Below are 72,089 nucleotides of genomic sequence, written 5' to 3'. Positions count from 1 at the left end.
CCATAATTGTCCGGGGTGACTTTGTTCCTGATGGGATTAGCAGGGAAATTGTTGGATTTAATTAGCTCTGGGTTAGAGCTCTGATCATGGGAGTCTGCAGTGGGCGGATCCACTCTGACCTCACTTTCAGTGCCCTGGTGAGTCATGCAAGTGCTGCTCACTACAAGGTATTGTTGGTTCCCTTTTCTCCTGACTGTGAGGGGGGAGGGAGGTAATTCTTTGCTAATCTTCCCTTTGTCCTCTGGGATATTCCTGTTTACAGGCTTTGTCCCAATTCTACTGCACTCCCCTGCAGCACTTCGACGAGGAGAGGCATCACCCTCATTGTTTCTCTGCCTTCCTGAGGACTTTCTTTGTCCCTGCAGCTTACTGCAAATGCTGTTAGCAGCCCTGGTAGGGTGCTTCTGTTGTCTGCATATGCATAGGAGGGAGCGGGGTCTCACTTTTTCAACATTTCAGGGTTGGCTGACAGGACAGTAGGGGTTTCCATTTGGGAATCCTTCTGGACCGCCTTTGACCTGTCCTCTTTGTCCTTTTTGTCCCCTTCCTCTCTAATTATTTCCAGACCTGTGCCTGTCTGTCCCCTTTTGTTCTCGGCACAATTCACCAGCCCTCTGCTGGAGGGTTTCCCAAAAGCCGGTACAGGAATTAGGGATGCAGATTTCACTGCAGGTTGGGGCTTCCCCTCAACCTGGCACATGTGGCAAGTTCTACAGAACTCCACCACATCTTTGTGGAGTTTTGACCAGTCAAACTGCTGTCTTATGCAGGCTTTGGTTTTCTGTATACCAGCATGTACAGCCATTGTAATCTCATGGGCCATTCTTAATATTTCTTTCAGGTATCTCTGCAGCACCACTAACAGGTGAACTACTGTCCACTCTTTGTTCTCAGATCTGTGAGGAGAACTCCATTTCCTCATCAGTACCTCATTCTTTAAATAGTAGCAATCAGGGACTCCCTCTGCTTTAATTTCAGTCTGGGCAGCCTGTGCTAACTTTCTCAATACTGGGTCGGCTCACTAAGCCTCAAATGGGAAGATCCATTTAATTCATTCCCTGGGTCCTCTAACTTACCAAAGAAAGTTTCAGACAGCCAGACCTGGTCATTTGCCTGCAGTGCTAATTCAGTCTCCACTGGGGGAGCTGGTTTGGTCATGGCCCCATTCACTACACATTCAGGGAAACTGCAGGGGACCGTCTCCTGCTACTGCCCAGTCTCTTTGACCTCCTGCGGTCTCTCTTTCATTACTGGGGCAGCTACCACCTTCGTCCCTGCCAGATCATTACCTAGGAGCAGGTCAACTCCGTCCACAGGTAAACTAGGGACAATCCGAACGGTCACCAGTCCCGAAACTAGATCGCACTCTAAGTGAACCCAATGTAAAGGTATAGGCATCCACTGCCCTCCAATACCATTTACCACTATTCTTGTATTTATTGCAATCTCTGGGGGAAAGGTCAGGTCTTTTCCCAGCAAAAGGGATCCAGTGGCCCCTGTATCCCTGAGTACGACTATGGGCTTGCTTGCCCCACTCGAGGGGATGGGGTTACTCTCCCTTCAGATACAAAATCCTGATAGCCTTCAGGGACCTTATTAAACTTTCCTGCACCCACAGCAGTATGTTTTCTGGGTCTTACTGCTGCTGCAGTTAAAGCCACAGCTTGTTCAACTGTGCTTTTCATCAGGGTCCCTTCTCCTTCACTGAGCGGGTGTGCCCTGATTAATCCTACAGGCTTTCCCCATAGTTTCCAGCAGTCAGCTCTTAGATGACCTGCCTTATTACAATGGAAGCACACAGGGCTCTGGGTCTCACTCCTACTTTCAGCACTATCTCTTTTGGCTTGAGGAGGGCCCTCTGTGTGTCCTGCTTTTCTTTCTCTCCCAGGACTGCTTGGGCTCCTATCACCTTCCCACCCTATGTTCTTTTCGGGTTTGTGGGGGTGACTAGGAAAGCCTTTCCCCTGGGGAACCAACATGTAAGTGAGCGCGAACTCATCAGCTACAACTGCAGCTTGCTTCTCTCTATGTACTTTTTGTTCCTCCACATGGGTCTTTATGGAGAGGGGGAGAGAGTTTTTAAATTCCTCGAGGAGAATTACCTCTCTGAGGTTTTCATAGTTGGGCTGTCCTTTAAGAGCCCTCAACCACTGGTCAAAGGCCTGCTGCTTATTTCTCTCAAACTCCAAGTAGGTTTGATCAGCTTGTTTCCGGAGGGTTTGGAACTTCTGGCGGTGGCTTCCGATACTAGCTCATATGCCCCAAGGTCAGCATTTTTATTCAGTACATAGTTTGATGAACTCTCGTCTGGCAACAGGGAATAAACCTCATGGGCTTGTCCTGATAACTTGCTTTGCATTCGGAGGGTCCAGCTCTCAGCCGGCCACTTTAACTGCCTTGCAAGTTTCTCAGAAAAAACAAAAAAGGCTTCTTCCATATCTCCCTCATTGAATTTTGGAATCAAGTGGGAAAATTTTAAAAGCTCAGCACACAGCCCCGAATTACTTGTATTCTCCATATTGGTCATACTTTCACTGGGGTTACTCTGTCACCCCCTAGATAACCCAAGTCTCCTCAGTTCTCTTTCCTCCCATTCCTTCTGGAAGGTTCTTTCTCTCTCTCTTTTTCCTGTCTCTCTCTTTCACTCTCCTGTCTCTCTTTCTCTCTTCTCTCTTTTTTTCTCTCCTGTCTCTCCCTTTCTCTCTCCCTTTCCCTGTCTTCTCATTCAGGTTTCCTCTGTTACAATTGCATCTTTGCTAACATTACCCTGTCTAACTCTAATTCTAACCCTGTCTCTAATTCTGTGGTTTCGAGGGAAAAATGGTTGGCCATTAGTCTTAGGAGTTCCGATTTCCTAGCTTTGACACGGAAAGTGATCCCACACTGCTCAGCCATTGCCTCATTTCCTCCACAGATAGTACCTTTAACTTATCCCAAGTTACTTCACCCTGGCTTGGGGAGGTACTGGCCTCAGTCGTGTAAATGTTAGTATTCTAACACACAAACCACAAGAAAACCTGTATTGAAATCTTTTGTCTTTTTGATTGGGATCAATTTGATTTCACACTTCATATTTTTAGTTTGTGGGTCCATTCGTGGACTAGAGCCCCCAAATTTCTGTTACAACTGGATGAGGAAGGGGTCTCAGTCTCCCCTCTTGCCCCTTTCCTGGTTTGGCCATAACAGGATTTATCTTTTAAAAGACAGTGATTTTAGTTTACCTCCTCAGTGAGCCCTTGCTCACTGCACTCTCAATACAATTGCAAATGAACCAATTAGACAGGTTTTCTTAGGTTTAAACAAGACAGATGTAAGTTTATTAGCCTTATCACTCTAACCCGGTTAAAATAACCAAAATACATGATGCAACCACATGCACAAGTAGATACAGAGGGGAAGAAAGAATTTGGCGATGGGTGGGGGGGGTGGGGGGGGGCGGGGTGCGGTTGAAGTAGAGTTTGTAATAAATGGAATTCAGTTACTGGGTGGTAATCTCCTTGTTACAATGTCCTCAATTGAAGTTAAGGTCTTGGAGTCCTCATTGCACCTCAGTGCACAATTTCAAGCTTGCTTCTCTGGTACCAGAAGGCTGAAGAGAGGCTTTGTCTGTAGTCTTGAAGCGTAGAAGCTGCCACAGTGGTTTTCCTGGGATTTTGCTGGAGAGGGAGCGACGGAGAGTGATCTTCTCTTTGGTGTTCAAAATTGCAGTCTGTTTCCTTTCTGTGAGGCACAATTCAAAAAAGCCCCAGTCTGTGCAGCAGGTAGGTCATGTGACTGTCGCTTTGCTTGAAACAGCCACTTCTTGGAGAGTGGCTGGATTTCAGAGCCTCCCAGACATACTCGGTGGGGGGGTGGAGTTTTGTCTCTTACAAAGTCAAAAGCTGTCGCTGTCTTTTTATCACCACTATTGTCCAGACCGATCTTGTTAATTGAATCAAGGAACACCCCCATTATCTCTCCATTCATGGCTCTCAGAATGCAAATCTGCAACCATGTTTTCAGCTGCTCGGTTCTGTTTTTTTAAGCAGGTTTTTTGCAATGTCGAGTAAAAAAGTTTCAAGTAGTGTCCCATATGACAAAATTAATATGTTTCCATTTGACAGGTATGATTTCCGTCGCAATATTTTTGGTTTCTATGAATACCAGACCAAGAATTTTGAACCACATTTTTCCAAACTCTGTCTTTGGAAGTTAGGAATATTATAATTATAAATAAATAGTATTTCCTTCATAAAGTGAAAAATATTTGCTGTTTGTTCAGAGCATTAATATGGTATTTTATTATGGCAGGTTCTATTCAGGACGCGTAATTTTAATTTTTATTTGCTTTGTAGGACAGTTCTTTTTTAAACTTGCATTTATACAGCAGCTTACTGCATCCTAATGACACCCTCAAGATGCATTGCAGTCACTGTTATTTCTGTAAAATGTTCAAAATGCTATTAAAAGTTGTAAACTTGGTTGTTCTAGACTGTTCCTCAACCATTATGATAAATAATAAAAATCATGACTGGAGCCAAACATTTATCAGCTAACTGGTCAGTCACCTTAGAGCCAATCAGCTCCAAAGTATTTTTTTTTGCAATTGGCCAGCCTTTCTACTGCAGTAAAAACAGAGACTGTATAACAGGTCACTCAAAATCTGGAAGTATGAGATTGTTTAACATTTTGAGTGGGTCTGCTTCTCAGAATTGGCATTGTCAGTCTAGTGAACTCCCAATGAAGGGTTTTGCCTGACATATTTAAACTTTTTCTTTCAGTTGTTATCCGACAAGGTCTGCATTTCCAGCATTTTACATTTTATCTTCCCTTTTACTGCAATGATTTGAGGTGAGAATATTTTGATTTCGAGGAATTACATGTGATTTGTGTCTTATGCTTTATACCCCAAAATGACTGGTGCTTTATGTTTCCATGGAACCACTGCTGGAATCCATTGAAACCCATTACCTTATTGTGCAGTTAATGGATTTTATCCTTATCATTATCAAATACAGAGCTCTTGTCACTCTTATCTGATTCATAAAGAAAGAAGGGGTCCAAGGTTTACAAGTCCACAAAGTGCTCTCGACTCTCAACAGAAGAGAAACTCAGCTCCAGGATCAGTGGTGCAGTGGTTAGCACTGCAGCCTCACAGCTCCAGCGACCCGGGTTCGATTCTGGGTACTGCCTGTGCGGAGGTTGCAAGTCCTCCCTGTGACTGCATGGGTTTTCGCTGGGTGCTCTGGTTTCCTCCTACAGCCAAAGAGCTGCAGGTTGATAGGTAATATGTTCCTAGTATAGGTAGGGGATGTGGTAGGAATATGGGATTAATGTAGGATTATTATAAATGGGTGGTTGATGGTCCGTACAGACTCAGTGGGCTGAAGGGCCTGTTTCAGTGCTGCATCTCTAAATAAAAAATAAATGACATCATACTGGAATGCTCCGGAAGACAACAAGAGTTCATTCAGAGTGATTCCATATATCATGCCTCAAATCACATACTGCAAAATGGCAGGTTTTTAAATACCATTAGTCTTTATTGGTGGATGTAGAACTCTTCCAATAAAGATTTCTGAACTCCCCAAAAGCACCATTCCTCTCCAGATTGCTTAATTTAGTCAATGTCCACCCTAACCTAATGTAATTGAACTGGACTCCCAAAAGAACTTTGAACCAACTGGAAGGTGACTTGTCAGTGAGATGCAAGTTCAAGTTCAATCCGTAGCAATAGATCCAAACTGAATTCGATCTACCAGATAATTAGTCTGCCCACAGGAAGCATTCCCTTCCATGGAACAATAAAGCTCTTCCTAATGGCCCATTTGAATGCTCCAGAACTTACTGTAAATATTAGTGCTGGCTTTTCTCTGGTTGGGCATCCAATCAGACAGCATGGCATATGCAATGAAAGCTTTGCGATCGTACAAAGGCAAAAGATGACTGTCTGAATGCACTGTAGCTTGCCGCTGGTGTCAAAATGATTTTTTTTTCCCAAAATATACTTTATTCATAAAAATCTGTAAACATTACATTGCCAAACAGTTTCAAAACAGCACCAAAAAATACAAACATTGCAAGGGAGATCAGTTTCCTTCAATACTGTCATGAGTTTCTTCACAACCCTTCCGTTTCATAATTGTCATGTCAATTACAGTTTTACATTTACAGCAATTGAGAATATTAACGATACAGTTCGAGGGGTTTCCCATGGATCCAGCCCCTCAGTTCAGCTTGGTGGGGGAACCTTACACTGTGGTCTTTCCCCATTGAGCCTTTGCTGCGGCTGCCCCAAGCTTTAGTGCGTCCCTCAGCACGTAGTCCTGGACCTTGGAATGTGCCAGTCTGCAACATTCGGTGGTGGACAACTCTTTGCGCTGGAAGACCAGCAGGTTTCGGGCAGACCAAAGGGCATCTTTCACCGAATTGATAGTCCTCCAGCAGCAGTTGATGTTTGTCTCGGTGTGCGTCCCTAGGAACAGCCCATAGAGCACAGACTCCTGTGTTACAGAGCTGCTTGGGATGAACCTCGACAAAAACCACTGCATCTCTTTCCACACCTGGTGTCAAAATGATGTTCCAGGAGAGACAAAAACTCAAGCTCATTGTGTACAATGTGTCTTCGAGCTGTCAGCTGGCCCAATGGAAAGGGCCTCCCACCTCAGTAAAACTGGCACTTATCTACCTTGCTCTATGGAGGGCGTGCTCCCTTTGCTGACTTCCGTTTTTTCTTTGACAGCTCAAGTTCGGTTAGATTTTGATTAGAACCTGGGATTCTAACGATTTTTTTGCTAAACCCTGTTGCTATATTACCTTATCCATAAACTAGAACAAACCTCAAACTGTACTAAATTACTACCCACGTGCTCTGTGCTGTTAAAAAAAGAGAGAAATCCAGCAAGGAAGTTGAATCACGCTGAGCATTCTGTGCCTTGCAGCTGCTTTCAAGCTGACAATGTGGAGTGTGTGTTTTTGCTCGTAATTAAAGTAGTGCAGAAAATAAATATGTGTTTCCATGGTGCATTTTAATGGGGAACAGCTGCAAATTCAGTACAACACTGAATTAGTAACTGCCATACGGACAGGCCCCAACTCTGATTGACATCGTCTTCTGAGGCAAGAGAGCGATCCCAGACCCTTGTTTTGCACTGTTCGACATAAAATGGTTCTCCCACATTTGGTCGTGAATGATTGAAGTATGAAAATGCTTATAATATTTTTGACCTGAATTCTCTGTGGTTATAAGGATCGACAAAAGAGGGAAAGTGTTTTTTGAAAAAAAAACAAAAATTAAAAGCAAGTCGACAAGTGCAAATATCAGATTTACAGCAGTTTTTCATGATAATTCCGGAAAGTGATGCTTTTGGTGTTTGAAGCAAAATAGTAATATCCGTTTGCAAGCTTAGATGCTCCAACCCATATTAGTGCACATGGGGTCTTTAACACATGGCAGTATTCTTGTCTAAACCAGTGAACTCCATTAGTCAAATTAAAATGGCCATAAATTGTAAATCAACTGCATCAGTTAGATTAAAAGAAGCGTTTTATTAGACTGTTTCCTCAGCAGTGGGTGTGAATAAGGCTTAAAGCAGGCCTGTTTTACCCCAGATCACATCCTGCTGCAGCTTTATTTTTTCTGATGCTGATTATTTCTTCCCTACAAGTGCCTTCAAGGCTGAGAGGAGGTAATTTTTTTTTCCAATAGTACCTTTCAGGGATACATGAAGGGCTGTCTAGCATCTAGCATTTGTGCCTTCAAACATTATTGGGTGACTTCACAATACCCGCCAGAATTAAAGTGGAAAAAAAACATGTAAATCGGAACTGTATGTGCTGGGGAATGATTGTCAATATCTTTTCTTTCTTTTCTCCTAAGTTTCTTCTCTTCCGAAGTCACTCTTTAATGCTAAGGTATGATTGGATGCCAGTAGCCTTCCAGCACCGCACCACAATACCCAGCGTTTAGACAGTAAGCTCGGCTCAGTTGTTACCATTTTCACCTCTGAGTCAGAAAGTTGTGGGTTCAAGTCCTACTCCTGAAAATTGAGCACATAATCCAGGCTGACGCTCCAGTGTAGTACTGAGGGGTGTCCTGCACTGTTGGATGTGCTGTCTTTCAGGATGAGATGTTAAACTGAGGCCCTGCCCTCTCTCAGATGGGAGTAAATGGTCCTATGACACTATTCACAGAAGAACAGGGAAGTCCTCCCTGATGTCCTGGCCAATTCCTCAGGCAACATTAATGAAAAGAAAACAGATTATCTGGCCATATCACTGTTTGTAGGACCTTGCTGTGTGCAAATTGATTGTTGTGCTTGGTACATTACAGTAGTGACTACACCTCAAAATGCTTAATTTGCTGCAAAGCGGTTTGGTTTGTCATGAAAGATGCAGATTATTTTTTTCAACAGGCTGTTAAATCATGAAAGATTTGTGCTTATGTATCACTATTGTGTCAAAGTGTCTCACTTCTCTTTTTACAATTAACTACTTTTCAGTGTAGTTAAGTGTAGGGATTGTCATCACTCTGTGCCAACAACATCCGACAAGCAGCAATGAGATGAATGACCAGTTAACCTGTATTGTTTTTATGGTATTGATTGAGGCTGAAATGCTGCCACTGGTAGAACTTTCTGCCTCTTTTTGAATAGCTCCACAAGATCTTTAATATCCACTTAAATGAACAGGACCTTGCCTCCGCATCTTATCCAACAAGGTAAGAACTTCTATCTTTAGTTTTGTGCAGTTTAAATAGCTGGGTATAAAATGGAAGACAAGAGGACAGTCAGACTACAAGAAGAGCAAATTCCCCTTTGATCAGGAATCAGTTACAATAAAGGTGCTTTGATCTAGATGAAAATTGAATCATATATGAGGTTTATGTGGTCTATTATCATTGATGTGTGCTTGGATCATTGACAATTTGCATCTAACTTCTGATTAGTATTCTATTACTTCATTAACTGTAAAGCACTTTGGGACATCCTGAGGTTGTGAAAAGCATTATTATAAATGCAAGTTATTTCTTCATTTCTTTCATGCAATTATTTTCTTGGCATTGACTATTTGATTGCTATTGGTGGCCAGTATCCAAGACGAATGTAAGGCATGGAACATTTCAGTGAGTAGCAGCAGGCACAATGGAGATTTGACTCTTATATATTCTCTTTTATAAGATTGCATCCCAAATGTTAGATTTCAAGACTACAAATGTAGTACAAAATAGCTGTAAAAAGGCAATTTTCTAAAAAGGTTCCTTATGGCCTGATTCTGGTTCTCTCATGCAAGCATTGTGCTGCTTATTATTTTGCTCATGTCTTTTTGTTTTGTGAATCAATTTTTTAAATTGTAAATTGATCTGGATAGTAACATAGCATGCATTAAAGTGGTCACATGCAGTGACCTTTATCAAATTGACAGGTGTTGGACTGAAAATCTTACATGTTTTCCATAAAGAAATGTTCAGGTTCATTGTCAGAACAAGGCCATGTTAACTCTGTGCAGGAGAATAAAATGAATGCTTCAATTCATAAGAGAATTGCTATGCTTACGGAAACTGTCATCAAGCACAAAAAAAGAGGCATTGGAGAATGTCCAAAATGTAACAGACGCATCCAATAATACCCCATTTCCTCAGTGCTGCATTGGAGTGATAGCTTAAGTACTGCATGCTCAAGTCTGTGGAAGGCATCACCACCAAGCTGTAGCTTCTCAACTTACATCTATACAAACATGCTTTCCAGCAGCAGTCAGAGGGTGGCAAAAAGAAGGGCGAATCCTGACACATTTTTTACACCCAAGCTGAGGGGTGCTGAGGCCAGGTGTAACACTGCTGAGATCAGCGAACACAGCACAGTTCACCCTTTGAATCTGAGACCTTTATTGGCCAGTATAGCTTAGTATCATGGAGAATTTACCATTAACCATTTGAGATGTTTGACAATATTGTTTGTCTGGCGCAGTAATATTGCATAGTGTGCAAATCAAACAGTCTTTGAAAATTAGTGCATCACCATTGTGCTTGCTATTTCAAAATTGCAACATTATCCACATAGGAAGTTGTTGTTTCAGGCACTTCCTGTGGTAGGCAGGAAGATTGCTGTAATTATTTCTCTATTTTTAGTATTAATGCATTTTATTAATGCAATAATATGTGGAAGAAGATCAGAGGTTCCAATAAAAATCAATCAAGAATTTCCTGTCTGTGTTATATCATGAATCTTCAAAACGATTGAAAACTGCACATGGAACTTTAAAGAACAAAGAACAAAGAACAGTACAGCACAGGAACAGGCCATTCGACCCTCCAAGCCTGCGCCGATCTTGATGCCTGCCTAAACTAAAACCTTCTGCACTTCCGGGGTCCGTATCCCTCTATTCCCATCCTATTCATGTATTTGTCAAGATGCCTCTTAAACGTCTCTATGGTACCTGCTTCCAGCACCTCCCGGCAACAAGTTCCAGGCACTCACCACCCTCTGTGTGAAGAAATTGCCTCACACACCCCCTCTAAACTTTGCCCCTCTCACCTTAAACCTATGTCCCCTAGTAACTGACTCTTCCACCCTGGGAAATAGCTTCTGACTATCCACTCTGTCCATGCCGCTTATAACTTTGTAAACCTCTATCATGTCGCCCCTCCACCTCCGTCGTTCCAGTGAGGCCTTTGAGTTGCTCCTCGTGTTAGTAAGAATAGAAAGATGGATGAAAAACAATCCAAAATTCATCAGAAGGATAAGCACCTTTTTCAGTTGATGCAGTTAAAAAAAGGTTCAAAGTATCTTTAACAATCATTTTCCTTTTTAATCATTTCAGAATTGCAATAGCAGTTCCTGGACAATTGTTGATACCTGTTTATTTTGTCATAAAAATGTGTTTCTGTTATAATTTCACAAGGAGTGTGCCTGCCATCATATGATATCAAATATGTTGGTATTGGAGGGTGTAGTTACCTATGCACCAGTGGAAAGCAGTCTACTTCACACTGACACTAAAATTACATTGTAAATCTGGAGTTAGAGACCAACCTATCTCCAGAGCAGTGTTTTCCCTTGGGGTGGGGGTGGGAGGGATGATGGTGGGGGAGGAACAGAGGTGAGGTAGTTTAACACTGCTTCAGCTTGACACCACATGCAGTGTGGTCCTTGTATTCCTTAAACATTTTCTAAACTTACCTGTGTTTAATTTAAATATTTAGATGCTGTGGATGTTGGTGTCTGCACCTTCTAAACATTTTAACTACTGTTAGAGGAGCTGCCTCATGTGTAGAGTTCTCTTTTGGACAGAAGAATTGGCATTTCAGCCAGGTTGTGTAAAGGGGACATTGCCCACTGGAGCCAACCCTGCAGGTACTGGTCCAAGCAAAAAGGTATTCAATCCAGCATCACAGGAGTTAAGATTTCTGACATCACTGCACAGTTATGGAACACTGCAATGAACTGTAGCTCCAAAGTTAATCTGTTTCAAGATACCATGACACCAGTTCAAATTCCAATTCTATTACCATACTGATAAACAATTGACAAATGGATAACAGCTTCTTACTTTGTGTCAATGTTCCATTAAAACCCAATCTGTAGATCTCAAGTGCCTGCAAAACTGTGAAATTATTACTTTGAGTTTCAATAAAATATATAGCAGGCGTTTTACTGAATGCGCCCAATACTAGAGGATTTGCCATGTTTACCATCTCTTTAAGGTTGCTTTAATATTGATTCACTGTCATGTGAAAATTTTCTAACATGAGTGAGGTATATATCAGCACAGAGAATAACTGCCAATTCCAGCACATAGTTCAACAAAATCAAACCGTATTTAGTTAAAGACCAGATTCAGAAATGTAAACACTTCTCTAATCTTTGACATTTTTATCATTAAAGTTTTATGAATGAGCATGATAAAGAGTACACCTTTTAAAAGCTGACTCAAAATAATGAAATAAAATGTACCAATGATATCCAGAGTTTACAATTTGCATCACTAAATGTTGTTTTACTGTTAATTCTTTACGAGCAGCCATTGATAAAATAGCTTCACGTTTGTGGGTCAATCATATACTGATGTCTTCTTCATAGCAATAGGAAATCCTGAGTGTTTACACCTTGGCACCAGTTTCCAGTATAATACTGCAGCTGTGCTATATGAGTAAAGTACACAATTTCATTAGTTCGTTTGCAAATCATTGTGGCGACGCTCTAGCTCAGTTACCCTTTAGTATTATTTAGCTTTTTTTTTTGTTTTACCATTCCAATTTTAGATAAATCATTTTGAAACATTCAACATAAAAATAACTAGCATCATTAAAAATGTTTCAGGGTAATATTGATAATCGGTGGCATTTGCCCTGATGTGGATATTCTATTGAAAATCTAAAGGTTTCACAATTCTCCGTCAAGGGCTGCTGATTTACTATCACTGGTACAAACTATCACAAAGAATGAATTTTAAAAACAATAGCATAGTGGAAATTATATAAGACAGTCGGTAAGAATAATTAATAAGCAATCGTGGTCTAAGATATGCGAATAATTACCAAGCACCCGTTTATTAACTCCCGGTAGCTGTTTTCAAAATGACCCGACCCGTCTTGGTCCCGTATTTTGGTTTATCTGTGGAGCAAATTAACGAACCTCACAGAGAATATTAACATTTAGGTCGGGACTCTCACCGTCTCTGCTGCGGGAAAGGTTCAGCATCTGTTCCAAAGTCTTGTCACCTTTTCCAGTGATATGTTTGACACTAATTCCATGATGTTAAAGGAATGTTTATTGTGATAACATTCGTTTTGAATTCTGTTTTAACTTGTCTTTATACTAGCACTGGCAGTGAACATGTCGCTCAACGCTGTTCATTTCTTTCGTGTGAGCGCGGATTGCTATAGTACTTCAGTAACCCCTCACATCATATCGCCAAAAAAGTGGCGTTAAAATATTTCAACGCCGCCAGATGGGGAGAAAATGCTAACTATATCAATTATGATTTTTATGTTGATGTAACAAGAGTTCCTAACGTGGTTTAAAATGTAGAATGCTTAACAACCACGAATAGACTAATGTTATTATTTCTAGGGAACATAATCCCCGAGGTAACAACTTGGTGTTATTCATAGCATTCTAGGAAATATAAAAATAATTGAACCGAATAAGTCAGAATGTTATAACAAACAGTGCTTTCAAATGACCTAAAATGATACCGCCTCTGGGCATCGTCAGGCAGTCCGGTCTCCTCACACATATTCCCGAGCTGCTCCTCTAGGACATTTCCATATGAACTATCAGGAGTCAAAGCACCAATGATTATTGAATAGTGTTAATAAAAATAAAACACAATGCTTAGGCTGACGGTGATAACAAATGGACAATTGACTCGTGAGCTATTCTCCATGGTTTGAGAAATCTGTTTTAAAATAAAAACACAAATGGATGTTAAAGACAAAAAAAAAACTAAATAAGTCTTAAATGAGAACTCCATGTTGTTTACGAGCCCGAACCATATTTGAAGGCCTGGTCACAGGTTAACTATCTGACAAACGGATACAAACACTGCAAGTAGCTATAATAAACGAACAATTGTTATTCTTCACGGTGGCTTTTGCTCCCAACGTGCGATGGCTTTGTTAGAGATTAAAATGTTGTTGGTTTATGAGGAAATAAACAGGTTGCGTTTTCCCAAATTTAGTTGAATTTTTTTTAAAGCTTGTTTGATAGTAATTTAGTTTTAAATAATTATTTTCGACACAGTTAAAATCGCTAGACCGAGGCAGAAATGAACAGTTGCCTTTTAGAGTGACTGGCGGCAAAAGCAAATTGAAATAAAGACTTGGAAGAAATAAGGGCGCGGGATTGTGAGGCCCTTCACATCAATTTGTAAAATGACATTTAATTTCTCAAGTCACGGATTATGCAAGAGGAATAGTTCATCACTCAATAATCCAAATGTTATCACCATCATGCTTAGAATTATGTTTTTTTTTACAAGATTCAAGAATCGGTAGTCCTGTGTTTCCTGCTCGTTCATATAGGAATGTTCGAGATAAGCAGCTCTGGAATATCTGTGAGGAAACCATAATTGTCATTAAATGAAAATGGAAAATGTCAAAATAAATCGACAAATTTAATAAATCAATTGAAGTTCTGGTGTGATTGAATTCAAATATTGGTTGATATTAAAGCTTCATCAAAGCTCTTCAGGTACAGTCATCTGAAAACGTGAAATCCTTTTGGTCAAATTTCACCTAAAAACCTCGTATTATAAAATCTTGCGTTATATATATATATATATATATAAACACGTACACATATGTATATGTATACAATATATATGAACGCACACAACCCGGAAACCACTATTGCTTATGTAAGTAATTTCAGCTGAACCAGAAAATGCTATGTGTTTCGACACACAGCAGTTAAACTTGCTGTCACACCATACGGAAATTCAATGTCTTAATTACTGTATTTGTTTGGCAATCTTTGAAAATGCGGGACGCTTTTTGATGACAATGTACCGTATCTCGTGAGCTCGGTGAAAATGGTATAACATTATTTTAGCTCCATTGTAGACACTGGCGGTGGTGTAACAAGAGTTCCACCCGAACATCTCCAGAATATTTTGTTACATCACCTTCAAGCGATAGGATGCGAGAAAAGTTCACGAAAAACACCCTAGAAAATCTGAAGGCCGCCTCTGAATGGACAGATCAGTAAGCGCGGTGTCAACAAGTTCAGCACATCAGCTCTGATGCGAAATAGAAAATTCAGAAGCCGTAAATGGTGCACAAAATAAAGCCAAAACATTCAATTCTTCATAAAAGATTTAAAACTAAGACATCGCCAGACCATAATTGTATATACATTTAACTATTCGTTTAAGAATTGTGGTCCACATCAAATACTGAATAAATATTTCGTTTCAGCAACTATTTTTACTGAGGATTGCACTGGTTACAACTGGTTACAAGTTCTGCGCTACCGCTGTCACCCGTGTAATGGAGGATCAAACAAATATTAATATGCAGGTAACGCACACCGCGTTCACAAACCATTTATCTGCTGCGTGAAGCGGATAGCCAGTAAAAATGCTTTCCTATTTATTTGTTAACTGTTTGCTATATAAATAAATCACCCATATAAGGGGAAATCAGTGGAGAAAAGGGCGGTTAAAAGGTCAGCGATTAGAGTATTGCATTGGTCGAAAAGTATCGGACAGTGCAATAAATTGACTAATCTCCACAAAGATGCCCACTTGTTCTGTAATGCCAACTCGACAACTGGTGTTTTGCCGTTCCCCAGGCACAATGCATTGAATAAATTGTCGTTTCACTGATGGACAATTTCTAAACTGTTTCCCACGCGTTGAAGCAAATGTTTCAACGATTTTTAGTTGTACCGATCTCTGAATATTACTGATAATATCGAAATTACTGTTTTTTAACATCAAAAATGCGTCGGCGAGAAATTTAAAGGAAAACTTCCGTTTCCTGTCAGAAAAGACGAATGTCTTGATCAGAAGATGGGTGAGGTACCTCGATGCCAACAGTAGGTGGCACAATATACATTAACCCCTGGTTCATGTGGGGTGGCGGGAAAGGACAGAACTGTAAACAATTCTATCGAGTTTGCTACTCTTACTGGATTTAATATTAAAGCTTCTCAGTTTTGTCAGAATGTTGTTGATTTTTAAAAAAAATTATGGAAGTTGTCATAATAGTTATGCTGTGTAGAGATAAGTATAACATGATGAAATAACACGGAGTAATAAGATTGCAACTTATTTAATCTGTTCTAGGTTAATGTCCTTATCATTGTTTATCCCTAATTGCCTTGCTACGAATGTGTTACTCCGCTTATATCGTAATTTTAAAAATATATATTTTGCATTTTTAAAAAAGTTTTACTTCGTAATACTGAACATTAGAAATTTACAAAGTTCCCTGTGTACCGATGTGGTGGGAAAGGTGTTTTTACCATTCCGACACAGTACTGAATGGGTTAATTGCACTGGCGAGCATATCTGAGCATTCTATAGACTGGAGTTATCATTAGAAATGGAAAAGGAATCCGTAGAATAACACTGAGCGGAATTATTTTCACAGTGCACCTGGGTTATCACAGGGGTTTATCGGTGTGAAAAGTGGTGGGAATTTATTGCGGTTTAGCCTGCAAAGCAATTGCTTTTTGAGTTGTTTTGTTTAAAGTTTCTATGTGGCGGTTCGATGACTTTTTAGACAATGCAAATACAGACTTAGAGGCAACAGAATGATTCATTTATAGTGAACTCACTAGTGAAAATCCCAACTGTCAGGTCTAAATCATCTCGCTCTCCTCAAAGCAATAGAGAACTATTTTATCAGTACAGGGCTGTATGTAGATAAACACGAAACATGAGGATGAAGAAAGAAGATTAATTAGCGAAATACCAATTTATAACAACCGCCCAGGACAAGATACAGCCACAGTTACAGACAGGTCATCCTAAAATGAACGCTTCATCGTTTCTAAAGTGTGAGCCCTTCTTAAAAACCTGCATTTTACTTTTAAGTTTCTTTGGTAGTGACTGATATCCAGGACAAAACTTTTGCGGTTTATTTTGCCATCTTTCCTCGGGACTAAAGGGCAAACAAGAACAGATTTTGTTTTAACAGAAGCCACCCGTGTGAGCAGAAATTCAATATTTAGAAGCCTCTAGAGTTTTGTGATAGTCGATCCGTTTTGTTTTACTGTATTGAGTCTGATGCTAAGTTTCTGCTTTGAACAAATTGGGGACATTTGTGCATTTGGGGACAATTTAAATGAAAGCAGTATTTGCATAACAAATTGTCAACCTGACGTTCGGGTCGCAGCCTATCACGAATCTCATTGCTATGGTTATAATTTATTTAAACTGGTACCTACCGCGATCTACGCGAGTGCGGTCAAAGTCCGAATGATAAATGAGCGGCACATACGACGATGGACGGGTTCAATGCAATACATCTGACTGTGTGATTTGCGATTCAATCGGTGACTGAACTTAAAGCTTTGATGGTGCAAGGACTACACTGCACGGCAACACATGGGCTTAACAAAGTCTCAGTAACTTAGATCACAGAATATGGTTCGTACTATGTGTCCCTCTGCATCTTGTAGGGAGGGGGAGGGGAGGTGAACTTAAAATCAGACAACTCGTACCAATCTACCGGCACGGTTTGTTTCCTTCATGTCTATAGTTTCCCCCAAATTGAAACAATTAAAGATATTAACTTTTCCAGCCTCTACAAAATTAGCTGTAAATTTCTGCAGATCAAATTCGTGTCTCCCACTAGAATCGGAATATTATTTGAGTATGGAGCGTACAACACTATGCTGAGTATATAAAGAGAGGGTACATGCAGAGTAGATATGATAAACTGTAGATGGCCTGGTAAATGGGCAATGCTCAAGAAAGGTGTTTGGGAATTATTTGAATTTATCTGCTGAGAAACTGTGTTCTAAGTTGCTCAACAGATCGGAAAATCAATCTGTGAGCGTTCGTCCATTCGTTTGATGCTTAAAGCCCAACTCCAGCTCTCTGTACAATCTGGGTTATTCCTTATTCGGTGTGTGTTTTTGTTGGTTTGTTGCCCGTGTTCTTTTCACGAAAAGCCGTAATCCGGAGCTGACAGGGCCTGGTCGCCACAAGGGTGTTAACTTCGCTTTGAAGTCTCGGGAAGGTGAGCAGATCGGTGTCAAGCTGTGAAGGACTTCGGAATTCGCGGGAACTGGCGGATAACAGGAGCCCAGAGGTGCTGAGAGAAGGAAGGAACGAAAAGAGTGGGGGATCGTGGCCAGAGAGAGAGAGAGGAGAAAATTCTGACAGCTGGATTTCCTCATGTTCGGTATTTCATTCTTATCGATAGCCTTGATCCAACTGATTTAATTAGAGGCAGAAAATGGGCGTTCAGACTTATCTAATACTTCCAATCTACTTTCAATTATATAGCAGACCATTGATGTCTGGGACTGGGGATTGGGAAATGGGGAGCAGTGCTGCACAGGAATAAAATGTTGGTAATAAAAAATGCGTGCAATAGCAAAAGACAGAGAAAACGCGTTAAATAAAATAAAACAAAAACTAACCAGGTCACCAGAACTTTCTCTTTGACTTAATTTTGTATTTTTTCTTGAATTTTTTAACTTTAAAAAGCCATTCGAGTTGCGCGTTTTGGCATACATTTAAACATGTTCCTTTCATGATAATTCAAGATTGATGGGAATGTTTTTACTATGGGTTAGTGGGTGATTATTGAAATAAAAACGCTTTGGATTCCCTTCTGGAGCAACGTTAATGGACACAATCGACATTATGTAGAAACTGTCCTCAAAATAAACTTCATACATATAGTATATATGATGTACATGCAATGCATGTATAATGATACATCAAGGCAATGTTTCTGATAATGGAGCATATGAAAACCTCATAAACAAGAAAAAAGTAAGAAATGCTTGGGGAGTAGTCATCAGTTTAAAAGGATTGCTACCGGGGTGAGGAGAGAGGTTAGAAATTTCCTTTGGTAGAGAGTTGATAGAGCATGCGATCTTTGCCTCAGGAAATAACTGGCAGAAATCTTTTTAAGAGAAAATTGTATAAATATTTGAAGCAAAGCAATATGCGGGGTTATTGGAGGAGAGCAGAGCAGTGGCATTAGTTTGGCAATACTTTAGCAAGCAGTCACCATGGTCCTGTGCTGTAAACATATCTGGCTCGGTGTGAGACAACTGGAGACGCTAGCAACATATTAAGATGTTTCTACCCTTATCAAAATTATCGGATACTAACCAGCACCCTGAATTAAATCCCAATATACCTGTTTTGTGTAACGGTAACATTATCTGGGTCCTGCTGAAACGGTTTCAACATTAAATTATGGGAAAGTCTTGGGGAAAATCGTCATTGAAACTTTTCCTACGACTTGCAGTTAATTTAAGCTGTGTTGCAAATTGGATACAGTGAGATTTATAAATATCTGAGCGAGTGTCAAAACGGGTTTATTTTGTTCCTGTCTGGGTCCAGATTCTGTTTGTGCGGTGGATTTGGGCGGCGGGGCAAAATCGCTGTCTCGTTACTGGTTTTAATTTAAGCCATTACACATATACATTATATTTTATTTAAAACTCGTTTCCCATCGTAAGGAACACAGAAATACCAGCCGTGCTGATTTTTATAAAAATAGTTACATTGCTGGCTTCGATTGATAATTTTCCAAAGGATTTTTTTGTTAATCACTTTGACGTATTTCCCTGCTGACTGTCTAACCACTGGTATTTATTACCTCTCATATTAGGACTTGTTGACATATTTTGAAACATTATGTTATTCTATCAAGATGTCCTGCCATGCATCTGTCTATGATTTAACCACTATCCACAATATATTTGCCACTCACTCCATATACGTCTACAATTACAAATCAGCCTACTGGCACCATTGGTGTGTTGAAATATTGACTGGACATGTTATTTGTTTCTGTATGAAATCCTTCTAAATACTTACCTGTACGTTAGTTTACCGCGATGCCAGTTATTTGACAACACCTAAAGTCATTTCACCCGTAGCCAGTATAGACCAGAAGTGATTAGCATTTTAAGAACCTCCAAAATTCCTCCTTTTAACCACCTTCGGAAATCTGTTCTTGATATTGGGTTTATTTGAAACTTTGTTTTAATGCGATTTTTTTATATGTTTAAAAAGATCGTATTCAGGGGTTTATGATCTGGATTGGCTCCTGTCGGTGGCACAGTCTGAAGGGGGGGGGGGGGGGGGGGGAATTAAAGTAAAGCTTCTTTGGTTTGTTTAAACGGCGATGGCAGACTCCAAGAAGGGCCAGTACTGGAGCAGAGACCTATTGATTCGATGCCCGGGGCTCTGTCCCATATTGGGACCAAAAGAAGAAAATGTTAATTAACTGGCTGCCCGCATCGGTCCATTAGGACAATCGCCGGCAGCTGATAGGACGCTCTGTGTGTGATTGACAGATCCCCGCCTTCTGCCGCCTGGAACTGACACGCGTGGAGCTGGACGGCTGAAGTATGTCCACCGCTCTCCTGCTTGTAAGTGCTGACAGATCAAGGCAACAAAATTCAATTACCAGCCCTAATTGCGCTCATAGAGTCCACCCGCGGCGTCTCCACTCCATGTCAGTCCAACTGGCCCATTGGACGAGACGGAGCCCCCTTCTCTCTCTCTCTCTCTCCCTGACACTCTCTAAACCCCAGAACTTCTTTTCCAGGGATAACCTGCGCACTGGATTCCGTCTGGGAGTTTGGGGGGAAAAAACGTAACTTCCAAAAAAGAATTCGCACACACACACACACATACACAGAGCCCGACGTGGAATGGCTGAAAAAAGGAGATCGCCGTCTACCATGAGTTTAAAGGCTCATGCCTTTTCCGTGGAAGCACTGATCGGGGCGGAAAAGAAAAGGAAATTGGACGAATGCAGCGAGAATGGTGTTGAGGTGAAAGATATAAGGACAAGCCAGACTGTGAACGTGCCGAGTAAGGACAGGAACTCGGACGATGAAAGAAACTATGGCACTGACTATAGCGAGAGATCGGGTGAGTTTCCACTCTGTAGTGAGCACCCTCAACTGTTGTTTACCTCTTGACTTACTGAAAAAGACGGAATCCACCCGGTTACAGACGGATTGCTGCTGTGGCATACGCTTAGTTTAAATCAAGCAAAAACTGTTTTTTTTTACTTTTCCAATCACCGGTTTCAGATTATAAAATTTGTGACGTTAGTTTCTGGCAAATAAACAAAATATATTTATGTTTTCGTTTCTATGGATTCAGTGCAATTAAAATATCCTTCAATTTAAAAAATCTATGAAGTTTCACTATATCATTTTATTTGGTATCTGAATATATAATCTCACACTATAATCGTGGTACTTTCACGTGTTCCATTTTTTCCCTGATGCTTTCAGTTGTGAACGAGGACGATGCTTTGGAGTGCCCTTCCCCTCCACTGCTCAGTAAGGCCTATGTACCCCCGCCCAAGTGTGGCACCTCTCGGGAGGACATTCACGTCGAACTTCAAGGTGCTGACCTGTGGAAAAGGTTTCACGATATCGGCACTGAGATGATCATAACGAAAGCAGGAAGGTCAGTCTGATAGTGTGTGAGAGTGCGGGTCCAGAAACACCATCCAGTCGAGGTGCACTTGTTTTTTTGAGTTCGCCACAAGTTGGACGTAAATGCTGGCGTTATTTGGCGCTAACTCTTCACATTAATTAGATGCGCCCCATGCTTCCGCATGGCGTGATATTCCGCTAATGTTGCACTGAAGGTTAAAGTTTTTTTCTATACAAGGAACATACATTTCAGATTTGACTGTGATTACAATTCTATGCGTCCACTTGTAAATATTTTAAAAGTGCTTCTCTGTGGGGTCGTATGGACAAACTGCAACTTAGTATCAGAAAAACATATTTTAGAAGCTTTTCTGTTAATATGTCCAAGGAGCTTGATTTATGATTTTAATTATTATCTAACACAGTTTTGTTAGCTATCCTGTATTTTTTTTTAATGGGGAAGCTTACTAAATTTTGAGACTGTTCCAGTTAAGTCGGCTCCTTCTCCCTGACTGTTTATTATGGCGACCGATTGTTTTGTTGGAAAATACTTGATTTACCCTCAGTCATTCTTCGGCAACAGCGTTTTGTGTGGCAGATCGAGCCGGATCTGGCAGTCTTAACAGTTGCCGGGTGCAATGTTTTTTTTTCATATTTTTTGTTCTCAAAGCTGTTTTGTTCATTTTATTTATTGTTTATTTATTTGTATTTTTTTTTCTATGATAGGAGAATGTTTCCGGCTATGCGGGTGAAGATCACGGGTCTGGATCCCCACCAGCAGTATTATATCGCCATGGACATTATCCCAGTGGACAATAAACGTTACAGGTAACCAGCACAGAGCATTGAGAACTGCTTCGAACTGTAATGAAGCGGTGGGCTCTGTTTATTGAAGCTCGTGTGTTTATAAGCATTTGGCGCAAAAGGGAGCAGTCTGTCAAATAAAGTAAGATTCCCGAGCACATAAGGACAACGGGGTTTAAGTATTTACTAATCGAACTGTGTAGAATTGTAGGGATGCAGGGTCAGAGATTCTGTGTTAGAACACAAACAGTGGAACCGATATAAATAGACATCTGAATAGAACAGTTGGAGCTTAGGCTGGGAGAGTTAGGGAGGGCAGAATGGCATTTTATCGTTGTGTTCTTGTGTATTAATCAAAACAAATAAATTGTGGGAAAGGAAGCAGTGCCCGAATTTCCAAAGTTACTGGTTAGCCATCTCACTTCTTGATTCAGGTGGCCGTGTAACGCCCATGATCGCTTCATCTATAGGCACTCAGTCATGTGTAACTGCCGACAGTAATATCTCTCCCGCCAACAATCCGTACCCTCCAATATGAAGAGGTATTTCCCCCCCCCCCCCCCCCCCCCCACCCTCTCAGTGATTTCTCCCAGGAGAAATGCACATCTCTCAAAGTTCATGTTTACAATCCGAGCGTATCTCGCATCGTCCAAATCTTTTATCGGTAATCGTAATCAATAATATGTCCCATCTTTAGTATATAAATCATCTCCCATAGAAACATTTCAGGGTGTATATGTATATCTCACTTCCACAGCTCCTAGCAGAACCCTACGTCGTTGCAGCAGTGTATATATCCTAGCAGTTGAAGCTGATTCTCGCTCATTGTTTACACCTCTCAGCAGTAATGTGTGTCCTCTTACCAATCATCTTGGATATCTTAAGATAAGGAAATTGATTCGCAAAGTTTGATTCATCACAAAATTGGGCACCCAGGCAAGGAGCCTATAAGGTTTTGAAACCTAGTGTGATAAGACATGTATCTTTTCGGGTAATCTGGAAGAATTTGTATTTCTCCAAGGCTGAACTTCTTGAATTAAACAATTTCATGTTGATTCCAATCAGAAAAAAAGGAAATTGTAGAGTCGGAAAAATACTTTAAATAGAAAAGGTGTTTGGAGATCATTGGTTATTTTAAGGAAGAAGTGTTGCCGTTTATGGAGGTGCTCAGCTCGTTCATGTTGTCTCCCCTTGCTGCAGGTATGTGTATCACAGCTCCAAGTGGATGGTGGCTGGAAATGCGGATTCTCCAGTCCCTCCTCGGGTTTACATCCATCCGGACTCTCCGGCCTCGGGAGATACCTGGATGCGACAGGTCATTAGCTTCGACAAGCTCAAACTCACCAACAACGAGCTGGACGACCAGGGTCATGTGAGTGTCAAGTGCCCATTCCCCTCGTCCGTCACTCACCTCTTCCAGTTATGTAACTGCAGTACAGATCTGCTCGTTCCCGTTGCGCGTCAATCACCTCAAAACCACCAGGATTTAATTGTATGGCCATTCTTTTAAAATTGTTGCAGTAATTCTGCAATCAAATTAGTGCAAATATCTCCTTGCATTTTTTTTTATCACCAGTAAACGAGTCTGGCACACGCTGTGTGCTGTGTCCCTGACGCCTCTACTCGGCTGAGTTTGTTTAAAAATACCTCAAACTTTATGAGATGGCCACAGATTAGGTAACATGTTTATTTAAGCAAGGCAGGGGTCATTAAATGGACAACGAGACTTTTTTTTAAAGCGACATCATTATTTGGGATTGACCATTGGGAGTTCTCATTGATATTGAACATCCAAAAATTGAGAAGGAATGTGCGTCAAGGAAAACTTGAAGAATTTAATCTGACATATGGACAATAAAAATAACCGTAACATTATATAAAGGAATATTATCCTGTATATGACGGTTGTTGTAGAATTGATGCTAACCGATATAAATTAACTGTTAACATTATTTAATGGAAATGTGCGATTGGCTTTAAAATTTCCCAAGTTTTTATATTCTTACTCTGACCTTTTAGTCAAACCTTACTAAAATCCAAAGCGGTAGTGACTATAAATTCTGATTTGCATTTTTTGCAAGTCTGTTCCATATTAATGTAGTGCCCCGGTTAGGCGGTGGTCGCGACCCAGCTTTGTGTTCTGAATGGCTGAAGCTGGCAGCCTGGGTAGAGGGCGTTGTTGTGGTACCGTCGATAGCGGGAGGGGGCGGGGGTAAACAGGTAGTAAATATTTAAATATCAAGTAATTGTATTGCTGAATGCTAGTTACTGGACTTCTGATTTTAATGTAAAATTAAAGTTGTTAAAAAAAAACGCTTTATTATTCTGGAATTGTGGCCATCGATGGCAAGGCCAACATTTATTCCTAATCCTTAGTTACTCTGGGAAGGCGGTAGTGAGCCATGTTCTTAAATCACTGCAGTCCTTTGTAGCAGTTTGATATAACTGAGTGGCTTACCAGGCCACTTTAGAGGGAAGTTAAAAGCCAACCCCATGTAAGCCGAACTGGGTAAAGACGGCAGGATTCCCCTCCAAAGGACATCAGTGAACAAGATAAGTGTTTATAACAACTGATGGAACAGCTTTTGAATTTCTAGATTTAAAAAAATCAAATTCCCGACCCACTAAGATGTGGTTTGAATTTACATCCGATGGATTATTCGCCCTGGCTTCAGGATTACTGGTTTGCATCAACATGGGATTTTTTTTTTTAAGGAACACTGTTACATTTAAAATGTTCCAAATGTCGCTATGGACATGTGAGGCCTTTCAGAGCTGGTAGAATTTGCAATTTCTCATGCCAAGCAGAATCCCGGTCCAAATATATCATTCAAGTCGCCCATTCAGTCCATTATCCGTTCTAATTGGAGCAGAAAGCTCTTTGCTGCCCACCCTTAGTGTTTATCAGGATTCAATTGTATTTTTGTTCCATGAGTGTTTCTACAAAAGCGGCCCTTTGCTTTCCTGTCATGTGGGTTTCCTTCACCGCAGAGAGCTACTGTCCAAATATGATTGATAAAATATTTCCGCTTAATCTACCGCTGTTTAGTTGAAGCCGCCTTGGGTGATAGTGTTCCGTCTTGTCCAGTAATAAATATCTTTAACATGTAGCGCTTTGCAACGCAAAGCTGAAGCTGGCCCTGCTTTAGTGCTTCCACTAAGTACTTGGTTGCAGTTTTGTTTATAAGTTTAACAGAACGTTCATCATATATCATGCGTTGAGGATAATTAATTGTTTGAAAAGCGAAAACTGAAATTGTGAGATAAATTGAATAATTTAATTCTTGGCAGAAAACGTTGAGAAGGCACGGCATTTGGACTGGGATTAGAAACACAGCGGTAGCTCCAATTAAAATTCTAATGTTTCATATTATTTAAATGTATTATTGAAAATGAAAAAGGAAGCAATAACTGAATAATACAGGGCAGTGGTTATTTAAAGAGACACACGCACTGCATTACAAAACGATGGAAATTCCAATCTGGATTTATAAACAGTCCATTGCTATTAGCTTGATGTCTCACAATGTGTATGTTACCGGCTTAAAGAACGGCAACAATTAAACTATGACAGGCAGAAATATTCACATTGATTTTTCTACAAAAGGCACTTTGTTCATTTATGGCGTTGAACTTAAAAGCGCTCAAGGAGGTTTGCTGTGTACGCTATATTCAACGAAATCGTGCAGCCGAAACGAGCAATCCCTCGTCCTCAAATTGCGGGACCGGCCAATTTACCACATCTGGGCCATTTGCCCAGGAGATTACGAAACATTCAGCATTGAGAATAAAACAAATGACTCGTATGCGAGATTCGATCTTCAGATAACCACCTTGATTGTTTATTTGTTGCTGGAACAGATTATTTTGCACTCGATGCACAAATACCAACCCCGGGTGCATGTCATTCGCAAGGAGTGCGGAGAGGAGCTGTCTCCGATCAAACCCATCCCGGGAGGAGACGGGGTGAAACACTTCTCCTTCTCCGAGACCGTCTTCACAACAGTGACCGCCTATCAGAACCAACAGGTAGGGCCGGCAATCGCCTGAGCTCCCCCATCTGACAGACAGCAATCGGCAGCATTCTTCAGCATTCAGTCCACAGCCGATCGCTTCGAATGCTCCTTGATTCCCTCTGATCCGTCTTCGCTATATTTCACTTGATTTAACGCACTTCACACACAGTTCAAAAAAAAAACATGAGACCTCTCTTTACAGAGTGCACTGTGTAGGTTTACTTTTACTGTTAAATCGGATATTACATTCTTTTTCATTCTTGCTGATATTGTTTTATTACTTAGATTACGTCTATTGATCCATTTTGCTAGGTTTATTTAACACAACTGTTTCACTGTAAAGTTAGTTGCTTTTTAAGCTTTTTCTTTTTATAAAATTTGGTAACAGAGAGTATCCAAAAATTGGAAAAAATGCTCAATAGGAAAACTGTTAGGAATAGATTAGCTCTCCAGACAAATGCGTGACATGAATCGAGCAGCAGCGTTATATAACAGAATGCAGTCTTAAACCAACAGCCTTAAAACTAATGTCAATTCCAATTCTGTCTCAGATCACCAGACTGAAGATCGACAGAAACCCGTTTGCCAAAGGATTCCGAGATTCAGGACGCAACAGGTAAATGTTGTAATTCCGCATGACCGAGAATTCTTTAAAACCCCAGCGCCGACATTATAAAACTCTCCCCCGCGCCGACACACACAACAAAATTATAGAATTTCAAGCCAATCCCACACGTTCCTAGACTTACTTAAATTGAAATAATTGGAGCGAGCACCACAAACCACCCTCCCGGCGGCAAGGGAAAAGGGACAGATGCAGAGATTAAAGGTGCATTTTTTTCCAGCCTGTACTCCCCGTAAAGTTTGAAAGCAGAAAGGGGCAAACACTGGCCTCTTGGAAAATACAGGAAAAGACAACTTTATCTGCTAAACAAACTCGGCTATTTGATAGCGTAAGAGCGGCAAGTGATAAAATGGGGAAAAAAGTTCAAGGCATCTTGTGTAAATAAAATGGAAAAAAAAGTTCAAGGCATCTTGTGTAAATTATCGCCTTAGCAACATCTCTCCGGGAGGTGACTTTTATCTCGACTAAAACCCAAAATCTCTTATTACTGGGGAAAATGAAGCCTGATTTTTGAGCCTAAGTCTACCCAATAAATATTTTATTATAGCTTCCTGCAAAATGCCTATGATCCCCCTGTAAAGTCACGGTGAAAGCCATTATATCTGAACAAAATGTTGGCAAGCAAACATCAAGCACAACTTTAGGTTCTTCATTACTTGGTTGTCATGAATATTTCACGACTGTGGGTTATTTAGTTGATTTAAATTCTTTTATCATGCCTGGTATTGCCTTTCTCAGAAACCTTGAAAAGACAGATGCTGCGATTGCGCGGCATCACTGCATCAATGAGTGTGTCTGACTGTAATATTGACTGCCTGTTCCAGTGCACCAGTATCTGAATTTGTTTGTCTTGCTGTGTAGGTAGTGTACACATCTACACGCAGGGATGTGTGTGAGTAGCTGCATGCAGCCCATTGCAATCTCGGTGTAAAACTGCTAGGAACAATTCATTAGAAAACGGTGTAGTGTCAGAGGACTGGCGGATAGCTAGACCTAGTGATATTTAAGAAGGAAGTTGGAACATGTAAAGGAATCTATAGACTAGTCAGCTTAACATCGGCAGCAGGAAAAATAGTGGAATCCCTACTAAAGAAGAAAATAGAAAAGCATCTAGAAACCAAAGATATAATAATGAGTAGCCAGCATGGATTTCAAAAGGGAAAGTCTCACTTGACCAGCCTCATTGAATTCTTTGAAGAGGTAACAGGGTGAGTAGGCAATGTAATGCAGTAGATGTAATTATACCTATATTTCTATGTACCACAAAACAGACTAACAAATACAGTTAGAAAATGCAGCGTCAGGGAACAATTAGCAGAATGGATAACTAGCTGGATGAAAGAAATTGGAGAGTTGGGGTAAAGGGTGGCAGAAGATAGAAAGTGGGGCTCCACAAGGATCAGTGCTGGGACCACTGCTGTTGACAATTTATATCAATGATTTAGATTTTGGAATCAGAGACACAATTTATAAATTTGTGGACCACACCAAATTTGGAAAGATAGTCAACACTGAGGAGGACTTCAATAAATTACAAGAAGACATTAATAAGCATGCAGAATGGGTACATAATTGGAAAATAAATTTCAAAGTGGTTAAATGTAAGGTATTATATTTTGGTAAGAAAAGTTAGGAGGGCACAAATTACTTGTAGAATAAGAATCTAAATGGGGTAGGGGAGCAAAAAATTCTGGGAGTACTAATACACAAATCACTAGAAGTTGTGCAGGTCAAGAAGGTCATTACAAAGACAAATCAAACACGAGGGGTTATTTCTCGTGTGATAGAATTGAAAAGTAGAGAAGTTATGTTGAATTTGTATTGAACCTTGGTTAGACCACACTTGGAGTATTGTGTGTAGTTCTGGTTGCCATATTATAAAAAAAGTTATGGAGGCACTGGAGAAAGGGCAAAAAAGATTTGCAAGGATAATACTAGAACTGTGAGGTTATAACTATCAGTAACGAATTAACAGGCTTAGTAAAAATTTCTCTTTAAAAGAAAAGGCTGAGGAGTAATGGAATAGATGTCTTTAAAATTATGAAAGATAATGGCAGAGTAGAAATTGAGAACATGCTTCCATTTGTAGGGAAGAGCAAAACTTGAGGCCATTAATATAAAATAATCACCAAGAAATCAAATAGGGAGTCCAGAAGAAACATCTTTACCCAGAGAGTGGTGCGAATGTCAAATTCGCTACTAAAGGGAGTAGTTGAGATGACTAGTATGGATGCATTTAAGGGGAAGCTAGATAAGGATATCGAGCTGATAGAGTTGTCGACTCATAGGAATTTATGGTGTGGGCAATGTGGGCGTTGCTGGTAAGGCCAGCATTTATTGCCCATCTCGAATTGCCGTTGAAGGTGTGGTGAGCTGTCCTCTTGAACATAACTGCACTGGCTTGCTGGGCCATATCAGATGACAGTTAAGAGTGAACACAAGTGGATCTGAAGTCAAATATAGTAACAATGGCAGATTTCGTTCTGCAAAGGACATTAGAGAACCAGATGGGTTTTTACATCAATCTGGTAGTTTCACAGTCAGCATTACTGATACTAGCTTTTATTCCAGATTTATTAATTCATTGCATTTAAATTTTCCAGCTGTTGTGGTGGGTTTGAACTCATGAATCTAGAATCATTAGTCCAGGTCTCTGTGCAGCAAGTGTCAGTTGGGGAACAATTAGGGGACAGTGATCATTATATCATAAGGTTTAGGTTGGCTATGGAAAAGGACAAGGAGCAATCCAGAGTAGGAATAATTAACTGGAGGAAAGCCAACTTCAATGGGGTAAGAATGGATCTGACCCAGATAAATTGGAATCAAAATTTGGCAGGCAAAACAGTAACTGAACAATGGTCTGCCTTTAAAGAAGAGATACTTCATAAGAACATAAGAAATAGGAGCAGGGTAGGCCATTCGGCCCCTCAAGCCTGCCCCACCATTCAATAAGATCATGTCTGATCTGCCCCAGACCTCAACTCCTCTTTCCTGCCAGCTCGTCATAGCCCTCAATTACCCACTATTTCAAAAATCTATTTACCTCCTCTTTAAATACTTTCAGTGATCTAGCCTCCACAACTCTCTGGGGTAGAGAATTCCACACATTCACTACCCTCTGAGAGAAGAAATTCCTTCCCATCTCAGTTTTAAATGAGTGTCCCCTTATTCTGTAACTATGTCCCCTAGTTCGAGATTCTCCCACTAGCGGAAACATCTTCTCAACATCTACCCTGTCAAGCCCCCTCAGAATCTTGTACGTTTCAATAAGATCACCCCTCATTCTTCTAAGCTCTGATGAATAAACCTGTTTAACCGTTCTTGATAAGTCAACCCCTTCATACCAAGAATCAGCCTAGTGAATCTCTTTGGAGCTGCCTCCAATGCCAGAAAATTTGGATTTATTACAGTCTGCCCCCTCCTCCAAGTCATTAATATAGATAGTAAATAATTGAGGCTCTAGGACTGATCCCTGTGGCACTCCATTAGTTACGCCTTTCCAATCTGAAAAAGACCTGACTCTCTGTCTTTTGTGTGTTAACCAATCCTCAATCCATGCTAATACATTACCCCCAGTACTGTGAGCTCCTATTTTGTGCAATAATCTTTTATCTGGCACCTCATCGAATGCCTTCTGGAAATCCAAATACACTACATCTACCAGTTCCCCTTTATCCACTCTGCTTGTTATATCCTCAAAGAACTCAAGCAAATTTGTCAAACATGATTTCCCTTTCACAAAACCATGTTGACTCTATTTGATTGCATTAAGCTTTTCTAAATGTTCAGGCACAGTCAAGGTATATTTCCATGAAGGGGAAAGGTGGGGCAAATAAATCCAGAGCTCCCTGGATGACAAAAGAGATAGAGATTAAAATGAAGAAGAAAAAGTGTTCTTATGATAGATGTCAGGTGGATAATACAATCGAGAACCAGGTTAAATATAGAACGTCCAGAGGGGAAGTGAAAAAGCAAATAAGAGTGGCAAAAGAGACTGGCAGCTAATATAAAAGGGAATCCCAAAGTCTTCTATAGGCATATTAATAGTAAAAGGAGGAGTGGGGCCAATTAAGGAGCAAAAAGGGGATTTACGGATGGAGGCAGGGACATGGCTGAGGTATTAAATAAGTACTTTGCATCTCTCTTAATGGCGCAGGTCATGGTGAAAGAGGAGGTAAGTCAGACACTTGAAGGGTTTAAAATTGACAACAAAGAGATGTTGGATAGGCTAGCTGTACTTACAGTTGATAAGGCACCAAACCGGATGAGATGCATCCAAAGGTACTGAGGGAAGTGAGAGTGGAAATTGCGGAGGCACTGGCCATAATTTTCCAGTCTTCCTTAGATTTGGGGTGGTGCCAGAGAACTGGAGAATTGCAAATGCTACACCCTTGTTCAAAAAAGATAAGCCCAGCCATTACAGGCCAGTCAATTTAATCTTAGTGGTGGGGAAGCTTCTAGAAATGATAATTCGGGACAAAATTAACAGTCACTTGGGCAAATGCAGGTTAATTAGGGAAAGCCAGCATGGATGTATGAAGGGTAAATCATATTTAATTAACTTGCTGGAGTTTTTTGATGAGATAACAGAGAAGTTGACCAGGGTAATGCCATTGATGTGGTGTATATGGACTTCCAGAAAGCATTTGATACAGTGCCACACAACAGACTTGTGAGCAAAGTTATAGCTGATGAAATAAAAGGAACAGTAGCAACATTGATACGAAATTGGCTGAGTGCCAGGAAACAGAGTGTAATGGCCAATGGATGTTTTTCCGGCTGGAGGAAGGTTTGTAGTGGAGTTCCCCAAGGGTCAGTGTTGGGACCCTTGCTATTCCTGATATATTAATGACCTAGACCTTGGTGTACAGGGCACAATTTCAAAATTTGTGCATGATATAAAACTTGGAAATATTGTGAACTATGGGTAGGATAGTGTAGAATTTCAAAAGAACATAAACGGGCAGATAAGTGGCAAATGAAATTTAATGCAGAGAGGTGTGAAATGATTCATTTTGGTAGGAAGAACATGGAGAGACAATGGGCTGAACTTTAATGGCCCCTTGTCGCTGCGGGTTGTGGCGCAGGGGTTGGTAAAATGCTGCGGGGAGAAGCTTGCCTCGACCTGCAATATTGTGAAGGGCCGGTGCATATTACTGGCGGTGGCAGGACCTCGGTGCGGCCCCCCCCTGCCACCTGGCAGCAGGCCCTTCATCAGCATATGTCGATGAATGTTTAAGATATTTAAATAAACTTACCTGCAGGTGGTGGCTGTCCCACTCCGATACTATGGCCGCCGTTTGTGCTCCGCGCACCTTCAGAACTCTGTACAAAGTTCCAGGCGAGAACCTGGTGGGAGGGGGGGAGGAATAAAATTTTCAGGGCAGAAGGGGTGGAGGAGCGGGGTAATCAATTTTTACTGGATGTGGGGATGGTGGGAAGGGGTTGGAGGGCAAAAGATCGAAGGTTGGGTGGAAAGTTCGGGTATTTGAACCAGCAATTGATGGTCATTTCATTGTGTGAAATGACCATTGGGGAGGTGGGGGATGGTGGTGGGGTTGGGGAAGGGCCTCCATCACTTATTTTTATCTGTAATAAAAATCATGTCTCTTATCCCTTTAAAAATTACACTCATCGGTAAGAGCATAAAGCCCTTTAAAAATGGTGCCGGAGCCTGTGCCCTTATGTCATCGGGGGTGGGCGCTCCACCCCCACTATTGAAATGAGCCCCAGTGCGAAATATCGCAGGGGCTCCTTAGCGGCTGCTGAATGCGGGCGCTGTGCAGTAGCAGCGCCCAAATAAAATTCAGCCCAATATAAAATAAAGGGTGCAATTCCAAAGGGGGTTCAGGAGCAGATGGACCTGGGTATATATGTGCAAAAATCATTGAAAGTGGCAGGACAGGTTGAGATAGTAGTTAATAGAACATATAGCATCCTAGGCTTCATTAATCGGGGCATAGAGTACGAAAGCAAGGAAGTTATGTTAAACTTGTATAGAAATTTGGTTTGGCCTCAACTAGAGTATTGTGTCCAGTTTTGGGGGCCACACTTTAGGAAAGATCTGAAGGCATTAGAGAGAGTGCAGAAAAGATTCACGAGAATGGTTCCAGGGATGAGGAACATCAGTTACATGGATATAATGGAGAAGTTGGGACTGTTTTCCTTGGAGAAGAGAAAGTCGAGAGGAGATTTGATAGAGGTGTCCAAAATCATGAGGGGTCTGGACAAAGTAGATCGGGAAAAACTGTTCCTGCTGGTGGAAGCATCGAGTACAAAAGGGCACAGATTTAGGTGATTGACAAAAGAAGCAATAGCAACATGAGGAAAAACATTTTTACGCAGTGAGCAGCTAGAATCTGGAATACACTACCTGAGAGAGTGATGGAGGCAGCTTCAATCGAGACATTCAAAAGGTAATTGAATTGTTATTTCAAAAGGAAGAACGTGCAGGGCTGTGGGGAGAAGGAGGGAGAACGGCACTTGATAAATTCCTCTTTTGGACAGCCAGAGCAGACACGACAGGCCAAATGGCATCCTTCTGTGCTGTAACAATCCTGTGATTCTGTGATTCTGGATTACTAGTTAAGTAACATAAGCACAATGCTACCTTAACCCTGTGCCAGCTGAAAAAGAGCTATCCAGCTGAATCCCACTTTCCACCCCTTGGTCCATAGTCTTATAGGTTACGGCACTTCAAGTGCATATGCAAGTGCTTTTTAAATGCAATGAGGGTTTCTGCCTCTAACACCCTTTCAGGCAGTGAGTTCCAAACCCGCACTACCCTCTGGGTGAAAACAATTTCTCCTCAACTCCCCTCCAATGCTTCTACCAATTAGTTTAAACCTATGCTCTCTGCTAAGGGAAATAGATCCTTCCTATCCACTCTTTCTAGGCCCCTCATAATTTTATACACCTGAACTAAATCTCCCCTCAGGCTCATTTATTCCAAAGTAAACATCCCTAGTCTATCCAATTTTTCTTCATAGTTAAAATTCTCCATTCCTGGCAACATCCTTGTGGATCTCCTCTGCACCTGTTCTAGTACATTCTCAACCTTCCTGTAATGTGACCAGAACTGTACACTGTGCTCTAAGTCTGGTCTAACTAATGTGTTATACACTTCGAGCATAACCTCCCTGTTCTTATCTTCTATGCCTTGACTAATAAAGGAAAGTATCCTGCATACCTTCTAAAACACCTGGTCTACCTGTCCTGCTACCTTCAGGGATCTGTGGACATACACTCCAAGGTCTCTCTGTTCCTCTACACTTCTCAGTAACCTACCATTGTTTGTGTATTTCCTCACCTTGTTAGCCTTCCACAAATGCATTACCTCACACTTCTCCAGATTGAGTTCCATTTGCCACTTTTCTGCCCACTTGACCCGTCCATATTTTATGTTCCAGCAGTCTAAAGCTTTCTTCCTCACTACCAACCATAGAATCATAGAATGGTTACAACACAAGGAGGCCATTCAGCCCATCATGTCTGTGCCAGCTCTCTGGAAGAGCAACTCACCTCATCCCACTCCCCTGCCTTTTCTCTGTAGCCCTGCAAATTTTATCTCTTCCGATAATTATCCAGTTCTCTTTTGAAAGCCTTGATTAAATCTGCCTCCACCACACTCTCAGGCAGTGCATTCCAGATTCTAGCCACTCACTGCGTAAAAATATTTTTTCTCATGTCGCCGTTGCCTCTTTTGCCAATCACCTTAAATCAGTGTCCTCTGGTTCTGGATACTTTGGTCAATGGGAACAGTTTCTCCCTGTCTGTCCAGACCCCTCATGATTTTGAACACCTCTATCAAACCCTGTCTTAATCTTCTCTTCATAAGAGAACAACCCCAGATTTCCCAGTCGATCCACGTAACTTACATTTCTTGTCCCTGGAAATATTCTCGTGAATCTTTTCTGCCCCCTCTCTACTGCCTTCACATCCTTCTGAAAATATTGTGCCCAGAACTGGACACAATACTCCAGCTGAGGCCAAACCAGTGGTTTGTAAAGGTTTATTGCAATATCCTTGTTTTTGTACTTTCTGCCCCTATTTAAAAAGCCCAGGATCCCATATGTTTTATTAACCGCTTTCTCAAGCTGCCCTGCAACTTTGAATGATTTGTGCACATATACCCTCAGGTCCCTCTGCTCCTGTACTCCCTCTAGAATTGTACCTGTTACGACCACATGAGAAAGGGGTCTGGGGTTCCCTCTCCGTCTTCACCTGGTCTTACCATAACATGGTTTTAATTTTAAACACACTGTGTTTTTAACTCCTCCTTAGTGAATCCTTGTTCACTGCTTTCCAATTATAAGGCAAAGAAACCAGCACAAACAGGCTTTCTTACGTTTAAAGAAGAATGATTGAAATTTATTAAACTTAAACTCTAATTCTGTTGACGCCTATGGATACATGACGTACCCGCGCTAGCATGCATACACGATACACATATGCAGATAGAGACAGAAAAGAGCAGAAGAAAAAGAGAGTGGAAAAGTTTGAGGCAATCTCTGAAGATGGTTTTTTTTGTTACTGTTCCTCGAGTCCTTGATTGGAGGTAGGTCTTACTTTTTGTTGGGGCCCAGTATTCTTCTTAAACCTTGTTTGATGCAGGAGACTTTTCCCTCTTGGGATTCATGTGTCTTTAGTGGATTTGGAGTTCCGTGAGAAAGAGAGGGAGAGCCAGACCCGAGAGGTCTTCTTCAATCCAGGAGCATACTGCAGTCACTCTGTTCAAAACTCTTTGCACAATTCAGAAAAAACAGGTTACCAAGCAGGTTAGTCATGTGACCAGCTGGTCTGACCATGTCTGTTCGTGGATTCTGCCATCCCAGCAGTCATCCTGAAATTTGAGCTCCCTTACCTTCAATGTCTGGTGCTCAAAGTCCATTGTAGGTTAAATTGGATAAGGGAAGTCACCCCTTTGTTTCCACAAGCATTATCTGTTAATATGCAAATGTCTTTCCAGTCAGGGGCCTGGTGATTGCTTTTTTAAACAAGTCCTCTCTTCACTTCAGCAACAGTTTTCAAATCAATGTTCATATGACAAAATTAATGTGCCTCATTCTTGGCAGGTGGGGGGGGGGGGGGGGGGGGGGGATCTGCATGACAGTACCCTTTAATTTATATTACCTCTCCCATTCTTCCTACCAAATGAATCACTTCACAATTCTCTGCATTAAATTTCATCTGCCACTTTTCTGCCCGTTCCACCAGCCTGTCTATGTCCTCTTGAAGTTTATCACTGTCATAGAGTCATAGAATCGTACAGCATAGAAACAGGCCCTTCAGCCCACCGCGTCCATGCCGACCATAATGCCTATCTATACTAATCCCACCTGCCTGCATTAATTCCATATCCCTCTTTGCCTTGCTCATTCAAGTACCTGTCCAGATGCCTCTTAAATGTCACTACTATTCCTGCCTCCACCACCTCCTCAGGCAGCTCATTCCAAATACCCACTATTCTTTGTGTGAAAAATTTACCCCTTTGATCCCCTTTAAACCTCCTCCCTCTCACCTTAAATCTATGCCCTCGAGTTTTAGTCACCCCTACCATGGGAAACAGACTCTGGCTATCTACCCTATCTATGCCTCTCATAATTTTATATACCTCTATCATGTCACCTCTCAGCCTCCTTCGCTACAGGGAAAACAGACTCAGCCTGTCCAATCTCTCTTTATAACTCAAGCCCTCCAAACCAGGCAACATCCTTGTGAATCTTTTCTGCACCTTCTCTATCTTAATCACATCTTTCCTGTAGTGCGGTGACCAGAACTGCACACAGTACTCCAAATGCGGCCCAACCAATATTATGTACAACTGTAACATGACGTCCCAACTCTTGTACTCAATGCCTCGGCTGATGAAGGCAAGCATGCCATATGCCTTCTTCACCAGCCTGTCTACCTGTGTTGCCACTTTCAGGGAACTATGTATTTGCACCCCAAGGTCTCTCTGCTCAACAACACTCCCCAGGGCCCTGCCATTCATTGTATATGTCCTGCCCTGGTTTAACTTCCCAAAATGCATAACTTCACACTTGTCTGCGTTAAATTCCATTTGCCAATCTCTTGCCCACTTTTCCAGTTGATCTATATCCTGTTGTTACCTTAGACAACCTTCTTCACTGTCCACTATACCACCAATTTTGGTGTCATCTGCAAACTTACTAATCATGCCCCCTACATTCACATCCAAGTCATTAATATATATGACAAACAACAGAGGGCCCAGTCCAGTATCCTCCTCACAATACTTCCAAGTTTTGTGTCATCTGCAAATTTTGAAATTGTGCCCTGTACACCCAAGTCTAGGTCATTAATATATATCAAGAAAAGTAGGGGTCTTAACCCCGACCCCTGGGGCACCCCATATGTTCCTTCCTCCAGTCTGAAAAACTGTTCACAACTACCCTTTATCTTCTGCCACTCAGCCAATCTTGTATCCTTACTGCTACTGCCCTGTTTATTCCATGGGCTCTAATTTTGCTGACAAGCCTGTTATGTGGCACTTTTTCAAATGCCTTTTGAAAGTCCATGTGCACTACATCAACCGCATTACCCTAATCAACCCTCTCTGTTATTTCATCAAATAACTCAAGAAAGTTATGTAAACACATTTTGCCCTTGTCAAATCCATGCTGAATTTCTTTACTTAGTCCACATTTGTCCAAATGATTATTAATTTTGTCCCAAGTTATCATTTCTAAAAGCTTTCTTATCACATGACCAAATTTTAATCAGATGCAAACTTCTTAATCACACCTCTTACATTTAAGTCCAAATTATTGATGCCTACCAAGAAAAGCAAGGGACCTAATACTGACCCTTGTGTAACCCCACTGGAAACAGCCTTACAGTCACAAAAACATCCATTGACCATTACCTTTTGCTTCCTGTCATTGAACCAATTTTGTTTCTAACATGCCATTTTCCCTTGGATCCCACAGCTTTTACTTTTCTGACCAGTCTGCCATGTGCAACCTTGTCAAAAACCTTGCTAAAATCCATGTAGACAACATCAAATGCACTACTCTCATCTATCCTCCTTGTTACCTTCTCAAAAAATTCCATCATGTTAGTCAGACATGAGCTTCTCTTAACAAATCCATGCTAATTGCCATTGATTAATCCATGTTTTTCTAAATGATGATTTATACTGTCCCTCAGAATTCTTTCCAATAATTTGCCCACTGAGTTTAGGCTGACCGGCTTATAATTGTTTAGTCTATCCCTTTTTCCCTTTTTAAACAATGGTACAATGTTAGCAGTCCTCCAATCCTCTGGCACTATGCCTAAAGCCAGAGAGGATTGGAAAATGATGGTCCAAACCTCTGCTATTTCCTTCTTGGCTTTTCTTAATTGCCTGGCATACATTTCATTTGAGCCTGGGTACTTATCTACTTTACAAGATGCTAAATTCCTTAATATTTGCTCTCTCAATATGGTTATCTAAATTACAACAACTTTTATCTGCACAGCACCTTTAATGTAATAAAATATCCCAGGGTGCTTCACAGGAGTATTTTTAAACAAAATATGACACCGCGCCACATGTGGCGATATTAGGTCAGATAACCAAAAGCTTGGTCAAAGAGGATTTAAGGAGTGTCTTAAAGGAGGAAAGCAAGGTGGAGAGCTGGATTAAATTTTGGCCAATGGCTTCAGTCTTCTCAATATTTAATTGGAGGTTACTTCTGTTGATCCAGTACTGGATGTTGGATAAGTAGTCTGATAATTTAGCAACAGTGGAGGAGTCAAGAGAGGTGGTGGTGAGGTAGGGCTGGGCATCATCGGTGTACGTGTAAAAACTAACTTAAATAAGAAAGTATGGGAGGACTCTCAACATCGACTGGTTGGACTGTTTAGCCTGTTCCTGTGCTATATGTTCTAAGTAATTGCTAAGACCGGTTGCTGGGAAAACCCCTTTCAAGATTCTCTCGGCCACTGGTCATGGAGAGTTTAGGAGGGTTCTGCACATTGTGAACATGGCATATTTGCAATCTATATTGATGACTTGGATGAAGGGACTGAATGTATTGTAGCCAAAATGGCGATCCAAAGATAGGTAGAAAAGCAAGTTGTGAGGAAGACACTAAGTGTCTCCAAAGAGATATAGATAGGTTAAGTGAGTGGGCAAAAATTTTCCAGATGGAGTATAATGTAGTAAAACGTGAGGTTATCGACTTTGATGGGAAGAACGGAAAAGCAGAATATTATTTAATGTAGAGAGACTGCTGAATGCTGCGTTACAGAGGGATCTGGGTGTCCTTGTACATGAATCACAAAAATGTCAGCATGCATGTACAGCTAGTAATTAGAAAAGCAAATGAAATGTTGGCCTTTATTGCAAGGGAGATGGAGTATAAAAGTAGGGAAGGCTTGCTGCAGCTGTACAGGGTATTGGTGAGACCGTACCTAGAGTACTGTGTACAGTTTTGCTCTCCTTACTTAAGGAGGGATATACTTGCATTGGGAACAGTTCAGAAAAGATCCACTAGGCTGGTTCCTGGGATGAAGGGGTTGCCTTATGAGGAAAGGTTGAGCAGGCTGGACCTATACTCATTGGAGTTTAGAAGAATGAGAGTTGATCTTATTGAAACATAAATGATTTTGAGGGGGCTTGGTGGGGTAAATGCTGAGAGGATGTTTCCCCTCATAGGGGAATCTAGAACAAGGGGGTACAGTTTCAAAATAAGGGGTCTCCCATTTAAGACAGAGATTAAGAGGAGTTTCTTCTCTCAGAGGGTGATTAATCTTTGGAATTCTGTTCCTCAGAGAGCAGTAGAGGCAGGGTCATTAAATATATTTAAGGCTGATTGGGACAGATTTTTGATCTACAGGGGAGTCAAGGGTTATGGGGGCAGGAGGGAAAGTGGAATTAAGGCCACTATCAGATCGGCCATGAATAGCGGAGCAGGTTCCCGCAGCCGAATGGCCTACTCCTGCTTTTATTTCTTATGATCTTGCGATCATTAGCATAAGCTAAAAGAACCGGCTATGTTGGTTTGTGCATTCAGGTTGGTTTCAGTAAACAAATCATTTGTACTTTCAGTAAATATTTTTATTCAATAATGCAATGTGGTCATCGTTGGCAAGGCCAACATTTATTGCCCATCCCTAATTGCCCTTGAAATATGCAACATAACAGTTTTATTTTTGTTCACCTTCATATACAGGCAGCCTTATGCTTTGTATTCTTTAAATTAGTGAAATGGTCAGTAAAAGGGAATATTATTTTTCAGTAAAATACCGTAACCCCAATTCTAACTCCTTTTTTCTATTACCAACTGCTGCCTTAAATCCTCTCCCCTTGTCCGCTCTACCTTTAACTCTAACATTTACAATGTGCTCATGGATTTCTTCATCAAGATAAAGACAATTCATTCAACTGCTTCTGCAGCTTTCCCCTCCACCTTGCCCATCCCATCAAGTCAAACCTCTCCCAGTCTCTCTCTTATACCAGTCCAGAACCCCTTATATTTCGAATTTGGCTTCTAATTTCCCCATTCCCTCAGAATGCTCATCTCATCCATGAAACCAACTTTCTATCCCTTTGACTCCATTTCACTAATGTTTTGACCACCCAACTTTACTTCCTTGTCCCCATGTTAGCACTGAAACAGTGCTAAATCTTCTGTGACCATAACTCATGTTACTATGTCTCATTATGCTTTTTAACCTTTCTGCAGCCTTTGACATCTTTAATCTGACAACGTCTCTCCTCCATTGTCCAGTTCAGTGGGATTGCTCTTGTTTGGTTCCACCTTTACCAATCTAATTGTAGCCATTGCATCTCTTTACAATGGGCTGAATTTTATCAGCACGCTGTGCTCTGCAGTGACATGAAGTTGGCGGTCTTCCGACATGGAGGTGCCACCGCCGAGCCCCCGCGGTATTACGCGTAGAGGCTCATTTAAATGGAGGGGGCGGAGCTACCGCCCCTGATGACATAGAGAAGGTGGCCACTGCATCCCCGGCAATGGCATCCGCCGCCACCGCGCAGGCGGCGGCTCCATTTTTAAAGGGCTTCCAGCCCTTCAGGATAAATTTACATTTTTAAAGGTGCCAGTTCAGTGAAAATTTAAAATAAGATTTGCCAACACCTGCAATCCCCTCTCCAATACCCCCAATGCATAAACAGTTAGTTTTTTGGCCTATTCACCCCACAAAATAAATTAGTTATCAGTAACGACCTTTCTCCCCCTAAACCTTATTCCCTTTGACCCTGAACCCCTTCCCACCATCTCCACAGCTAATGAAAAAGGTTTTCCACTGTCTCCCCGCCCTGATAATTTTATTCCTCCTCCCGCTCCACCAGTGTCTCGCCTCGGAACTCCATATGGGCCGCACCAAGGCCTCGCCACCGCCACTAATATCCGGCGGGGCCTTCTTGGCGTTGTGGGCCATGGCGGGCCGCTTCCATTAGCATTTTACGGGCCTCCCCGCCAAGACCCATGGCGTCGAGGGGCTGGTAAAATCCGGCCCAATGGCTTCTTTTCCTATCTCCCAATTGTCGTCTTGAGAGTCCCTCAAGGATTCAATCCTGGTCCCCTCCACTTTCTCGTTTACATACAATCGTTTACTGGCATCCTCCACAAACACCCCTACCTCTCCTCCACCTTGTTTTTATTGTTCACCCCTCAGCTGCCTCTGCACTACCAGATTGCTTGTCCCGCTTTCAGTCTTGTATGAGCTATAATTCCCTTCAGCTAGACATTGGAAAGACCAAATACACTGTCTTTATTCCCTGACACAAACTCCACACTCTTGACACTGGATTCATCCCTTTCCAGGGCCACAATTTCAGGCTGAATCAGACTGTTTGTAACCTCGGCATTTTATTCACAAGCTGAGGTTCTGACCACATTTTTCTCCATCGCAAAAGACCTCCTTCGCCCACCTCTGTAACATCACCTGTCTCCACCCTTAGATTATTCCATCTCCTGCTGAAATGCTCATCCATGTCTTTGTCACCTCTAGACTAATTTACTCCAATGCTCTCCTGCATAGTCATCCTCTCATCCAAAGCTCTACTACCTATATTCAATTCCAAACCAAATACCACTCACCCATCACCCTGGCTATTGCTGACTACAATCCTCTAAATTTAAAATTCTCAACCTTGTACTTAAACTGTCCATGGTCTCTCAGCTCCCTATCCCTGCAATCTTCCCCAGCACTACAAATTCAACCCACTCCCCCAAATTCTTAGCTTCTCTGACTTTGACCTCTTTTGTGTAAGTATGTATTTGGAGACCTGTCTTCTGGCTATGAGAAAGCAATTCTAGACAGCCAGTAAAAATCCGATGGTTCTAGCTATGTATCACACTCTCTGGTTACTGCTTTTGTCCAGCAATACAATACACATGTAGCTTTATCGAGTATGAATTCAAGTCACACATTAATTCTTAGTGGTCAGGAGTCCAGATCTCAGTATTTTTGTAGACTACCACATACTATCTAAATGAAACGATAATGAGTTGGTTTGTAATGTGACATTTTGTAAAGTAATTCAATTGAAACGTATGCAGCAGGTTTTGCTGGATGACGGCATTCCGAGGCCAACCCCATTAGTTAGACTTATTTGTGCATCATTAGGCTGTAAAACTTTTTGTCCACAAAGTTTCTGGAAGTGTGAGCTGTTAGCAGTGCAATGAGAGCTCCAGGGTATCTGATGATCAATGGGACAGTGTAGCTCCTTAACCAATGAGATTAAAAGATTGAGAAATAAAAAAGGAAGGACTGAGAATGAGGGTAAATTAGAGTCAATTCAATGTCAAATCAGATTCAGAAAGTGAAATAAAGAGAGGGGAAGAAAGATTGGATTCAGAGAGAGAAATCAGAAAGGAAAAGAAAGAAAAAAAATCACCTTTGCCTTTTTAAAAATCAATTGGTTGGCATCCTCCCACCTATGAAAGATGGTGGACACGCAGCAAACAATGCATTTAGTTGGGGTGTCTTCTCTTGTTTCACCTTTGCTGATGGCTGTGAAGGCCAATCCTTGAGAGGCAGGTTCTGTCACAAGACCGATTAGAACCTTTTTGAAATCCAGTATTTGACTGAACAGTTTTCTTGTGAAACAATGTGGCTGTTATTCATCAATTATTCATGCTGTGATGTTTAAACCATTCCTCTCACGCTGCAGCAAGGGCTCCTGCTGGATATGAAATTACCGGCATGGAATGGAAAAAATTAAAAATGATTCATTCTCATTTTAGCTTTGGGAAAGAAAAATCCAAGTACTTCTGTTCCACTCTATTATTTAGATAGACAGGCATGGTGTCCCAAAGGCTGAATTACATCTACACATTAGAAGGAAGCATACAACTATTTAATTTCAATGACTTCATTCAAAACTAAGCCTAGTTAGGTGAAATAGTAATATGTTCAAAAACACAGATAAATATTAGGAACATGCAAAAGTGGAATGGAATTACATTTCTGCTTAAAAGATTACTGAGTGACAAACAAAACCTTTCAAGAATAAAAGTTACCTTACCTTTTATAAAAAGTCAGCAAATCAGGAGGTGATGAAAAAAGAATGAAATTCACCAGATAATTGTTGGGTTCTGAGCAAACATCTTTGCTATGACATTCTCTCATAAATGCACTTGTGAATGGTCCACAAACACCTGGAAAGCATATGTCCATGTTTTGAACAATTAGCCCTGTGAGGAGAGCAATTATTTGATTGAAAATAGAAAATAAAGCAAAGCTTCATTGATTAATTCCAGGACTGTCTCTTTGTCTTCTCTTACTGATTCACGCTTATCATTAGAAATTTACAAACATGATTTATTTTCTCAGATAACCTGTGCCTATTTTCAAAAGTTGAAAGCCATTTGGCATACAAAGAGTTAATTAATAATTGTTATCTTCACTCTTCAGTGTCATTGCAGATTAACCTACATCCCACTGAATAAACAGAAATTCAATTTTGCTACCATATCAAGCACTGGGTTTTGTACTAAACACATACAACTTCACTCTATAGAACTGGCACTGCAATCAGATACTCTATTATTGAATGAGTACAAGTAATATTACTGATATTCAGTTATTCAAATTACTATGGCATTTCAAATAATTGAATAATAAAGTTTTCCAAATTTGTATACTGAAATATTTGTCAACATGCATTTTCATTGATATACATAGGGCCTAGATTTTATAGAGGCCTCAAAGTCGGGATCTGTGGCAGGGTGGGCATGAATATTGCCCTGGATGAGGCCTGCCATGGACCTCGACACCGGCAGGGCCCGTCCCGATATTGCCGACGGTGGCGAGGACTCGTGGTGGCCCCTCCAACACTCGGCAACGGGACCGTAATTTATACATTCAAATTAATTAACTTACCCGAGTTAATGGCATTCCCGTCGACTCCTGAAGTGCCGCCGCGATATTCATCCCAACGGGCGGCACTACCATGTCTTCGGATCCCTGTCTGGGGAAATGAGGTGCAACACCTGTGGGAAGGGGGGAGGAGGTAAGTTTCTCAGTGCGGGAGGGAGGGAGCAGGTTCAAACTATTCTGATTGGTGGAGGGGATGGTGGGAAGGGGTAAAATTAAAAGTTTGTGAACCTTGTTGGTGGTGGGGGGGAGGTCAGGTACACATGGTAAGTATTTTTGGGGGGAGAGGGCAAGGAATGAGTATTGTTAATGGGGGCGGGCATGGGAGAGTGGCTGGAAACATGTATGTAAATTCTTAAAATGGGTTTTATTAAACTTCCCCTTTAACATTTAAATTAAATGTAAGGGCTGGAAGCCCTTTAAAATGGCGCCGATGCCTACACAGTGGCACCGGACGCTGTTGCTGGGGAAGACTTGGCCCGCCCCCTCCACGTCATCGGGGTGGGGGGGGATGCAATCCGCATCTGCCATGTAAACATTAGAACATTAGAACATTACAGCGCAGTACAGGCCCTTCGGCCCTCGATGTTGTGCCGACCTGTGAAACCATCTGACCTACACTATTCCATTTTCATCCATATGTCTATCCAATGACCACTTAAATGCCCTTAAAGTTGGCGAGTCTACTACTGTTGCAGGCAGGGCGTTCCACGCCCCTACTACTCTCTGAGTAAAGAAACTACCTCTGACATCTGTCCTATATCTATCACCCCTCAACTTAAAGCTATGTCCCCTCGTGTTTGCCATCACCATCCGAGGAAAAAGACTCTCACTGATTATCTTATATGTCTCTATTAAGTCACCTCTCCTCCTCCTTCTCTCCAATGAAAACAACCTCAAGTCCCTCAGCCTTTCCTCGTAAGACCTTCCCTCCATACCAGGCCACTATAAACAAGCCACCACGTATAATATCGGGGCAGCTCTGTGGAGTAAAACACCTGTGTGCGGGCTGCCAACGTTTATGGTCGTCAGCGGCAACATAAAATTCTGCCCATTGTTAATAAATGGAAAATCAAGTGATTTATGACGTATAATTTTTTTGATGTAGAATGGGTTTAGAGGCTATCGTGGAGTCCTATGCATTCTGGAGACCATCTTTGCGGACCCTCAGCTTTGAAGATATACCTGGGATTCACAAACAAGGTATTACCATAGTTTGTTCTTGCAACCATTCTTTCTGTTAGGACAATGTGCAAAGTGGACAACAATAAAAAACAATATGCAGAAAAAATTATTTCAACAGGTAACACTGGGGTTTATATTAATTACACCAATGTAATCACAAAACTAATAAGAAAAATGTTGTTTGTAGGCAGACTAATATTTTAATAGAGTGAAGCCATTTTAATGAAAGATTGTTTTCCACATATAACATTTTAATTTGTGTAATATTGCTTCTTTTCTGCCTGAGTTACACTGGTGTCCATGTAAGCTCAGCACTGAATTGGTGGTAAAACATCAGAGTTTAACGGTACTTTTAGAATCAGTATTCCTGTTGAGCTTCCTGCCATAGCCTCAAAAACAAGGGTCTGACTGCACAATCAGATCATGCGAGCTACTTTATAATAGCTGGTGCTGTATGAATGAACTTCAGTGCACCTAGTTCTTGTTGAGAGTCCAACACCAGACTGTGCTAACATTTAGACTGTACATGTGTGTGGCTGGGGGAAACAATTCACATATATCCACTCTGATTTTGTCCTAAACTTGGAACACCATTAAACACTGGCAGTCAGTGTTTTGAAAGAAATGTGATTAGCAACAAATTATACTGTGCTGCTCTTAACACTGTACTGAGGCATAGCAGTGTTCTGTGCATGAATATATTGTTTGGTAGTTTTCCTCAATTCCTGAAGGCTCTGACTCTTGCTGAGGTACAGTTCCACAGGCTCTTAAGTGATCATTCTTCATTTTTGAGGCTGAACAGTGAAAGTCAGCATACCATTTGTCTGAGGAGGGTACTTAGCAGCTGTGTTTAGTACTGTCCTCACCTGACTTTCACATACATGCATTTCCAGCAAGGATGCTGGATAGCTATTACTGGAAGGAGTCCTGACTGAGTCTTCACTTCTTGAGCCAGGAGTGCAGGTATCAATTGTAGCACCCTCTGTAGCCACAGATTGGGACACATCTGGAGACTTACCTCATCTGCATGACTCAGTTGAATAACCTCACTGATCTATTGAGGATGCTGTTGTTCCTCTGTACGACTGCTTGTTGGCATTGTGGATTGGCACACCATTGTGTCACACCAGTCTTAAAATAAAAAGAGTCTAAGGAGAACATAGAATCATTAGACATGTAATCCGACCATTTACAGGGAACAACTGAATATGGAAAAATGTTTGTAACTTTCATTTGGATGTTGTTGAGTCAGCCAATGTTATGCACAAAAATGTTGTCATGTTCAATGACAGATATAGTAAAGTGAACAAAAGACATTTACTGCAACAAACCTTGCCAAGAGACTGTGTTTTTCTTAATAGGTGGTACATTATCCTCGTCTTCCCATCAAAGTCCAGGGAATGGCGCCCCAACACATCTTCTGCCTGGCTCTTCCTGCTCCTCTCCAGCTTTCCACCTGGCACCAAATAGTAGTCAGCTCTGCAACCTGAGCCCAGCAGACTTCACAACCTGCAACCGTACAGGCCTGACCTTTAACAGATACAGCAGCAGTCTTGCTGAAACCTACAACCGGCTGACCAGCCCAGGCAGTGAAACCTTTGCATCCCAGAGGACCCCCTCCTACATTGGAGTAGCTAACACAGCAAGTGTGAACATGTCAATATCCAGCAATGAAGGAGAGGCATTCAATTGCCATCAGACTGGATTGCCTGTGCCAATCTCTGGGATATCATCTCCTCAGCTCCAGTACATCATGCCTTCACCTTCAAATAATGCCTTCGCTGCCAATCAGACCCACCAGGGCTCCTACAGTACTTTCAGATTGCACAGCCCATATGGTTTATATGGATATAATTTCTCCACTTCCCCCAGACTGGCAGCCAGTCCTGAGAAAATAATTTCTTCCCAAGGAGGTTTCCTGGGTTCATCTCCTAGCGGTACCATGACCGATCGACAGATCTTGCCCACAGTGGAGGGTGTGCCTTTGCTCAATAGCAGCCAGCAAAGCATGTTTGACACACGGCCATTAGGGAGCTTAACAGCTGCACCACCCCAGATCCCAGCACATTTAGTTTGACAAAATAGCTGAGCTTGAGTGAGAATGCGTGCTCTTACATTATGAAATATTGGTGGAGATTCTTCTATTTATCAATATGTTCACCGTTATCAAATATGCTATTCAGTTGTGGCACTGGTAGGACATCGATTGAATGTGCTGGAGATTGGAACATATTTGGACATTCCATCCAGTTGCAGAGTAGGAGGATTCCTTGGAATGCAATGTTTATTCCTACAGCAGGTATGGTATGTCAGGTGATGTGAGGCTGCAGCTATAGTCCCAAAAGAGCTTCAAAGGACACAATAATTCAGGCAAGAAGTGCAGAAGAAGGCCAAATGTTTCACAACCATTATCAGTGACTATGTATCTTGTATATTGATGCAATATTCTGGATTGACAGATGAATTCACTAACTATAGCAGATAGCGAATGGACTTTTACAATGTGAAGTCAATCAAGACATTTGGTTACAAATGCCTGCCTTACAATAATAACTCTGTTTCAACAATTAACCTCACACAAATCCCTGAAAGTAATCCTTTGGTCCATCTGGTGACTTATCCTTCCCTGCCACTAGCTTCCTCTTTTACTCTCCTGAGATGGCTGACACACAGTGGCATATGGATCTACAGACTTTGGTAGCCTTTCAGTCCTTGGCTAAGTAGTCCTTCCTTATGTATTAGTTTAAACGATAGGTGGTAATTGATCATCAATACCATGGGTACCACCACAGCAAAGGCTAATCCTGCCTGTTCCTGACGGCTGCACAAGTGCACTTTCCACATTAAAGAATCGCTGGATAGAGATTAAGTCAAACATATACAAACAATATTACCTGAATGATTTCCACTCTTCATAAACTGGAGTCCAATGATAGCATCACCACTGCCTTCCTGTTGAGAGCAGCAAACTCAGCACAGACCAGAGAGTGCACCTGGTTCTATATTATCCATGCACTTGAGCCAACCCATTTAAAATAATATTAAAGATTTGTCTCCCTCCCCTTCATGATTTTAACATAACACTTTGTTTCAAAAAAGTAGCATCTTTAACATCATATTCTAAAATAACATAATAAATTATAATTGCCATGCCAAGTTATTACTCCACAACAGAATCACAGTGCTCTACTTCGTTTAATATGCAATTTTTGAAATAACCCACAAAGCAAATGAAAAATATAGGAATATAATAAACATACTTCTATTTTAATTGGCAGCAAAACAATACATTTATTTAATTTCTATTCATGGTTAGCTGTTGAGTCAGGATGAAATTGTATAAAATATTAGTTCTTTTGTACAGTCTACTTTTCCTCCATTCATTGCCTTTGAGGTAATCATCGAACCAAACCTTGATTCAAAAGGTAATGGTTCCCAAGGTTTCTATAATGAAACGATAACACAAATTAAGGACTGGATATAGCGTAGTTCACATGCATGATTGTACAAAGAGATCTCATCTAACTGCAGTAAATGGAAGATTCATTTTCAAATTGTTCCTGTTAGAAATGCAAAACACAATTGCATATTTCCAAAATCAAGTGTTTGTCTCAAATACTGATGTTTGGGAGTCATCAGTCGAAGACATACAAGCAATATTGCCTCCATATTTACACAGAATGCTCTCCCTTATAGAATGGGATAACACAAGCGACAAATAAGACTACTGTGGATAAATTCAAAGACAAAGAATGCCTTTCTAAAAGACACTCTTCAAAATACATTCACAGGTAAAAAGTGTTATCTACAATTAAACATTGATATATTTTGTTGAAACTGTTCCAGACCATGACACTGACTGCTCCTCACAAACTGATCATGCCTCTGCCAGGACGCTGCTAAAATAAAAATAGATTCTGAACAAAACTCCAATGTCTTAGTAAGCGGTGCCTAAATGCCTGAAAATATAATGCCTCTCAGAAATAGAAGCACTTGAAATGACCATAACAAATGATAATTCACAAAGTATATATCTGCAAAGTATTTCCCAATTGGGAAGATGTTTTTATTCCCAAGTATCTAAGGGTTATATAAGCAATACAATTGAGATATCTTTCAAGCTGGTTTAATCGTGCTATATTTGCTTTGGGAAATATATAAATTCTGATGTCTGATGCAACTTTGCCAGCTGAAATGTTGCATGATAAGATGACTAAAAATCAAATAAAAGCAATGCATTTTTTTTACTTTGTAACTTGGGTAAGATTGTGTTCTTATCCATAGGGAACATTACCACCATCAAACCACAAGGACTACAGTCTTTTCACTCCCTCTTTGAACTGCACCGTACCGTAAGTGCCAAACATTCTTGTTGCCTTTTTGTTACTTAATAGTGACGAAGTATGTCTAAATTCTCAAGCCCTATGTACGTGAATAGCCATGTCAAAATATTGTGAACACTGTACTTTCAAATTGTTTAAATGTGTAAATATGTAACTATGTTACTGCAAAGTTTTACTGGCAATAAAAAAGGTAGACTTTACATAAGTACATGCTTAAAGAGCCTTCATTAAAGCTGCACATTTAAGAAAAAATGAACTAATAGGTCCAGGGAAATTCCAGTCTCTCTGTGCTAAATTTTTGTTCTCAGCTCATTCACCCTGCTGAAAAAAGCGATAGAGTAAGTAATGTAGAAATATTGAAAATATCATCCAATTCCACACTTATGTGAGCATGTATACAATAAAGTAATACAGCTGTTGAAATGCCAGGAGTATATTTATTACTTTAACATTACTGCAGTAAGAAGGGATGGTACCTTAGAAGGTTCCTCAAATGAGGCCATATGGGTAGGACTTAAGAACAAAAGGAGGGCAATCACTTAGCTGGGCATGTACTACAGGCCTCCAAACAGTCAGGGAGAGATAGAGGAACAGATATGTAGGCAAATCTCAGAGAGGTGTAAAAATAATAGGGTAATAATAGTAGGGGATTTCAACTTATCTAATATCAACTGGGATAGTCTTAGTGCAAAAGGCTTAAAGGGGGAGGAATTCTTAAAATGCATACAGGAGAGCTTTTTGAGCCAGTACGTAGTAATTCCTACAAGGGGCAGTACTGGACCTAATCCTAGGGAATGAAGCTGGACGAGTGGTAGAAGTATCAGTGGGGGACCATTTCGGGGATAGTGACCATAACTCTGTAAGATTTAAGGTAGTTATGGAAAAGGACAAAGACGGGCCAGAAATAAAGGTACTGAATTGGGGGAAGGCCGATTTCAATATGATGAAACAGGATCTGGCCAAAGTGGACTGGGAGCAGCTACTTGTAGGAAAGTCTACATCAGGCCAGTGGGAGTCATTCAAAGAGGAAATAGTGAGGGTTCACAGCCAACATGTACCCGTTAAGGTGAAGGGTAGGACCAACAAGTCCAGGGAGCCCTGGATGTCAAGGGATATAGAGTATTAGATCAGGAAATAAAGGAGGCTAATGGCAGATTCGGAGCACTAAAAACAGTGTAGGCACTAGAAGAGTATAGAAAGTGTATGGGGGTACTTAAACAAGTAATTACGAGAGCGAAGAGGGGACATGAAACAACATTGGCGGTCAATATAAAGGAAAATCCGAAGGTGTTTTATAAAGTATATTAAGGGCAAGAGGATACCAGGGAAAGAGTAGGGCCCATTAGGGACCAAAGTGGCAATCTGTGTGTGGAGCCGGAGGACATAGGTGAGGTTTTAAATGATTACTTTTCATCTATTTTCACTGTGGAGAACGACGATGTAGGTATAGAGATCACGGAGGGGGATTGTGATATACTTGAACATATTAACATCGAAAGGGAGGAAGTATTAGATGTTTTAGCGGGCTTAAAAGTGGATAAATCCCCAGGCCCAGATGAAATGTATCCCAGGCTGTTATGTGAGGCAAGGGAGGTGATAGCAGGGGCTCTGACACAAATTTTCAGATCCTCTCTGGCCACAGGAGAGTTGCCAGAGAACTGGAGGGCAGCAAATGTGGTACCATTATTCAAGAAGGGTAGCAGGGATAGACCAGGTAATTACAGGCCAGTGAGTCTAACATCAGTGGTTGGGAAACTATTGGAAAAAATTCTGAGGGACAGGATTAATCTCCACTTGGAGAGGCAGGGAATAATTGGGGATAGTCAGCATGGCTTTGTCAGGGAGAGATCGTGTCTAACTAACTTGATTGAATTTTTCGAGGAGGTGACTAGATGTGTAGATGAGGGTAAAGCAGTTGATGTAGTCTACATGGACTTCAGTAAGGCTTTTGATAAGGTCCCGCATGGGAGATTGGTTAAGAAGGTAAGAGCCCATGGGATCCAGGGCAATTTGGCAAATTGGATCCAAAATTGGCTTGGTGGCAGGAGGCAGAGGGTGATGGTCAAGGTTTGTTTTTGCGAGTGGAAGCCTGTGACCAGTGGTGTACCACAGGGATCGGTGCTGGGACCCTTGCTGCTTGTAGTGTACATTAATGATTTAGACGTGAATATAGGAGGTATGATCAGTAAGTTCGCAGATGACATGAAAATTGGTGGTGTCGTAAATAGTGAGGAGGAAAGCCTTAGATTACAGGATGATATAGATGGGCTGGTAAAATGGGTGGAGCTGTGGCAAAGGGAATTTAATCCTGAGAAGTGTGAGGTGATGCATTTTGGGAGGACTAACAAGGCAAGGGAATATACAATGGATGGCAGGACCCTAGGAAGTACAGAATGTCAGAGGGACCTTGGTGTACTTATCCATAGATCACTGAAGGCAGCAGAACAGGTAGATAATGTGGTTCAGAAGACATATGGGATACTTGCCTTTATTAGCCGAGGCATAAAATATAAGAGCAGGGAGGTTATGATGGAGCTGTATAAAACGCTAGTTAGGCCACAGCTGGAGTACTGTATACAGTTCTGGGCACCACACTATAGGAAGGATGTGATTACACTGGAGAGGGTGCAGAGGAGATTCAGCAGGATGTTGCCTGGGCTGGAGCATTTCAGCTATGAAGAGAGACGGAAAAGACTAGGGTTGTTTTCCTTAGAACAGAGAAGGATGAGGGGGGACATGATTGAGGTATACAAAATTATGAGGGGCATGGATATGTTAGATAGGAAGAGACTTTCTTCCTTAGCGGAGGGGTCAATAGCCAGGGGGCATAGATTTAAAGTAAGGGGCAGGAGGTTTAGACGGGATTTGAGGAAACATTTTTTCACCCAGAGGGTTGTTGGAATCTGGAATACACTGCCTAAAGGGGTGGTAGAGGCAGGAACCCTCACAGCATTTAAGAAGTATTTAGATGAGCACTTGAAACGCCATAGCATACAAGACTACGGGCCAAGTGCTGGAAAATGGGACTAGAATAGTTAGGTGCTTGATGGCCAGCACAGACACGATGGGCCGAAGGGCCTGTTTCTGTGCTGTATACCTCTATGACTCTATTAATCCTAATGGGGATATTTTCCTCTTGCCAGGAAAACTAAGCAATTTTCGTTAATGTTTAATGGCCGTTAATGGAAATGGAGACGACTCCCATTTTTACTGGTGCAGTTGTGCGGTGAAAGTGCAACAAAGACACCTGGGAGATATGGATCAATCAGCACTCACCTGTAGTTCTTTTCTTTCTACACTTTAAGTGATTAAATCGTATAAAAGATGCAGCTATCTAGGCAGCAAAACTGATAATTTCCGAAATGGCTGGAGGAAAGTTACGCCAAGGCCATTTCATAGACCATGAGTTGAAGGCTCCACTGAATTATTTGAAAAGCAGGAAGTTCTTTCTGAGTTTAAGTGCTGTCAGCTCAGGCCTTGGGTAACTCCATAGGCTTGGAAGGAGAGCAGGAAGAAGTTCTTGTGATTGAGAGAGGAGGATTGAGGTAAGGCAAAAATTTCACAGCAAAGTCTTAAAGTGCCCAGGAGGACACATGGAGATGTTCATCTAAAAATCCTGTTGCTTGTGAATTTATGCAGCATGTGGTAGGTCCAGGTATAGAAACGTTAAATAAGATATGTCAAATAATGTAGAAGTACTGAAAATATTGGGCTATTGCAGATTTCTAGAAAAGAAAGCAATAATTCTCATATTTCATGGTTGCCAAAGAAAATGGAGTCTATTGCTGAAGGCTATGGGATTAAAGGGACAACGTGGAAAAGAAATTGGCTGGGAGACAGAAAGCTGAGGGTAGTAGTGATTGGTTGTTTTTCAAGCTGAAGTGAAGTATACTGTGGTGTCACCCAGGGGTTGGTATTAGGACCACTGCTCTTTTTAATATATATTAATGACCTGGGCTTGGATATACAGGGCATAATTTCAAAGCTTGTGGATGGCATAAAGCTTGGAAACGTAGGGCTGAAATTTAAAGACCTCCCCGGCATTGGGGTTCATGGCAGGGGTGGGGGGGTGGGTGGGCAAATGCCTCCAGGAGAGGGCCGCCACGCATCCTGACACCTGGAGGGCCCGGTCTAATATTGCCAGCGGCGGCGAGGCCTCGTGGCAGACCACCTCCCGCACCCCCCCTGCACCCCGCCACCCGCCCCCCCCACCGACCACCACTCGCAACTGGACCCCAATTTACATATTCAAATAAATTAAAATGAATGCCTACAACGCTGCATTCTGTCCCAATACGATCGTCCTGCCGCTGCCCGGCATTCCCACGCCTTCGGATCCCCGTCTGGGGAAACTGGTGGGGAAGGGGGAGGAGGTACGTTTTTCAGTGCGGGGGTGGGGAATGGGGGTCAAAGTGACATCATTGGCGTAGATAATGGTGGGATGGATTTTAGGTTAAAGCTCATGTACTTTGGGCGGGGAAGGTCAGGTGGACAAGGTAAGTGTTTTGTGGTGGGGAGAGAGCAAGTAATTAATTGTTATTGGGAGATGGAAGAGGGGCAAAATAAATGTATTTAATTTTTTTCATTCACTTTAGATTTAAATATTTAAATTTAATGGTAGGGCTCAAAGCCCTTTAAAAATGGCGTCAGTGCCTGCACACAGGCAGCTTGCGCCATTGCCAGGGACAGTCAGCCCACCCCCTCAATGTAATTGGGGGCAGGGTGGGGTGGGTGGGGTGGGTGGGGTGGGTGGGGTGGGTGGCCCACCCTGGCTATTTAAATGAGCTGCCACACTTAGGATCGCGGCGGCTCTGCGACGTATGTCCCGCACGAGTAGGCTGCCATTGTTTTCGCAGTGGGATTATAAAATTCAGCCCGTAGTAATCATGAGGCAGATAGTAACAGACTTCAGGAGGACATAGATTGGAGAAATGGGCAAACACATGGTAGATGAAATTTAATGGAGAGAAGTGTCAAGTGATGCATTTTGGAAGAAAAAAATGAAAACATGTTGTCTAAAGCAAATTGTGAGATTTTAATGGGGATGCAGGAATAGAGAAACTTTATCGGGATTCACATACACAATTCTCTGAAGGTGGCAGGACAGGTCAATAAGCCTGTTAATAAAGCATGCAGGATCCTTGGGTTTATTAATAGCAGCATAGAGCACAAAAGCAAGGAGGTTTTTGTCAACCTTAATAAAGTTCAGCTGGAGTATTGTGTACAATTCTGGGCAGCAAGTTATTATGATCTGGATGCAACCTGAGAGGTTGGTGGAAACAGATTCATTAATAACTTTCAAAAAGGAATTGGATATATACTTATAAAGGAGAAAAATACATGACTATGGGGAAAGAGCAGGGGAGTGGGACTAATTGGATTGCTCTTTCAGAAAGACAATAAAGGCATGTTGGATTGAATTGTCTCCTTCTGTGCTGCATCATTCTAATATTTCATTGCAAATGTCATTCTGGCAAAAGCAAGGTGCTATAGGTAAGAAGCACTAGATTGAAATGACTTTGTGTTATTGAACACAGTTCTTAGGTTTACAAACCAAAATGGAGGCACAGAGTGCCACAGAGAGCAAAGAGCATGCAGAGAGATCACTCTGTGAACAGGGTATAATTCCCTTAATAGGGAAGGAAACTCAACATGGTGCTGAGCCCTGAGAGATTGGACAGGTGAGAAGACCAGCTGCGATCTACCTTGATGAGCAACATATGTTACATCAACATGTTTACACACTCGGTGAAAAATTATTTCATGGCGATTAACGTGGAGATTCAAGCTAAGCTAAAATAATAATTTTGATTAGTACTGTAGTGAGAATACAGCTCCTTCCGCTGATTAAAGGCAGATTGGGAGGACTGGATCCATTTTCTGATTATATTCCCTCTCCTGCACAATTTCTGGGGTTTCACTTCTGAAAACTAATGACACCTCCACACTTTTTAGTAAGCCCTTAACAAGGATTTCTGGAGAAAAAGAAACATTGCATTTAGCCCATTTAATGATCAGAGGAAGATAAAGAGTCACACTGCAAATGGACTTTAGGGTAGTTTGAGCTCATTACCTGTTTTGCTCATTTAATTGGCTGGGAAATTACATGTTCTTCATTCCAAAGTACTATTTTGTTTCTTTTTCTACTGAGTGTGAATTAAACTATTAAGTTAAACACCTACATCAGTATTTAAGCAAAAATAAAAAAGATAAACATACTTGTCCTCACTATATAATCTAATTTTCCTCCTATTAATTTCGCCGTTCTCTTTCTGTCCTGTTTGTTTTTAGCTTCAAGTCTAGTTCATGCATAATTTCAATTAAATATTTAGAATTCATATTTTAGATACATATGTAAATTAACATAAATTATTACTGTACAGTGGCAAGTCGAAGAGACTTAGCAGTTGGCAGGAAAAAAGACAGAAGCGCAAGGGGAGAGCCAACTGTGTAACAGCCCTGACAACCAATTTTATCTGCAGCACCTGTGGAAGAGTCTGTCACTCTAGAATTGGCCTTTATAGCCACTCCAGGCGCTGCTCCACACACCACTGACCACCTCCAGGCGCTTACCCATTGTCTCTCGAGACAAGGAGGCCAAACAAGAAGAAGAATTACAGTACCAATTGCAGTTTAGAAAAATGATACTTCTGTCAAATTGAACCCAAATTTACTTCTGTGTCTGGATAGTTAGGTTCAGTTTTTTCATCTTTATTTTTCTGCTAATAAATGGTTTAACTGAGCCAAAGTTTTCTCATTTCAATGACACTCCGAAGTGCTTGTGTACTTCTTGTAAGTATATTATGTAGTTTGACACTTGGGAATTTTCTCCTTATAATGTTCTATATTGGACCATTCTAACACCTGATCTTCAAACAAGACATCTAGTCCTTAATATAATTCCCAATACACCTCTCTAATTTATCTAACTTGCTACCATCACATGGTATCAGCCTGTGACCATCCCTTCAATGGTGCTTTAAACTCACAGTGCCGTTTTAGATTCTGGAATCATGAGGCATTGTTTAATAATGTGCCAGAATTAAGCAGAAAACAACAGGAACCTTTTTCATTCAGTGGTTCTGGTGTTTTCTTTCCTTTAATCAAGACATAATTTCCTGGCAAAATACAAAATCCTTGCATATGGAAGTTCTGCTTTTGTAATATTTAATAAAGAATATTGTTTGTATTACATTGGATATCTTGTACTGGATTGTGCCCACATAGCAGCGCACCCAACATTAGAAAGGAACGGGCAGCACGAATTTAAAAGTTTGAAAGTTTGTGAAAGTATTTAAATGTTTATAATAGTTTTTAGAAGTTTATAAAATTGTTTAAAAGCATTTAAAAGTTTTGAAAAGTGCTCAAAGTGTTTAACAGTATTTAAAATCCTAATAAAATACTCACCTGCCATTGAGCTGAAGACTGACCTCAAGCGGTGTGTCTTTAGCTTGTGATGTTATTTGGGGCATGGCTTCGCCAGCAATGTGCCATGATGCTAGACATCGCTAATACTTTCGACGTTGGACCATGCTGCACCAAGAAGTGGAAGTTCCCACTGCAGCCTATGAACCAGGTAAGGCTGTATTTCTTTGTGCAATAAACAGCGGCTGCCGCTGCTTTGCTGATGACCGCAAAACCTGGGCTGTTATTTTGGAGAAGAGCAGATGAGTTCTTTCAGTGGCCTGGCCAATAGTTATCCATTAAACATCACTGAAACAGATAAGCTGGACATTATCACATTGCTGTGTGTGGGACCTTGTTTTGCACAGATTGTTTGAGTAACTACATTTCAAAAGTACCATGCTTTGCTGATCAATGGGTAAAGCACTTTGGGACGTCCAACGGTCATGACAGGCATTGTATAAATGCAAGTGCTTTCTCTTTTTTTCTATTAATTTCAATAAAAGTACGAAGCATTATCCCAAACCCCGGTGCCCAAGGCCTCCCCTTCCACTAAATCAGCAAAAGTTACTTCAAATTATTTCAAAAGGCTGCTTTACGCAGAGGATGATGAAAATGAGCAATAGATTGCTCAGATAACTAGTGGATTCAGATAATGTGGAAAATTTAAGGGAGAGTTGCTTAGGTATTTGAGGGAGTGGCCAGTTGAGAGATATCATAGTAGCTTTTAGACTGGGCCTGTTTGCAACTCGTGCGCCAGAACTGAGGCCAAGGCTTGATGGAAATTGTTCCTCTTGTCTTACCAGCATAAGAATTCTGAACTGTGGACAGTGGTTGTACATCTATTGGCAACTCGTCCAAGTGACGCCATCAATATCAGGCCTCAAGCTTCACCAGCAGCCATCCTCAAGTAAATCTCTGGGAAGGGGTGGGGGATTGGTGCAGGCTACGATGGGGATGGATTAGGACTCATCATGACTTTAGTAGAGCAGTCCAGTTCCGCTTGGCAATAGGAACAAAATTCACCTACTTGCCTAGGTGGCCACTTAAGAATCTTGAGCGAGGCAGGTCTTCCATCTTCCCCAATCATCACTGACCATTTTTTTTGATGGGGTCCTTCAAGCGGCATTACACCCCAAATTTACATATTAAAGTGTCCTAACGCCTGTTTCAGGCATACACTTGAGATGCCTAACAAAATGCCCCATGGATTTCGCAATGGGACCAATGCTGGTGCAGATTTGTCGCAGGCTGGCGCAGTGCTAAATTGGCATGCCTTGCTCCCGGTTTAAGCCAAAAAACAGGTGCAATGCATTCCAATTTCTTCCCATTTGTTTTTGGGACTAGCCAGAAAGACTTCACTCTTCCTCAGTTATGTACTTTCCTGTGTTGCTAAGAAACTGCATATAATGGAAGGAAATCATCTCTGTGTACATGTGCGGCTCATCTTTTTTGCAAGGGATAAATGGGCCAAAATAGGTCAGTTTCCGATGATGAAAATTCTGGCTTAACTTGCATTACTTCAATCAAGATTATGTTCCGCACTGGCCAGCTCTTCACTATAAGCAAGAAAAAAGATTTACATTTATATAGGGCCTTTCACGACCATCAGACATCCCAAAGTGCTTTACAGCAGTGAAGTACTTTTGAAGTGTAGTCATTGTTGTAATGTAGGAAATGCTGAATTCAAGAGGTGAGTTGAGAGTGACATCAAGGCAGCATTTGACCGAGTGTGGCATCAAGTAATCCTAGCCAAATTGAAGTCAATGGGAATCAGGGGGAAAACTGTCCACTGGTTGGAGACATACCTAGCACAAAGAAAGATGGTTGTGGCTGTTGGACGCCAATCATCACAATCCCAGGACATCGCTACAGAAGTTCCTCAGGGTAGTGTCCACGGCACAACCACCTTCAGCTGCTTCATTAATGACCTTCCCTCCATCATAAGGTCAGAAGGGGGGATGTTTGCTGATGATTGCACATACCATTTGCAACTCCTCAAATACTGAAGCAGTTCATGCTTGCCGACAGCAAGACCTGGATAACATCCAGGCTAGGGCAGATAAGGGGAAAGTACCATTTTGTGTCATACAAGTGCCAGGCAATGACCATCTCCAACAAGAGAGATTCTAACAATCTCTCCTTGACATTCAATGGCATTACATCACTGAATCTCCCACTATCAACATCCTGGGGGTTACTATTGACCAGAAACTTAACTGGTCCAGCCATATAAATACTGTGGCTACAAGAGCAGGTCAGAGGTTAGGAATCCTGCAGTGAATAACTCACCTCCTGACTCCCCAAAGCCTGTCCAAGGCACAAGTCAGGAGTGAAATACTCTTCACATGAGTGCAGCTCCAACAACACTCTAGCAGCTTGACACTATCCCCAGGACAAAATAGACCATTAAATCATCACCACCTGAAAGTTCCCCTCCAAGCCACACACCATCCCGACCTGGAAATATATCGCCATTCCTTCACTGTTACTGGGTCAAAAACCTGGAACTCCCTCCCTAACAGCACTGTGGATGCACCTGCACAACATGGATTGCAACGGTTCAGGAAGGCAGCTCACCACCACCTTCTCAAGGGCAATTAGGGTGAGGCAATAAATGCTGGCCTTGCCAGCGATGCTCACTTCCCAATAACAAATAAGAAAAACACTGCAGCCAATTTGTGCGCAGCAAGCTCCCACAAACAGCAAAGTGATAATGACCAGATAATCTGTTTTTGTGATGTTGATTGAGAGATAAATGTTGGGGAAGGCACTGGGGATAATTCCCCTGCTCTTCTTCAAAATAGTGCCATGGGATCTTTTACTTCCACCTCAGAGGGCAGGCAGGGTCTAGGTTTAACATCTCATCCTCCCACACTCCCTCAGTAATGCACTAAAGTGTTCACCTTGATTGCTGAGCTCAAGTTCTAGAGTGGGACTTAAACCCACAACCTCTGACGCAGAGGCAAAAGTATCACAACTGACCTGTATAATAAGGAAGACTGATGGCTGAGTACCTACAGTATCAGACTGCTTTGGCAAAAAAGGTATATGGATCTGAAATACACAATAAATGTGGGTACTATAGCGTCATATGGCTGATTATAACTGTGCAGCTAGCACATGAAGATTCACTGTGCTGAATATTTAATTTATAGCTCACAAGCTGCCACCAGTTTTCCCAAACAAACATGAGAAGGGGAGAAGTGGTATATGGGGAGTAGGAAGGCAGAATCTGTTCTGTGTAGATGGCTTCCCTTGAAGTCTGTAAAAGTTCTCACTTCCAGGGGTTAAAATTGTTTTGACTGACCAGAAACTGGATGCTTATTATCAACAAAACAGACTGGGGAAATGAAAGTCTCCAGCATTAAATAGACAAGTAAAGACTAACTGCATTATTTATAATAGCCTGCATAGCTGCTCTGTTAGGTTTCAGTACATTGTACAAAGCTACATACACAAATCTCCTATTTAGCAATGTATTGTAATAGGATCAGTTTCATATTTTGAGCCACTTTTGTAATGGAGATCTGCTTATAAATAACTCACTTAATTGGATCTAGAAGATCTCAGTGCTTTATATAAATATAATAAAAATATTTTGGAAGTATTAGGCTTGACAGGGGAATGATATTGGGGGTGAAATTTAACTTTGCAGGGAGCAAAACAGGCAGCAGTGGATTGCTTTCCATTATACACAATACACAATTTTGCTTTCCAATGAAGTCAATTAGGCAGGGAATATAACAGGAGACTGATCCACTACTGCCAGTTCTGTGCCTCCCCTCTGAGGGTGAATTTCACCCACCCCCTCCAATTATGAGCTGTAATGAGACACAATGCCCAGTAACTTGCATGGACACTAGAAAAAGCCATTTCCTTCAGACGATTGCCTCAGCAAATCATTCTAGCACTCATTCCTTCCACTTTAAATTTAACCAGGCCTCTGAGTGCAGAAGTTCTCTGTCATTTAAAGGTGAAGGCCGTGACAAATGAGCAGCACATGAAGATCACAACCCCGAAAGCAAGGGAAGGGATATTTTAATTTAGGAACACAAATATGAGAGGATTGCAGTGCTGACTGGCAAGTGATGGGTCCCTGGCAGGTTTAAAGTCTTGCGATGAGCTCAAATGATGTGCAGATGATGTGCCAGTCATTATCAGCAAATCTGGGGAAATTAACACTTGCATGTTACCAGGTGCACACGCGGGAGATCTGGCAGAGAGCTGAACTGTGCTCACGCCATCGTAGCACATGATCGGTCTATAAGCAGACCATTTACGACTATACCAGATAGCACTCATTAACATTAAGCAGCAGGCTGACCAAAGTTGCAATGTAGGATATCATGTTGCCCTGGCATTTAGAGTAGCTGCATCTCTTTTCCTTACACCTGTGCAGTATGTATTTTCACCCATTGGATTCATTTAATAGCCCATCATCACTCTAAATTTTGAAAGTGTTTTCTTGTTAATTTGTATTTCACCTGGTCAGTGCTATTGCCAAATTTAGGTGACATAACCAGATCTACCCCAGGCCCATGGCAACTGGTGATGTACATTTTTCTTTTCCACTCTCAAATGTCTCCCCTCCTCTCCTGAAGCCACAGAATCATTCTAAGGTACAATCCCATGGATGCCAAGCACTGTCCAACATCTCATTCAGGTGGCACTCTTCAGATATAAGTCACGACATATCAACCTGAAATGTTCACTCAGTTTCTCTCTCCACAGATGCTGCCTAGCTCGCTGAGTATTTTCAGCATTTTCTGTTTTCAGTTCCCATTTACAAGTTATCTGGTTATCTGGTTATCTATTACAAGCCTGCTGCTAGAGAAAAGTTCGTAACTTACCAATTTTGGCTTCACCATAACCATGCACAATCCAGAGCACTAGACGGTTAGGGGTTGGCATGAGTTTGAATTCTGAGTGACCTATTCAAACTTATTTTTATATCTGGAATATACACTTCTGGCATCTTTACATAGTGACCTTTACATAGCCAATGTAAAAAGGAACAACACATCACGGCTGAAAACCACTGACATGTATCTCTTAGCTTTCCCTCGGCTTTAATATTCTGTAGTTTTCAAATATTCTCTGATACTTCCTACTGTTTGATGTAAGCCAAAAATAAATCTACTTGTTACTACATTAAGATTAGTTTACTTGCAGTGTAACACATTACCAATTTACCAAGTTCCAGCAATCAGAAATACTGGATTTTAAAACTACTTTTATAAATCCCCTCATTAAGTTACCTCCTTAACCACTGCTAGTTTTTCCTGTCTGAGCCCAACAAACTACTTACACTGATCTTTGGATTCCAGATCAGCTCAGACACTCTGCGCTAAGTTTGGAGACAAAACAAATTCCTCAGACGAAGGCATGTCACCCAAACGGAAAATATCATAGAATTTTTTTTATCCCCAATCTTAGCAAAAACAATATTAAGCAAAACAACATGACAACTGCTGGCAGTCTTCACAAAGAACCTTCAGCGGCTTGTAACTTTTACAGAGCCTCGTTTGGACTCAAACTTTTTCTTAGCCCTTTATGGGGAGTCTGCAGTCACTCACTGCACTCGCATTATTAAACCCACGTTGTCGAGTAGCTCATTTGGTGCAAGTATTGCATGGCACATCATCATGGTTAACTGACACATGTAGTCCAGGTTCAAGGTTTCTGGTGCGATGCTTGGTCTGTGCTGGAGCTAGCTGATCTCAGTTTAGGCAACATTTATGTCATTATAACTGGCCTCAGTGGCCCTGGCAAAATCAGCGTGGGGTTCCTGGCTCCTATTATTAACCAGTGGTATGCTTCTGGATGCCTAGTTAGGACAGGAATAGACTTGGATGTGATGCCCCCGTGGTTGAATAGCTTGTCAGCACTGCCCACCCTTGGCTCAGACATGAAAAATGGTGACTCTGTGATAGGTGCTGGAAAGTGGTTGGAGCTGTAACCCAGTGTGAGTTTCCAGATTGAGGAGAAAGTTGGGAAAATAAAATTTACTGCAATCTAAAGAAGATAGCATTTTTAATGAGACTTTGGCACATCCAAATGCAAGGGATGTACAAATTCATCAAAGCATACAGCAGAACTTTGTATTCAAGGCACACATGAAGAAGTAATGGTTTGTGATGATGGCCCAGATTTTTTTTATTAATTCATGGGATGTGGGCATCGCTGGCAAGGCCAACTTTTGTTGCCCATCCCTTATTGTCCTTGACAACTGAGTGACTTGCTAGGCTATTTCATAGGGCAGTTAAGAGTCAACAAAATTGCTGTGGGTCTGGAGTCACATATAGGCCAGACCAGGTAAGGATGGCTGATTTCCTTCCTAAAGGGCATTAGTGAACCAGATGGGTTTTTATGAAAATCAATGATAGTTTCATGGCACCATTACTGAGACTAGCTTTCAATTCCAGAATTTATTAATTAATTGAATTTAAATTCCACCAGCTGCTGCAATGGGTTTTGAACCCATGTCCCCAGGGCATTAACCTGGGACTCTGGATTATTAGTTCAGTGACATTACCACCATGCCACCATCTCCCCATATTGCGGTAGTAATTATGGCGAAACTGTTAGCTTTCACCATCATTACTCCTCTGAAACTGACAGCAACTTTTGGAGTCCATGTATGTGCAGTTAAAATCCAGGAAATCCAGAAGTTGTTGTCAGTGATTCTACACTTCCCCATCGGGTGCACTGTTGAAGTACTTTGGTCTGCAATCAAGTAGAAATCATTGAACTGACGAGAACTTGTCCTTCTACACTATTAGTCTCGCTGTCAAACCCTTTGAAAAGGTTGCATCTTATTGAATGAAGTGCAACTGGGTTTTTAACAGTGTACTAAGTTCATAATTACTTCTGCGAAACCTCAATGGCTATGGAAAATTCTGTATTTGTGGAATATCAAGTTTCTCCATCATGTTAAAGTCACTATTTTTAAAGTAATTTATTTTAAAGTTTGTTTTATGATATTTCAATTTCTACCTTAATTCGATGCGTATGTCCCAATCATTTATTTCCCCCTCTGTAAAATTTAATTCAAAGTTAAGGATAATCAGTGCATTTTACTTCCTGGTTTGCTGTTGTCAGGTGAGAAAGGGGTCCAGGGATTCCCTCTCAGCTTTTGACTGGTTTGACCGTAACACGGTTTAATTTTTAAAACACCATGTTATTAGCTCCTCCTCTGTGAATCCTTGTTCACTGCTCTCCAATTATAAGGCAAAGAAATCAATCAGACAGGTTTTCTTAGATTTAAACAAGAAAGATGGAAGTTTATTATCCTTAAACTTTAATTCGGTTAACGACTACAAATACATGACGCGACCACGCTAGCATGCATTACGCGATAGACACACAAGCAGATAGAGACAGAAAAGTAGAAAGAATAAAGGGGAAAAGTTTGAGGCAATAGCTGGGATTTATTTACAGTCCTATGAGTTCGATGTAGAGTCTTTGATTGCCAATAAGTCTTGCCGTTTCATTGGGGCCCAGTGCACGCTTTAAAACTTGTTACGATGTGGGAGTCTTTTCTCTCTTGCGATTTAAGTGACTTCAATGGATCTATAGATTCATGAGTGAGAGGGAGAGCTAGCCAGGAGAGAGGCTTTCTTCTTCCAAGTTAAGTTGCAATCTGACCCAAACTGTGCTGTGAGCAGTTCAAACAAAACCTGGCCCAGCAGGTTAGTCATGTGACTAGCTGTTTTAACAAACCCCTATGTTTGTGGATTCTCCATCTTAGCAGACACCTTGGAATGCTCGCTTTCTTACACATTCAATATCTGGTGATCAAAATCCATTTAGGTTAATTGGATCAGGGAGCCGTTCTATTGTCTCCAGGCACTGTCTCTTAGTATGCAAATATTTTCCAGCCACTGCTGATCTCTTTAAACAAGTCATTTCTTCATTCCAGCAACAGTTTAAAATCAAAATTAATATGCCTCATTCGTGGCAGGTGGGGTCTTCATGACACTTAAACATCCAGTGGAATGAAATGCAATTTCTAGAAGAGCATTTCATTAAAAGGGACTAGAGAGAAGAGTAGGTACAGGAAAACACACATGCATCTCTCTCATTCATTCAGAAATCCTAAACATTGTTACAGCCTGTCTTCTCTTGGTAACAGTGCTGCTTTTAACTACCTTTTTTAGCATCCCAATAAACATGTGGTTTTTGGAGAAGTTTTCCAGTTTGCACATTTCCAGGACTGCCTAAGGTGTCTTTGTTCCTGTTGAGATCTGAAGGGGGAGGATTAGATTTAATTAGCCCTAAATTGGAGTTCAGCTCGTGGGCGTCGGTAGTGGGTGGTTCCACTCTGAACTCTCTTTCGGTGCTTTGATGATTCATGCAAGGGTTTTTCACCTTAGGGGCTGGTTGGTTCCCTTTTCTCCCGACTGTGGGGGAGGAGTCTTTGCTAATCTGTCTTTTGTCCTCTGGGACACTCCTGCTTGCAGGTATGTGTCCATATTCTACTGCACTCCCCTGCATCACTTCTGCTAGGTGAGACATCACCCTCATAGTTTCTTTGCCCTCTTGAGAACTTTCTTTGTCTCTGCAGGTTCCTGTAAATGTTAGCAAATCTGGTGGGGTGCTTCTGGTGTCTGCATTTACATAGGAGGATGTGGGGTCTAACTTTTCAAACATTTTGGAGTTGGCTGACTGGACAGTAGGGGTTTCCATTTGGGATTCCTCCTGGACTTCTGTTAACCTGCCCTCTTTGTCCATTTTTCTCCTTTCCTTTTTACTCTTTTGCCAGCCTATCCTCTTTTGTTCTCGGCAGGTGTCCTTTACAGTTCACCAGCTCTCTGCTGAAGGGTCCTCTAAACACTGATACAGGACTTAGGGGTGCAGATTTCACTGTATGTTGGGGTTTCCCCTCAACCTGGCACATGTGGCAACTCCTACTGTACTCCACCACATCTTTGTGGAGTTTTGGCTAGTCAAATCGCTGTCTTATGCGGGCTTTTGTTTTTTGTATACCGACATGTACAGCCACTGCAATTTCATGTACAGCCACTCTGACTATTTCTCTCCCGTACCTCTGTGGCACCACAAACTGGTGAACCAATCCTTGCTCTCAGGTCTGTGAGGAGACCTCCACTTCCTCATCCGTACCTTATTCTTTAAATAGTAGCGGTCAGGGACTCCCTCTGCTTCAATTTCAGACTGGGCAGCCTGTGCTAACTCTCTCAGTACTGGGTCAGCTCGCTGAGCCTCAACTAGGGAAGATTAATTTAATTTATTCCCTGGGTCTTTTAACTTTCCAAAGAATGTCCCAGACAGACAGACCTCATGGTCATCTGCCTGCAGTGCCAATTCAATCTCCTCTGGGGGATTTGATTTGATTATGGCCTGATCCACTACACATTCAGGGAAACTGCTGGGGACAGTCTCCTGCCACTGCCCTGTCTCTCTGACCTCCTGTGGTCTCTCTTTCACTACTGGGAAGCTACCACCTTCGTCCCCACCAGATCATTACCTAGGAGCAGGTCATCCCCGTCCACAGGCAAACTAGGGACAATCCCTCCGGTCCCCGGTCCTGAAACTAGGTCGTACACCAACTGCACCCAGTGTAAAGGTACAGACATACACTGCCCTCCAATACCATTCACTACCATTCTGGTGTTAACTGCACTCTCTGGGGGAAAGGTCAGGCCTTTTCCCAGTAAAAGGGATCTAGTGGCCCCTGTGTCCCTGAGGATTACTATGGGCTTGTTTGTCCCACTCGAGGGGTATGGGGCTACTGTGCCTTCAGATATAAAACCCTGATAACCTTCAGGGATCCTATTAAATTTTCCTGCACTTGCAGCAGCAAGCTTCCTGGGTCTTACTGCTACTGCAGTTAAAGACACAGTTTGTTCTGCTGTGCTTTCCATCAGGGTCCCTTTTTGTCCTTCACTGAGCGGGTGTTCTCTGATTAAGCCTACAGACTTTCCCTTTAGTTTCCAGCAGTCAGCGCTTAGATGCCCTGCTTTATTACAATGGAAGCACACATGTCTCCAGATCTCTCTCCTACTTACAGCACCTTCCTTTTTGGCTGGAGGAGGGTTCCCTGTGTCTCCTGCTTTTCTTTCTTTCCCAGGACTGCTTGGGCTTCTATCACCTTCCCATCCTCTGTCCTTTTCAGATTTGTGGGGATGACTGGGAAAGGTTTCCCCCTAGGGAACTGACTTGTAGAACAAAGCAAACTCATCAGCCAGAACTGTGGCTTGCCTAGCTCTATGAATATTCTGTTCCTACAGATGTGTCTTTATGGAGAGCGGGAGAGAGTTTTTAAATTTCTCTAGCAAACTAATCTCTCTGAGATTTTCATAGCTGGGCTACACTTTAAGAGCCTTCAGCCACTGGTCAAAAGCCAGCTACTTTTATCTCTCAAACTCCAGGTAAGTTTGATCAGCTTGCTTCTTAAGATTTCTAAACTTTTGGCGATAGGCTTTCAGTACTAACTCACATGCCCTGAGGATAGTATTTTTTGTCAGTTCATAATTTGATGAACTCTCATCTGGCAACTGGGAATAAACCTCATGGGCTTTTCTGGTTAGCTTGCTTTGTAGCAGTAGAGTCCAAATCTCAGCTGGCCACTTTAACTGCCTTGCCAGTTGCTCAAAAAAGGCTTCCACATCTCCCTCATTGAATTTTGGGATCAGTTGGGAAAATTTGAACAATTCTGTATCCAGTCCTGAATTACGATCCTCCATATCGGCCATACTTTCACTGGGGTTACTCTCTCGCCCCCTTGTTAACTTAAGCTGTCTCTGCTCTCTCTCTTCACATTCCTTCTGGAAGGTTCTTTCTCTCTCTCTCTCCCATCTCTCTTTCTCTTTCTCCTGTCTCTCTCTCTCTCTTTCTTCAAATTCATGTTTCCTCTGTTCCAATTGTAGCTTTGCTAGCAACACCCTGTGGGAGTCTATTTCTAACTCTGTTTCTGCTTCTTCAGATTCAAGTGAAAAATGGTTGGCCACTAGCCTTAGGAGTTCAGATTTTCTAGCCTTGGCACGGACAGTGATCCCACACTGCTCAGCCATTTTTCTCAACTCTTCCATAGACAGTGCTTTTAACTTATCCCAAGTTACTTCATCCTGGCTTCAGTCGTAGACATGTTAGTATTCTAGCACACACAACCACAAGAAAACCTGTATTGAAATCTTTTCTCTTCTTTTTATTGGGATCAATTTAACTTCCCACTTCCAGTTTCCTCATTTGTCTGTGGGTCAAATCCGGAATGCTAGTCCCCAAATTTATGTTACGACCAGGTGAGAAATGGGTCCAGGTGTTCCCTCCCAGCCTTAGCCTGGTTTGATCGTAACAGGGTTTAATTTTTAAAACACTGTGTTTTTAGCTTCCCCTCAGTGAATCCTTGTTCACGGCTCACCAATCGTAAGGCAAAGAAATCAATCAGACAGGTTTTCTTAGATTTAAACAAGAAAGTGGAGGTTTATTAACCTTAAACTCTAATTCGGTTAACAACTAAGAATACGCGACACGACCACGCTAGCGTGCATACGTGATAAACACACAAGCAGATAGAGACAGAAAATTTGAAAGTATAAAGGGGAAAGGTTTTAGGCAATAGCTGGGATTTATTTACGGTCCTATGAGTTTGATGTAGAGTCTTTGATTGCCGCTAAGTCTTGTCATTTCGTTGGGGCCCAGTGCACGCTTTAAAACTTGTTTCGATGTGGGAGTCCTTTCTTTCTTGAGGTTTAAGTGACTTCAGTGGATCTGGACATTTGTGTGAGAGAGAGAGAGCTAGCCAGGAGAGAGGCTCTCTTCTTCCAAGTTGCAATCTGACCCAAGCTGTCCTGTGAGCAGTTCAAACAAAACCTGGCCCAGCAGGTTAGTCATGTGACTAGTTGTTTTTTTAACAAACTCCTGCATTTGTGGATTCACCATCTTAGCAGACACCCTGGAATGCTGCTTTCTTACACATTCAATGTATGGTGATCAAAATTTATTTGGGGTAATTGGATCAGGGAGCCGTTCTATTGTCACCAGGCATTGTCTCTTAGTATGCAAATGTTTTCCAGCCACTGCTGATCTCTTTAAACAAGTCAGTTCTTCATTCCAGCAACTGTTTAAAATCAATGTTCATATGATGAAATTAATATGCCTCATTTGTGGCAGGTGGGGTCTTCATGACACTGTCTATGAGAATACTTCAATGTGCTTGGCTGCTTACCTTGCACAATGACATCACTGTTGCTGGACACCTGGAGATCCCCTTGACTTAGCACCAGAATCAAACTGACATCTGGAAATGGGAAATCCAAGCCACAGAGATTTCTAGATCATTGTGTGCAGCTTTCATCAAGGTAAGCGAAGGGCACCGTTGCGTCACTGTTGACCACACAATCTGGGCCATCATTACTATTAGCGGAGCCCTGTAGCATTGCACCTGCAATGCAACTTCTGATGTTTACTGTGGTCCATTTGAGTGTAGGTACAGCAGCAATTTGCTAACCAGCAATACAGTAAATTTACAGAGGGAGTATTTGTCTGATTGCACATTTCACTGATACAAAAAGCTAACTTCACAGATAAATGGGCTGATTTTCCATCAGCTCACACTGCCTGAGCGTAGGTCAGGGCGGCACAGTGGCGCAGTGGTTAGCACCGCAGCCTCACAGCTCCAGCGACCCGGGTTCAGTTCTGGGTACTGCCTGTGCGGAGTTTGCAAGTTCTCCCTGTGTCTGCGTGGGTTTCCACCGGGTGCTCCGGTTTCCTCCCACAGCCAAAGACTTGCAGGTTGATCGGTAAATTGGCCATTGTAAATTGCCCCTGGTGTAGGTAGGTGGTAGGAGAATGGTGGGAATGTGGTAGAGAATATGGGGTTAATATAGGATTGGTATAAATGGGTGGTTGTTGGTCAGTACAGACTCAGTGGGCCGAAGGGCCTGTTTCAGTGCTGTATCTCTAAATAAAATTAAAAAAAAAAGATGGAGTGTGCTTCACTTGGAGGTACCTACTGAAAGAGAAAGAAAGAAATAAGTTGCATTTAAACAGTGCCTTTCATCACCTTTAAGAAACGGGCAGCCAATTTGCACAGAGGAAGGTCCCATGAACAGCAATGAGATAATGACCAGATAATCTGTTTATTTGATGTTGGTTGAGGGATAAATGCTAGCCAGGATCCCATTGAAAACATCCATGTGTCTGCAGATTCAAGTCATTACCCATTTGGGAGGAACTTGTACTCAAGAGTGGTAATGGTTGCCAGCTGTGTGACAGCAACCAATAGGCTTCCAGCCCCTTCATGTCCTTTAGAGAGAAAAATAAACCTACTAGTTTCAAGGAAGGAGGAGTTCTCTCACCGTCCTTTCTCATATCCACCAAACCGAAACCTCAGTGGCCCAATTGCAATGGTCGAGCTAACTCGTGGGAGTCTGCTAGACAGAAACACAGGAAAATGAAGCAGGCAGCATGTTGACATCAATCCCATCTCATTAGCATCCCATTAGCATGGCATTAGAGAAGTGTGAAGGGAACGGAGAACCAGTGCTCAGGAAATAGGCTGACCAGGGTTGTACTGCAGAGGAAAATAAGTCCCAGATTCCTTTTAATACTGTTTACCTAACAATTTATACAATCCCTCTCTAAAGTCTCTTATGGCTTAGTTATTCACATGATAAAACATTTCTTTATTTTTTGCACTATCTTTTGCAATTAATTTGGAAATTTTACTTAAGATTTGAGTATTTATCTTTTCACTCTCCCTCAGTTATTTACATGATGATAAAAGATACTTTTTTCTCCCCCTTACTTCACCAAGGAGAATTTTATGTTGAAGGTGTCTCCAGCTCAGGAAGCACCAAGGAGTAATTTCTGCAATGACTTGCACTTTGAACCATGCCCAGGTATGTCTTTTCCACAAAAAGCAGTACAAATCCAATCCGGCCAATTACCATCCCATCAGTCTACTCTCGATCATCAGCAAAGTGATGGAAGGTGTCATCGACAATGCTATCAAGCACCACTTAAACAGCAATAACCTGCTCACTGAAGCTCAGTTTGGATACTGCTAGGACCGCTCAGCTTCTGACCTCATTGCAACCTGGGTTCAAACATGGGCAAAAGAGCTGAAATCCAGAGGTGAGGTGAGAGTGACTGCCCTTGACATCAAGGCAGCAATTGACTGAGTATGGCATCAAGGAACCCTAGCAAAACTGGAGTCAATGGGAATCAGGGGGAAAACTCTCCACTGGTTGGAGTGATACCTAGCACAAAGGATGATGGTTGTGGCTATTGGAGGTCAAACATCTCAATACCAGGACATGACTGCAGGAGTTCCACAGGGTAGTGTCCTTGGCCCTACCATCTTCAGCTGCTTCATCACTGACCTTCCCTCCATCATAAGGTCAGAAGTAGGGATGTTTGCTGATGATTGCTCAAAGTTCAACACCATTCGCTACTCCTCAGATACTGAGGCAGCCCGTGTCCAGATGCAGCAAGACCTAGACATCATCCAGGCTTTGGGTTGATGAGTGACAAGTAACATTCACATCACACAAGTGCCAGGCAATAAGCATCTCAAACAAGAGAGAATCTAACCATCTCCTCTTAATGTTCAATGTCATTACCATCGCCAAATCCCCCACTATCAACATCCTAGGGGTTACCATTGACCAGAAACTGAACTGGACCAGCCATATAAATACTGTGGCTGCAAGAGCAGGTCAGAGGCCAAGAATTCTGCACCTCTTCACTCCCCAATGCCTGTCCACCATCTACAAGGCACAAGTTAGGAATGTGATGGAATACTCTCCACTTGCCTGGATGGGTGCAGCTCCAACATCACTCAAGAAGCTCAACACCATCCAGGACTAAGCAGCCCACTTGATTGGCACCTCATCCATCACCTTCAACATTCACTCCCTTCTGTACCGATGCACAGGGGCAGCAGTGTGTACCATCTGCAAGATGCACTGCAGCAAGGCACCACGGCTCCTTCAACAGCACCGAGAACAAGACCAGCAGATGCATGGGAACACCATCACCTGCAAATTCTCCTTCAAGCCACACACCATCCTGACTTGAAACTATATCGCTGTTCCTTCACTGTCGCTGGATCCTGGACCTCCCTCCCTTATAGCACAATGGGTGCACCTGCACCAAATGGACTGCAGCATTTCAAGAAGGCAGCTCACCACCACCTTCTCAAGGGCAATTAGGGATGGGCAACAAATGCTGGCCTTGCCAGCGATGCCCACAATCCATGAAACGAATAAAAAAAAATGGCCATTTGCTATGGTCTGGACTGACTAACTGAGTG

General features: G+C 41.7%; 1 protein-coding gene across 1 annotated transcript; it reads left to right on the top strand.

The window, feature by feature from the left end:
* The first annotated feature begins 20,336 nt into the window (after positions 1 to 20,336).
* tbx18 (T-box transcription factor 18) lies at positions 20,337 to 47,139 on the top strand. Its single transcript, XM_068019053.1, has 8 exons — positions 20,337 to 20,559; positions 20,931 to 21,108; positions 21,804 to 21,905; positions 23,082 to 23,253; positions 25,743 to 25,910; positions 26,449 to 26,513; positions 44,986 to 45,080; positions 46,424 to 47,139. The coding sequence occupies exons 1-8, from the start codon at positions 20,337 to 20,339 to the stop codon at positions 47,137 to 47,139; spliced, it is 1,719 nt and encodes a 572-aa protein (XP_067875154.1).
* The last annotated feature ends 24,950 nt before the right edge of the window (positions 47,140 to 72,089 follow it).

Source organism: Heterodontus francisci, chromosome 3 (genome assembly GCF_036365525.1).
Source record: "Heterodontus francisci isolate sHetFra1 chromosome 3, sHetFra1.hap1, whole genome shotgun sequence".
Classification (NCBI taxonomy): domain Eukaryota; kingdom Metazoa; phylum Chordata; class Chondrichthyes; order Heterodontiformes; family Heterodontidae; genus Heterodontus; species Heterodontus francisci.
This window is presented reverse-complemented; position numbering and strand designations above follow the sequence as displayed.

Excerpts from the sequence above, each read along its gene's own strand:
- tbx18 (XM_068019053.1), top strand. The coding sequence starts at position 20,337 with ATGGCTGAAAAAAGGAGATCGCCGTCTACCATGAGTTTAAAGGCTCAT. Across the intron at positions 21,109-21,803 it reads ATCATAACGAAAGCAGGAAG|GAGAATGTTTCCGGCTATGC; the intron begins GTCAGTCTGATA and ends TTTCTATGATAG. Across the intron at positions 26,514-44,985 it reads CGAGATTCAGGACGCAACAG|AATGGGTTTAGAGGCTATCG; the intron begins GTAAATGTTGTA and ends TTTTTGATGTAG.